At 40.4% G+C, this 72,089-nt stretch overlaps 1 protein-coding gene across 2 annotated transcripts; it reads right to left on the minus strand.

Annotated features, from left to right (window-relative positions):
* Nucleotides 1–28,694: 28,694 nt before the first annotated feature.
* On the minus strand, nucleotides 28,695–48,996 carry MYL1 (myosin light chain 1). Of its 2 annotated transcripts, none has more exons than XM_073633551.1 (7): nucleotides 48,742–48,996; nucleotides 34,360–34,387; nucleotides 31,190–31,333; nucleotides 30,237–30,410; nucleotides 30,061–30,138; nucleotides 29,915–29,953; nucleotides 28,695–29,188 (listed from the first exon to the last, which is right to left on the minus strand). In XM_073633551.1, the coding sequence occupies exons 1-6, from the start codon at nucleotides 48,859–48,861 to the stop codon at nucleotides 29,925–29,927; spliced, it is 573 nt and encodes a 190-aa protein (XP_073489652.1). In that variant the 5' UTR covers nucleotides 48,862–48,996; the 3' UTR covers nucleotides 28,695–29,188; nucleotides 29,915–29,924. The 2 variants fall into 2 exon arrangements, with proteins under 2 accessions (XP_073489652.1, XP_073489653.1); XM_073633552.1 differs by lacking the exons at nucleotides 34,360–34,387; nucleotides 48,742–48,996 and adding exons at nucleotides 34,687–34,711; nucleotides 35,438–35,567.
* Between the last annotated feature and the right edge of the window lie 23,093 nt (nucleotides 48,997–72,089).

Raw genomic sequence — 72,089 nt, forward strand, 5'->3', positions numbered from 1 at the left:
CAGCCCCAAGGTATGATCGGCTCCAGCAACCATCGCCAGCGTCTGTTTTACATGGTGCAGGAATACCTAGGGGCAAGATCTGACTTGGACACCTTTCCCACCGAAAATCCTCTGGGTTACTGGGTCTTGAGGATGGATCACTGGCCAGAGCTTGCACAGCATGCAATTGAGCTACTGGCCTGTCCTGCATCCAGCGTTCTTTCGGAACGCACATTCAGTGCTACTGGAGGCTTTGTAACCGATCACAGGGTGCGCCTGTCCACCGACTCGGTCGATCGACTGACCTTCATAAAAATGAATCAGTCTTGGATCACCACCAGATACCAAGCACCTGATGCTGATGTAACCGAATACATTTTTTTTGAAATGTCAGATCCCTTCAAGACTGCCTATGCTGATGCTGAGTGACTATCCTGTTATGCTGAGTGACTAGCCTCTTCCTCCTCAATGATCATGCTGATAGCTTGTAAGAATATTTTTGTTTCTGGGCGCCGCCACCAGTGGCTAAGGCCCAATTTTTCAGCCCCTGTTTAACAGGGGCGTGTAATTACAATTTTTGATGCAATTCTTTGCAGCAAGGCTCGTTCCTGCACTCCAACTAAAGTATCTGTGATGGGTGGCAGTGTTGTGGCACCAGTGCCTAATGACCAATTTTTCAGGCCCTGTTTAACAGGGGCGTGTAATTACAATTTTGGATGCAATTCTTTGCAGCAGGGCTCGTTCCTGCACTCCAACTAGAGTATCTGTGAGGGGTTGCAGTGTTGTGGCACCAGTGCCTAAGGCCCAGTTTTTCAGCCCCTGTATAACAGGGGCGTGTAATTACAATTTTTTATGTAATTCTTTGCAGCAGGGCTTGTTCCTGCGCTCCAACTAGAGTATCTGTGAGGGGTTGCAGTGTTGTGGCACCAGCACCAGTGCCTAAGGCCCAATTTTTCAGCCCCTGTTTAACAGGGGCGTCTAATTACAATTTTTGATGCAATTCTTTGCAGCAGGGCTCGTTCCTGCGCTCCAACTAGAGTATCTGTGAGGGGTTGCAGTGTTGTGGCACCAGTGCCTAAGGCCCAATTTTTCAGCCCCTGTTTAACAGGGGCATGTAATTACAATTTTTGATACAATTCTTTGCAGCAGGGCTCGTTCCTGCGCTCCAACTAGAGTATCTGTGAGGGGTTGCAGTGTTGTGGCACCAGTGCCTAAGGCCCAATTTTTCAGCCCCTGTTTAACAGGGGCGTGTAATTACAATTTTTGATGCAATTCTTTGCAGCAGGGCTCGTTCCTGCGCTCCAACTAGAGTATCTGTTAGGGGTTGCAGTGTTGTGGCACCAGCACCAGTGCCTAAGGCCCAATTTTTATGTCCCTGTTCAACACGGACATGTAATTACAATTCTTGATCTAATATTTCACAGAACGGCCCATTCCAGCGCCCACCAAAAGTAACTGTGAGGGCTTATAGTGTTCTGGCACCAGCACCACCACCACCGCCACCAAAGGCCAAATTTTTCTGCCCCTGTTTAACAGGTGCATGTAATTACAATTCTTGATCTAATATTTCACAGTAGGGCCCGTTCCAGTGCCCACCAAGAGTAACTGTGAGGACTTACAGTGTTGTGGCACCAGCACCACCACCATCACCAAAGGCCCAATTTTTATGCCCCTGTTCAACAGGGGCATGTAATTACAATTCTTGATCTAATATTTCACAGCAGGGCCCTGTGAGGGCTTACAGTGTTGTGGCAACACCAACACTTAAGGCCACAATTTCTGCAGAGTATATAGGGCAGGCCCCTACTTTCAAACATCCAACTTACAAACGACTCCTACTTGCAAACGGAAGGAGACAACAGGAAGTGAGATGAAATCTACCCCTAGGAAGGGAAATTCTCTCCTGTAAGAATTAATATGGGAAAAACGTTTCTCCTTTCCACTGATGCTTTATCACCAATCCTTGTTTCACTAAAAACCCCACATTTTCTAAAAACATTTGTCATTGTGACAGAAAGTGAGGTGAAATCTTGTGAAGAGGAGCACAGACAGCAAAACAAATGTCACAGGGGTGATAACCCTTCCCCATGTTTTCCAAAATGCTTAAAAATAGATTTTTTGGCTGGAGCTACACTTTAAAAATGTACCAGTTCAAAATTACAAACAAATTCTACTTAACAACAAACCTACAGTCCCTGTCCTGTTTGCACAGCCTGTATACTGCTGTTCAGAGTATATAGGGCCTGGGGGCCCCACGCCTTTCCTTTTTTTAATTTGGGTGCGGGGTTCCCCTTAATATCCAAAGGGCCTGGTAATGGACTGGGGGGGGGTACCCATGCCATTTGTCTCACTGATTTTCATCCATATTGTCGGGACCCGACAATACATTAAAGCCGCAAGCAGTTTTAAATTACTTTTATTCCTTTAAAAATGCCATTTTGTGCAGGGACTGTTCTAAGCACGGGAAACACGCGCCACTTTACAAGCATACTATGGACACCCCCAGGTACGATATTTGAAGGAATATTTCACTTTTTTTTTTTTTCACTTTAAGCTTCATTAAAATCACTGCTCCCGAAAAAACGGCCGTTTTTGAAACTTTTTTTTGCATTAATACATGTCCCCTGGGGCAGGACCCGGATCCCCAAACCCTTTTTAGGACAATACCATACAAATTAGCCTTTAAAATTAGCACTTTTGATTTTGAACGTTCGAGTCCCATAGACTTCAATGGGGTTCTAATGTTCGTGTCAAGTTTCGGTCCGTTCGCAGGTTCTAGTGCGAACCGAACCGGGGGGTGTTTGGCTCATCCCTATAGGTGAGGTTGAAAAAAGACACAAGTCCATCAAGTTCAACCTGTGTGTTCGAATCTCAAAAAGGTACCTGAGTTTGCCACTTTACTTACACATAGGGAAATGTATTGAAATGAATGGACTGCCTTGTGTGTAAAGTGTGACAGACAATGTGCAAAAACATTCCACACAATTTCAGTGTACATTTATGGCACCACTCTGACTCCTGTGTGCATACGGGAGTGACAGCATCAAGGCCCAGCCATACAAGTGGCCAAATAAAATGAACCCAGGAGGAAAACTGGGAGAAGATGGAGGCACCTGTGAGCAGTGGGAGCACTGGCAGTGCAGCGCTGGAGGGCATCTGAGAGGAAGGTCTGCCATAATCTGCTAATTTGCAAAAAAAAGTGGAGTTTAATTCTGCTTTAAACTGTCTCAAGACAGAGGCTTTTTTTTTCAAATTCCCTTGAAGCCACACTTCTGTACCCAAGGAACTCTGTGAAGAATGGTACCTAACTCAAACTATCCAAGTCCCCAATTATTGGACATGTTTAAAAAAGCACAAACTAAGGCTTGTAAAGTTGTAAGCTGGATGCTGTGCAGTGATGCTGGCTTTTAGGTGTTAAAAGAGGACATTAATAGGTAACATAATTGCTTCTCAGCCTTTTGGCTAAGAACTGTAGTATCCACTCTTTTTTGTGTTTAGTAGGGGTGCGCCACCGTCATTCTGTCATTTTTGGCTGGGATGGCTGGCTGTATAGTATTCCCGCTAGTATGATGGGGACCCTTAGGGCCCTTCTCGTAGTAAGAAATAGAATTAGGCACCCACTGGGAGAGATGGAGGTTGGGAGTATTTCCCTGATATGGGGGGGGGTTCTGATGGCCCAGTGCCTCCTGATTTGAACTATGCTACCTCCTCTGGCTGGGGCTGGGAAGGCAGAGGGCCAGTGGTGTCAAGTGCCCCCTGGGTGTGACATCCCAGGGCTGCCGGAGTAACACTATGGGTTTAGGATCCCACTATGTGAAACATCACCTTGGCCACGGCTAAAAAAATGTTTGTTTTTTTTTGCACTTCACCTCATGGGCTAGGCCTTTTGGTTGGGGCAATTTATGTTACCAAGCCACAAGGCCTAGCCATTGTCATGCACATAGGCAAAATTATTTCTTTTTCTCACTGTTTGTCACTGCATTTATTTTTGTGTCACTGGTTTAATCAAGGATTGTAGGGTGTGGATCTCTGGGCCTACCCTGAAATATGGTTGGAAGATGTGTGGCCTTTAGGTTCCTTCTTCCTCTGTCTTTAGAGGGGGGGTTCTTCCTTCAGGAGAGCCCATCACCTATTACTCGTTGGCTGGCCTCAGCTGATCATGAGGAGAGGGGTCCACCAGGCCTTTCAGCTAGGTGGACCTGAGTGTGCCTTGCTCTGTAAGGAATCTTGCTCCCTGGGGGGTCCTTCTTCTTCAAGAGGGGACCATATAACACGCCCTAATGTATTTTTTTGTGTGTGTTTTCACATGCACTTTCCTGATAAGTATGTACAGGTATGTGCCATACCTAAACTTCAGCTACAACTTATAAGTTCTAATCTTCTCTTCTCCTTGTGTAGCATTTAGCAGCCCTTTTTTCACTTGAAAACAACAGCTAATATTCTTGATCAGAGTGACAACAGCTGCGCCCAGGACAGAGGAACTCCAGGGAAGCAACATTCATGTCTTCCACTTGCTATGAAGGAGCAGCTGTTTAGTCCTATTTAAACCCGACGGAAATTCACATCAGTCTCTGAATTCCACTCACAGATTTTATTGCGTCGGTGTATGCAGATAAAAGGAGCCAGCACTTAATTATCATTAAATAATATACGTGAACACAAATGAAGCAAACACCAGACATTGACTGACTTAAGAATGTTTACATGCAAAGTTCAAAGCAGCTCATTTCTATGTTCTGTTATTGTGTCTAAACAAGATGTAATTATGTGAACTGACATGCTCCAATTCTCTGTTAAAGTGATACTAAAGAATCGTTTTTTATTTTTTTAAAATAACAAACATGTCATACTTACCTCCACTGTGCAGCTCGTTTTGCACAGAGTGACCCCGAACATAAATTTCTGGGGTCCCTCGGTGGTTCCTCCCCGCATTAGATAACCCCCTTGGGGAAGCGCTCTCCCGAGGGGGTTACCTTGAGGGCGTGCTTCCGAGTCCAGCATTTGTGTCCAGGAACTCATTGAGAGAGGGACGGCGGGGACGTGCCGACGGAAATTCGGGGCTCAGGTAAGTGAAACGGGGGGGGGGGCTGGGGGGGCGGTGACTGCAAGGTGTTTTTTCACCTTAATGCATAGGATGCATTAAGGTGAAAAAACACAAGCCTTTACAACCCCTTTAATAACTGAGAACTTAAAAATAATTCACCTTCACCATTGGAAAAATGCTGTTGTAATGTAATGTGAAAATCAGGAATTAGATCCCACTATTTGGATACAAAAGCTGAAGCACAATATATATATCCCATATTACCAAAAGTATTGGGACACCTGTCATTTAATGGCATCCCAGTCTTAGTCCGTAGGGTTCAATATTGTGTTGGCCCACCCTTTGCAGCTATAACAGCTTCTACTCTTCTGGGAAGGCTATCCACAAAGTTTAGGAGTGTGCCTATGGGAATGTTTGACCATTCTTCCAGAAGAGCATTTGTGAGGTCAGGCACTGATGTTGGACAAGAAGGCCTGGTTCACAGCCTCTACTCTATTTCATCCCAAAGGCCAGTTAAGTTCCTCCACCTCAAACTTGCTCATCCATGTCTTTATTGACCTTGCTTTGTGTACTGGTCCAAATCATTTGGTGAAGGGGGGATTATGGTGTGGGGTTGTTTTTCAGGGATTGGACTTGGCCCCTTAGTTTCAGTGAGGGGAATTCTTAAGGCGTCAGCATGCCAAGACATTTTGGACAAGTTCATGCTCCTAACTTTGTGGGATCAGTTTGGAGATGGCCCCTTACTGTTCCAACATGATTGCACACAAGTGCACAATGTAAGGTCAATAAAGACATGGATGAGTGAGTTTGGGGTGGAGGAACTTGACTGGCCTGCACAGAGTCCTGACCTCAACCCGAAAGAATACCTTTAGGATGAATTAGAGCGGTGACTGCAAGCAAGGCCTTCTCATCCACATCAGTGCCTGACCTCACAAATGCGCTTCTGGAAGAATGGTCAAACATTCTCATAGACACACTCCTAAACCTTGTGCACAGCCTTCCAAGAAGAGTTGAAGCTGTTCTAGCTGCAAAGAGTGGGCCAACTCAATATTCAACCCTACAGACTAGGACTAGAATGCCATTAAAGTTTATGTGCATTACCAAAAGTATTGAGACCTCACATACGCACGCTAATGCGTTTCAGGGGTACACCCCCTTCTTCAGAGTTGTGCTGAGAAGGAAGAAGGGTGTGCGTCCCCTGAAACGTTTTAGCGTGCGTATGTGAGGTCGCAGAAACACTTAGATGTTCCACCTCATGTCATCCTTCCATGACATGCTCCATACTTGTGCACCTTTGTGAGTATGCAATTCATTGGTTGCTTTTTATATCAATAAACCCCTTTTTACTTGGGTAATGCACTAAGGGTTTGCTCCTTCCCCTTCTTTGTCTTTTGTACTTCTTGTAAAGTTGTTGTATCCTTTTGTGAAATATGCAATAGCAAGATCCATTAACCATTGTGTCACAACTAATTATAGCTTAAAGTAAACGTTGCATTCCCCAAGAGGCTGAATTACTGAAGGAGTTGAAAATCTTCACCCAATAAATTGTATGAATATTCACATAAATTACACAATAATGTAAAAAGCAAATTCCTGTTTACATTTGTCTCCTACACATGATTGAGTATTCAAAGTGAACAGGAATTTGCTTTTGACATGATTAGATAACCTTACCTTTCACAGTTTGGTGTGTGGGAGGAAACCAGAGTATAAAGGTGGGTAAATTGTAGCGCTAATAAGAAAACAACATGGAACACACTGTGAAGTGATGTATAAATGTCTATCAAAATATATGACTGTACATCCCAAAAGAAAAGGGTGTACTCCAAAAATGTTTAAATAAAGTCTGTGCAATAGTGATGAGATGAGGTGAGTCAGAGGTGAAATTCCATCAGCAATCTAAATGTCCAGTATGGGATTATCAAAACATAAGATAGGTGTGGGTACGCTTATCGGAACTGGAACTTTACATTTATACATCACTTCACAGTGTGTTCCATGTTGTTTTCTTATTAACGCTACAATTTACCCACCTTTATATGTATGTTTGTCACATTGTTTGTAGCAGCTCTTTTTTGAATTTTCAGGTTTAGCGCATTTTCTATTTTCCCTTATTTCAGGAAACCAGAGTACCCAGAGCAAACCCAATCAGGCACAGGAAGAATATGCAAACTCAGTGCAGGTAATGCCATAGTTGGGATTTGAACCAATGATCCCAGTGCTGCCAGGTGAAACTGCTAACCACTTAGGCACATTATTAATAATAATAATTTTGAATACCTGGAAAATCATAATTCCTGAGATTGAGTGTGGAGTAGGGAAGGCAGGTCAGTGGGCAGAGCCACTTGTGGTTTTAAAATGATGTTTTAAAATGGGAGGGGCATGAAGAATAGGTCCAGAGTCTACAATAAAATACAAATAAATATAAAAATACATTACTGTTTTATAGCTATGTATACTGTTTATAGACTAGACCCATTTTCTCCTACCCCAAATTTACAATAGATTTACTATATTCTTGTTCATGTGGCGACAGATTCTTCCTCTCTTCTGCCCTCCTCTTATGCCAACCCCTGCCCCAGTGATTCTCCTACTGCTCGTGCACCTACCTCTGGGTGATGCTCGTAGTGGTAAAACGGGTGCAGTTTAGAAAGCTCCTCCTCTTCCGCCTTTGGGAGCAGGTATCAAAGTTTGTACAGCAAAATATGTCTTTTTAAATCATGGCTTATTTAATTTTTTAGGTGGGGCCACTTTAATCCTTGCATTATCAAATGCATAATAAAAGTGAATCTATTGTCTAAGGCATGGAATCGGATTTTCACAGCAAGAAATCTCTAAATTCACAGCTACTAGAAAAAACTGTTGCCATCGGATCGGATGACAGTCGGATGTAAATGGACAGGCGGTCCATTTACATTCGACTGCCCATAGAGGAAAGTGGGCTGTGTCCGTGTCGGCTCTGCATAAGCTGACAAGTGGTAAGTGGTGATCAGTGGACAGATTCCCCGCTGAGCAGGTGGTTCCACTGGCAGAGTCTGCCTGTTTGAAAGGGGCCTTTACTTCAATAGTTGCAGCACACAATTGCAGTATGGAAGGAACAATACAATGAGTATGTACTTATTCATTCGTGTAACCGATCAGGGATTCTGTAACTGCAGCCAATCAGGGAAGGTCTGACACTGTCCAATGGCAGCATCAGAAACTTCCAACTGACTGCAGTTACAGAAACTCTGATTGGTTACATATTACATGAATGAATGTGTACTTATTTGGAACTCAAAGTTATTTCACACACCGGGGCTGCTGCAATTCTGGATATTTCACCAATTCTGGTAATGATCTGGAAAGCTGACCAAAATTCTGGCATTGCCAGGTCAGTTCCAGAAAATTCCCATGTATGTGGAAAACTGAGTTGCATATTCACTCAAATTATTGAGTGTAGATTTTCAACTTAGGGAGCCCATAGACGGTGCAACCACAGGTCGCAGGAAAGAAATTTGCATGATTTCCCCATCAACAGAGACAGTGTTGATAGTAAGGATGAGCTCAGGCTTGTTCGCAAACAGCACGTGCAGAGCCCGCCAGGAAGTCGACACTGCGGATCGCTAATCACAGGCAGTGAGACATTTCCCAATCTCTGCAGGTGCACATCGGGACAATGTCTCACTGCTTGTGATTATCTCTCCGCAGTGCCGACTTTCTGGCGGGCTCTGCACGTGCTGTTTGCGAACACGCCTGAGCTCATCCTTAGTTCATAGGGGAATCCCTCCTGCTGAGCAATTGTCTTCTCCTGGCGGTGGGAGTGAGCAGGGGAAGTTGTCCCCCCGGGAGAAAACAGTGATTATTGCTTGAGAATCCAGCAGGCTGGTTGCACCCAAGTTGATAGATCGATCAACTTGGTACATTCAGCCTGCCCATTAATGGTTTGAATCTTGGCTGGTTCAGCAGGAACCAGCCAAAATTGGAACCATGTATGGCCAGCCTTAAGCCTTGTACACACGGTCAGATTATTGGACGAATTTTTGTTTGATGTTAGTCTCAAATCGAAAGTGAAGAGGGTACTCACCATCAGAAAATTTTCTGACAACAGAATTCAACATCAGAAGTGACGTAATGTTTTGAATTGTTTGGTATGTGTTCTTTCATTTCTGAGCATGCCTAGTCTTGCTCTTCAGACTTTTTTTTGTCAGAAAACCGTACTAATGAAAAGAAAATCGAACGTTGTGGTCACATCAGACAAAAATTTTCAAGCCTGCGCATCCAGTTTTTGGCTGCTAAAAATTCATAATCGGCTGTCAAAAGCAGCATACTAACAATCAGAAAATTGGCAGATCTTCATCGGATGAAATTTATCTTCAGATTTTCTGACCGCGTGTACGGTCCTTTAGTAAATCAATGCAAGCACAATAGTAACTTCATAATCTGCTCCATTAACAGTTTAATCCTCTTACTTATGCTTCCAATGGCGGGGGCAGTATATGGATGTAAACGCACTTAGTAAAAATATTTACTGCACCTTTTGTGTATTAGGCCTCATGCACATGTGCAGAAAAAAAGCCACTTTTTACCAGAAAAAAAATATTTTTTATTATTTGGATGCCTCTGAACACAGCTCCATTTCTGCCAATGTATATATGCAAATTGTGGCATTTAAATTAATATTTTAGAGCAGCATTCAGGGGCATAGAGAAAAAATGCCCCAAACCTGCATTCAGGGAGTTCAGGGTGGAGCTTACAGATAATATTTTTTGCAGATACTGTACCTGCATAAATGCGTACATATGTGAGTAAATGTATCCCAGTGGCTAGAATAAATGAATATTCAGGCCAGTAGATTGAGTTTACGCTCACATGCTTCTAAACACGATTTTCCTGTAAACACGCAAAAACAAATACAATTATGCGCCAAACTATTATTTTCTCACTTGTAAATTGACACTTGCACACATATACTATACAAATATTAGTAACCATAAAAAATACAGTTTCTGGTAAATATACTTGACCCATGCAATAAAACCTTTTTATGTGCTGAAAATATTATTGTCTATCATTATGGTTTACAAATAACTCACAGAGGTGAAATTAGGGAACATATTATTGTTCCGCTAATTGATTCCATTGTTCTCAAGGGAACCACTGAGTAAATTCATTTGGATTGGCAGAGGTTAAAAAGAAACTCATTCTTCACTGGTGTGAATGGAATAGTGTCAGCTGTCATCCTTCATTACTGGGGAATGGGGAACAGCTGAGACAAGACAGGTGGGCTTCTTCCCCATCCAGGGCCCTGACAGTGTCTTCTACTGCTTTTATTACCATCAACAAACAGCACCATTGTAAACAGTATACTGCAATTGTACAACTGGAGGCCAGCAAACATTTATAACTAAAGGTGGTCCTACACCTACACTGGTAGATTTTGGAACAAATGTTTATACAAATATTCATATGAAAATTCTCATTATGACAACTTGTAGTTCAAAAGTATTTCAAAATTTCATTTGCTTTTAACTTAGATTCAGTAATGAATGCCATTCCCCAAATGAAAACCACATTCACTGTTGGAACTTTTTTTGTTCAAGAAAATGTATGAATCCTGATCCTTTAGGCCCCTTTCACACTGGGGCGGTTTGCAGGCGTTATTGCGCTAAAAATAGCGCCTGCAAACCGCCCCTAAACAGCCATCGCTGTTTGTTCAGTGTGAAAGCCCGAGGGCTTTCACACAGAAGCGGTGCGCTGGCAGGAGAAGAAAAAATCTCCTGTCAGCTGCTTCTTTGGAGCGGTGAAGGAGCGGTGTATTCACCGCTCCTAAACCGCTCCTGCCCATTGAAATCAATGGGACAGCGCGGCTATACCGCGGCAATACCGTGGCTATAGCCGCGCTATACGAGTGGATTTAACCCTTTTTCGGCCGCCAGCGGGGGGTTAAAACCGCACCGCTAGCGGCCGAATACCACGGTAAAACAGCGCTAAAAATAGCGCTGTTTTACCGCTGACGCCCCCTACCGCCCCAGTGTGAAAGGGGCCTTAGACCCCTTTCAATCCAAGGCATTTTTGCAGCATTTTAGGGCTAAAAATAATGCTATTAAAACGCTCATAAAACGCTCCCCATGCATCTCAATGGACCCTTTCACACTGAGGCATTGCACTGGCGGGGCGTTGAGAAAAGTCCTGCAAGCAGCATCTTTGTAGCAGCTTTTGGGCGTTGAAAAAAGCGCTTCAAAAACTCCCCTCTCCATTGAAATGAATTGAAAACGCTGTAAAAACGCCTGAATAACGCCTATAATCCGCCCTGAGCTGTAGAAAAGTCACATGATCTCACAAAAAGGTAAACATGCAAGCAGAAAAGAGATATCTACAACAACAGGACTGAAATTGTGGGAAGGTCAGAATGATTAAACAGACCATCAAAGTGCCACAAAAACAAAATTAAAGTGCCAAAAAAAGAATTAATCCCAGAAAAATGAAGATTTGAAGTAAAAAGACACTGCTTGTTACTTTACAAGACACTGCTTGTTTTACATGATATCACAAAGGGTAAACATGCAAGCAGAAAGATAGCATCAATAACACATGCTTCAATAACGCTTGAAAAACGCTGTTAAAACGCCTGCAGTGTTGCGTTAATTTTACCGCTAGCACCCCTAAAACGTGGTAAAAACGCGGTAAAAACGCTAAGGCGTTTTAGGGCATTTTTGAAGCGCCTTGGTGTGAAAGGGGTCATAAATTTTCTTGTCACTGCTGTCAAAATGATTGTATAGTTTACCCCACTAACCATGAGAAAACCAAATGATCATGTTTAACCACTTTTGCTAGAAAATTACTCCCAAACATTATACATTTTTTTTCTAACACCCTAGAGAATAAAATGGCAGTTGTTGCAATACTTTCTGTCACACCGTATTCGCGCAGCGGTCTTACAAGCACACTTTTTTTGAAAAAAATACACTTTTTTGAATTAAAAAATAAGACAACAGTAAAGTTAGCCCAATTTTTTTTTATATTGTGAAAGATAATGTTATGCCGAGTAAATTGATACCCAACATGTCACGCTTCAAAGTTGCGCCCGCTTGTGGAATGGCGACAAATATTTACCCTTAAAAATCTCCATAGACGACGTTTAAAAAATTCTACAGGTTGCATGTTTTGAGTTACAGAGAAGATCTAAGTCTAGAATTATTGCTCTCGCTCTACCAATCGTGGCAATATCTCACATGTGTGGTTTGAACACTGTTTTCATATGCGAGCGCTACTCACGTTTGCGTTTGCTTCTGCACGCGAGCTCGTTGGGATGGGGTGTGTTTAAAAAATGTTTTTTTCTTATTTATTTTACCTTTTATTTTTTATTTTTACACTGTTTTTTTTTTTTTTAAATTGTGTCACTTTTATTCCTATTACAAGGAATGTAATAGAAAAAAAGGATGACAGGACTTCTTAAATATGAGATCTGGGGTCAAAAAGACCTCAGATCTCATATTTACACTAAAATGCAATAAAAAAAATACAAAATGTGGTCATTAAAAAAAAAAATTAAAAAAAAAAATGGCCCTTTAAGAGCTATGGGCGGAAGTGACGTTTTTCACTTCTACCCTGCATTGTTATAGAGACAGGTGGGGGCCATCTTCCTATCCCTCGTCTCCATGCCCAGCAAGGATGAAGATCTGATCGCCTCCACCGCTGCCGACAGCTCCGGTAAGCGGCGGAGGGCACCAGAATGCGATAAAAGTGATCTTGCGGCGAATCCGCCGCAGAGACCACTTTTATCTGACACCAGACCGCTCACTGAAGAAAGGATACCGGGGTTATGGCAGCTAGCCTGCTGCTATAACAACGATACTCCTCTTCAAAGTACCGATGTATAACGACGGTGGGCGGTCCAGAAGTGGTTAAAATAAATTTTGGAGCAAAATTTTTCTGGCGTATAGCCAGCTTAAAGCTGATCATCAGATTTCTTGTCACTTGAAATAGTTTGTTTGGACCAAGCTGGTCCAAACTAACTATTTCCTTCACTAAGTGCTTCATTAGCTCTAAGCACTATATAAACTGCATGTAGCTTCAGCTACATGCAGTACACAATGCTGGATTCTGGCTGTGAGACAGAGACTTCCTGTCTCACACTCACAACAATGTGATCTGAGGAGCGCTCAGCCATTCATATGCAGCTTTGTATTCTGTGAATGAATACAAAGCTTCCTCTGATTGGCTGAGTTAAAAAGACGGGTTGATGACATCATGCTCTCTGACTCAGTCATTTAGAGGAAGCGTTGTATTCATTCACAGAATACAAAGCTGTCTATTCTTGGGTCCTGGCTCCTCCTCTCCTATGTGTGTCCCCATAGCAAGCCACTTGCTATGGGGGCAAACCTTGGGCTGTGTGCGTGAATTGACCCCCTAGTTTCTGCTCACGTGATTTAATTGACAGCAGCAGGGGCCAATGGCTCCCACTGCTGCCTCTGTGAGCAGAGAAAGTGGAGAGAGCTGCTGCAGACAGGCACAGCGCTGGATTAAGATAGGAACTGTCTAGGCTTTAGAACCACTTTAGGCAAGCTGATAGTAAAACACTTTACAAAATATGTATTTTTCAATGTTTTTTTCATTCAATACATTTTATCAAAATTGTCCCCAATCTTCATTTATATATTTGTCCTCACCCCTTTGTTCTTGCAATGTATGGGGGGGGGGGGAGAAGAGTGGGTTATGTGCAATTGCTCTGAGTGTACGAGGAAGATCATTCCCTATGTGTATGTGGCTCAGAGGCACATAGAGATTCAAATGGTGTTTTTTGGGTAATCATGGCTTTTTTTCACCAAACAATAGGTGCTGGAACTTAACCACGGCCCCACAAAACCCCTCCCCCTACACACACCCTCCAATTCAGTCAAATTTCCCAAAAACACCAGGATTGCATTACATACAGAGTGCAGAGCTGTCACTTGTAAACACAGAAACCAGACTTCTGTGTTTACAAGTGATTGTGGTGAGCAGGCACTAAAGGGTCTGAGCCAGAGGTGGTGGAACTGAGTTCCACCAAGTTCCCCCTGAAAAAAAGCCCTGGGTAAGGTGAGAAGTCAATTATTTCAAGGTGATATTTAACTTGTAGATATCGAAAATTTCCTCTGAGTGGAAAATGGTAATGTTTTTGTAACAATGGAAATAGTTTGATGCCAAAGGAGTTGGATCATTTGGAGATTAAATAATTTGTTGGTGGACCTATGTTTGCTAAGGGGCATTATTGTTAGATAATTTTTTATTTGCAGATCAAAGCACTAGAAATATATTTTTGCTTATCTTGCTTGCCTGGGGGGATAAGTTGGTTCCAGCTGCTGGGGGTGATTTGTGTAGGAGCCACTGGTGAATATGGATATCTCCCACCCTGCACAGCCAGGCACACACATTTTCCACACACGCTGGAGTCAGAAATCAGTCCTTGCAGGCAGCTTTGTTTTTGTTTTTTATTAGGGGAATTGAACTTGGATAGGGGATAGGGTTATTATGGGATGCCCACTTGATCAACACAGGATTCTTCAGAGGCACAACTATATATACACAGTATATATACACTCCTCCTCTTTTACCTCCAGCACAATCTTGCTTGTAGAACTACATCTCCCAGGACCAGCTAGCACTGACAAGATGATCCTACCTAGATCCTGTTAGATCTGTAGCAGATGCCCTTTGCAGATAGGGCCCCTTTGGTAGCGTAGCAGAAAAGAAGTCCCAGTGCTTAGCTGTCCTATTCCTGTGGCTACTGGTCCCAGTACCACCTCTTCAGGCACTGCCAGCCCCAGGGTTGCTGTTAAAAATCATGGGGCCCCATACAGCCTACCTGACCTCCCCCCCCCCCCCCCGATGAAAGTGACTGAGGTCATAGATCTATCAGTCCCTTTCTCTACAGCCTCAGCTGCACAGATGAATGAATAGGAAGCGCTCTGAGGCTTCCTGCTCATTCACAAACTGAAGTATAGTGTACAGAGTTTACTATGCTTCAGTTATGAATGGACACAGGAGTGATTGGTACCGATTGCTCACTGTGTTCATTCAGGAAAAGAAGGGGCCAGTAAAGGACATCCCCCTGTGTGCCCATAGCAGCTGCCAGCGAGAGAAGAATGCTGGCAGCGCTGCAGGGGGAAAGGGGTACACAGGGGGGCCCAGACAGCAGATAGAAGGGGCGCATGTGCTAGAACCAATCCCCTTTGCAATGCAGCCGGAGAGAGGGAGAGGAGAAGCTGGCAGCGCTGCAGTGGGAGACAGAAGAGGATCGGTGTCTGCAATAAGACAGTAAAGTGGCCCTCCTGCTCAGTATGTGTTTGGGCCCCCTTTTGAATTGATGGGGCCTGGGCCCAGTAAAGGAGGGCTGGCTGTACTGCCTTATCAGCAGCCCTGGCCAGCCCACTCTTTCACTGGCCCTCCTGGCTACTTCTCCACAGTCCTCCCAGACTGAATCTGCATCCATCCCAGACTGCTTGCACCCAGTCCCTTCAGGCATGCCTCAATCCTCTGACTGTAACACTCAACAACCCTCCTGGCTGTCCTACTCCCTGGAGATTTGCCTGGCAGTGTTCTCCTGCTGTCCTCTCCTTGTTCCCGTGCCTCCTGGTCAGGATCTCCCTGTGTGTCTTGAAGAGGGGTCCCCTCCACACCCAAGCCCAGGCCTGATTTTACCCCCCACCCCCCCAGACTAGGGGGTTACTCTCAAAGGCCTCCAACAGCCTAAAACTCCATCTCCATCTTCCACCCGAACTCCACCTGCCCCAGCCGGTCTGACCCTGAGTATTTGAGGGGGCCTGCCCCCTACCATCCCATCAGTTGAGGATTGGTTAGGGCCCACAAAATACTCCAGGCAGCTTCTCCTCCCTTTCACTCCCATCCTTCCGGAACCTTCTGCTAGTTTCCAGAAGTAGGGGGAAGTATCAGAGATGCTTCCTGTGGGTCATACCAGCCTCCCTGAGTCACTCAACCCTGACCCTGAAAAACACACAGGCTTGGCTGCCAGCCAAGCCTGAATTTACCTACACTAACAAACAAAAAAACGTATTATTTTAAGTATTTTGGGGGCCCTGACCAATCCTCAGCTGATGGGATGGCAGGGGGTGATACATGTATGTAACACTTTAGGGGATTTGTCCTGAGCGCTGAATATATTAATTTACAACTGAATAATTGAAACATTTAAAAGATGCACGTATTAAACAGAAGTGGAGAACTGATGTCCCTGGACTGATTGACAAAGATTTGTTTGAGTTATGAGAATTCCCCTTTCACCCGTCTATTATCCGTCAGAGATAAAGTAATTCAATTTAAAATCATTTATAGGGCTTATTTCACACCACATAGGCACCATATGATGGACCCCAGCATCTCCCACTCTTGTTGGAGGTGCACTCATTCACCTGGAGATTTCATTCATATATTTTGGTTGTGTGCTGTAATTGTATCCTACAGGCAGAGTGTGCCTTATGTTATTTATTATGTGGTACACAGATTCCTATTGCTCTAACACCTCGGTTCTGCTTGCCGGGTTTGGTAGAGGAACTAGTCAACACAGTAGCCCTGAGAACTCTTCTAAGTTTGCTATTGTTTTATGCCCATTATGCGCATTATGCTGGAAAAAGTCCTCTCCTCCCTCAGTCTGTTGTTGGATGAAGCTGGTTAGTTCTAATTCGCCTCTGTATCACTTTACCTACCTAAATAGAGGATGTCCTCATACGTTTTATAATGTTTGGTCATGTTGGTTAGATAACCCCTCCACAGCCACTCCATTGGATCAATAAAAAAAGATTTTCGCAATCTTCCAAATCTTACCCAAATATGGCCTGATCTTTATCTTTACACCTCTGGCCTATTGGTCCTCTTGCAGTTCGATTGCAGTGTGAAAAGTTTGGTGTGTCAGCTGTGTGCCCGATATTAACTCCTGATTGATTGTTAGACAAATCCCATCCACATCCACCACAGTATAAAACAAGAGCACCTTTATGGCGGACCCATACCAGGGGGATGCATACTGGGGTTCTTCCAAACAAGTGGCATTCTTTAACCACTTGCCGCCCACTGTCAAATGACAGAGGAGCGGTGCAGCTCTCATTCTGGGACTACATCATATGACGGCGCCCCTAGAACGGCCTCTCTCGCACGCCCACGGGGGCACGCAGCATGGTGATCGTGGCAGCGATGTGTTCCTAGGACACAGCGTGACCCCAATCTCTGTAAAGAGGTGATGACGTGGCTCTTTAACATGTGATCAGCTATGTCCAATCACAGCCGGTCACATGTAAATGCGGAAGTGCCGTTAATCGGCTCTCCTCGCCTCACACTGCCAATCAGTGGCATCTTCTCGCAGGGGAGACCAGGACAGGTAATCAAAGCACTAATCATCAGTGCCCTGATTACAGTAAAGCCCCAGCAGTGCCCATCAGTGACACCAATCAGTGCCCATTAGTGACACCAATCAGTGCCCATTAGTGATGCCAGTCAGTGCTGCCCTTCAGTGCCTGCTCATCAGTGCCTCCCATCAGTGCCACCCATCAGTGCTGCCTATCCATGCCGCCTATCAGTGCCCATCAGTGTCGCCTATGAGTGCCCATCAGTGCCACTTATCAGTGCCCATCAGTGCGCCATATTAGTGCTTCTTCATCAGTGCCACCTAACCAGTGCCCATAAGTGCCGCCTCATCAGTGCCCATAAGTGCCACCTCATCAGTGCTCATTAGTGCAGCCTATCAGTACCGCCCCATCAGCGCACATCAGTGAAGGAGAAAAATTACTTACTTACAAAATTTACTGACAGAAACTAAGAAAAACGTTTTATTTTTTAAAAATTTTCGGTCTTTCTTCTTTTTTTTTTTTTTTGTAAAAAATAAAAAACCTGCAGTGATTATATACTACCAAAAGAAAGCTCTATTTGTGTGAAGAAAATTATTTAAAATTCATTTTGGTACAGAGTTGCATGAACGCGCAATTGTCATTTAAAGTGCAACAGCGCTGAAAGCTGAAAAATGGCCTGGGCAGGAAGCAGGGGTGGGTCCAGAGTCTAGTCCCTGGAGGGACACTGCCAGAAAATACATTTTTTGTGGGCAATTTATCGGGACAATGGCTGGTGTTAGCGCTTTCATCATCACTGCACCATGGTTGATATGGTGTCAGGATGATTGAAGCTCAATATTTCTATTATTACATTGTAATATAAAATGAAATGGTTCAGCTCACCATAATCCAGAATCAGTGGGAGCCCCGAGTGTGTCACTTTCCACGTCGACCTGCCTTCAGATGTGGATTTTCACTTGCCACGTCCCTGCCACAAGTTGCAGATTTTCGCTTGCCTGCCACCAGATGTGGATTGTCACTTACCAAGTCACCTGCCACAAGTTGTGGATTGTCACTTGCCACGTCACCTGCCACCAGATGTGGATTGTCACTTGCCACACGCTGCTGATTGTCAATTGCCACGTCACCTGCCACACGTTACAGATGGTCACTTGCCACGTCACCTGCCGCACGTTGCGGATTATCACTTACCACGTCACCTGCCGCACGTTGCTGATTTTCACTTGCCACATCAATCACCTGCCAAACATTGCTGATTGTCACTTGCCACATCACCTGTCACATGTTGCGGATTGTCACTTGCCACAAGTTGTGGATTGTCACTTGCCACGTCACCTGCCACACATTGCGGATTGTCACTTGCCACATCAAATGCCACATGCTGCTAATTGTCACTTGCCACGTCACCTGCCACACGTTGTGGATTGTCACTTGCCACGTCACCTGCTACACATTGCTGATTGTCACTTGCCATGTCACCTGCCACACGTTGCGGATTGTCACTTGCCATGTCACCTGCTACACATTGCTGATTGTCACTTGCCATGTCACCTGCCACACATTGCTGATTGTCACTTGCCACGTCACCTGCTGCCCGCGGCTGCACAGTGACTGGCCAGTACCTCTACTCACCTGCCGACCGGCCCGCCGCTTACTCACCTGATGACTGCCCCGCCTGCCCACTCACTCACCTGATTAATTACATACTGTATTTGGAGCACTGAAAGATTTTAGTTTATGGATTGAAGTTGAAGAAAACAAAGAAGATTGTTTCCTGGACATTTCAGTAAATGAGCCTCATCAAAGTGACCCCTAGCCCACCCGTGTTCTCTTCGTAACTGAAAACTCACATTATCTCAACTGACTGTGCAATATTATGTGGAGCATTGCACACTGCATAATATTGCCCATAAATAATGAACCAAAATCAATGTGATGGTAAGGTGCATGTGTATATATACAGAATCTCACAATAGTGAGTACACTCCTCACATTTTTGTAAATATTTTATTATATTTACAAAAATGTGAGGAGTGTACTCACTATTGTGAGATTCTGTATATATATATACATGTACCTTACCATCACATTGATTTTGGTTCATTTTCGGTTGAGATAATGTGAGTTTTCAGTTACGAACACGGGCAACATGTGACAACACTGAAGAAATGACACTTTGCTACAATGTGAAGTAGTGAGGGTACAGCTTGTATAACAGAGTAAATTTGCTGTCCTCTCAAAATAACTCAACATACAGCCATCAATGTCTAAACCACTGGCAACAAAAGTGAGTACAGCCCTAAGTGAAAATGTCCAAATTGGGTCTAAAATGTCAATATTTTGTGTGGCCACCATTATTTTCCAGAACTGCCTTAACCCTCTTGTGCATGGAGTTCACCAGAGCTTCACAGGTTGCCACTGGAATCCTCTTCCAATCTTCCATGACGACATCACAGAGCTGGTGGATGTTAGAGACCTTGCTCTCCTCCACCTTCCCTTTGAGAATGCCCCACAGATGCTCAATAGGGTTTGGAGACATGCTTGTCCAGTCCATCACCTTTACCCTCAGCTTCTTTAGCAAGGCAGTGGCTGTCTTGGAGGTGTGTTTGGGGTCATTATCATGTTGGAATACTGCCCTGCTGTCCCGTCTCCGAAGGGAGGGGATCATGCTCTGCTTCAGTATGTCACAGTACATGTTGGCGTTCATGGTTCCCTCAATGAACTGTAGCTCTCTAGTGCCAACAGCACTCATGCAGCCCCAGACCATGACACTCCCACCACCATGCTTGACTGCAGGTGAGACACACTTGTCTTTGTACTCCTCACCTAGTTGCCACTACACACGCTTGACACCATCTGAACCAAATAAGTTTATCTTAGTCTCATTAGACCATAGAATATGGTTCCATAAATCCACGTCCTTAGTCTGCTTGTCTTCAGCAAACTGTTTGCGGGCTTTCTTGTGCATCATCTTTAGAAGAGGCTTCATTCTGGGATGACAGCCATGCAGACCAATTTGATGCAGTGTGCGGCGTATGGTCTGAGCACTGACAGGCTGACCCCCCATCACTTCAACCTAGGCAGCAATGCTGGCAGAACTCATATGTATGTTTCCCAAAGACAAGCTCTGGTTATGACACAGCACGTGTACTCAACATCCTTGGTCGACCATGACGAGGCCTGTTCTGAGTGGAACCTGTCCTGTTAAACTGCTGTATGGTCTTGGCCACCATGCTGCAGTTACGTTTCAGGGTCTTGCCAATCTTCTTATAGTCTAGGCCTTCTTTATGTAGAGCAACAATTCTTTTTTTCAGATCCTCAGAGAGTTCTTTGCCATGCGGTGCCATGTTGAACTTCCAGTGACCAGTATGAGAGCTATAACACCAAATTTAACACACCTGCTCCCTGAGACCTTGTAACACTAACAAGTCACATGACACCGGGGAGGTAAAATAGCTAATTGGACCCAATTTGGACATATTCACTTAGGGGTGTACTCACTTTTGTTGCCAGCGTTTTAGACGTTAATGACTGTGTGTTGAGTTATTTTGAGGGGACAGCAAATTTACACTGTTATACAAGTTGTACACTCACTACTTTACATTGTAGCAAAGTGTCATTTCTTCAGTATTGTCACATGAAAAGATATAATAAAATATTTATAAAAATGTCAGGGGTGTACTCACTTTTGTGAGATACTGTGTATATATATATATATATATATATATATATATATATATATATATATATATATATATATATATACATATATATATATATATATATATATATATATATATACATATATATATATATACATATATATATATATACATATATATATATATATATATATATATATATATATATATATATATATATATATATATATATATATACACATATATATATATATATATATATATATATATATATACATATATATATATACATATATATATATACATATATATATATATATATATATATATATATATATATATATATATATATATATATATAATATATATATTTATATTCTTTACACTAAGTATTGGGACGCCTGCCTTTACCTTCACATGAACTTTAATGGCATCCCAGTCTTTATGCCCCGTATACACGGTTGGATTCTCTGACAGAAAATGTTGAATGGGAACTTGTTGTCAGAAATTCCGACCGTGTGTAGGCTCCATCGGACATTTTCCATCGGAATTTCCGTCACACAAAATTTGAGATTTGGATCTCAAATTTTCCGACAACAAAATCCGTTGTCGTAAATTCCGATCGTGTGCACACAATTCCGACGCACACAGTTCCACGCATGCTCAGACTCAAGCAGAAGAGCCGCACTGGCTATTGAACTTCCTTTTTCTCGGCTCATCATATGTGTTGTACGTCACCGCGTTCTTGACGTTCGGAATTCCCGACAAGATTTGTGTGACCGTGTGTTTGCAAGACAAGTTTGAGCCAACATCCTTTGGAAAAAATCCATGTATTTTGTTGTCGAAATGTCCGATCATGTGTATGGGGCATTAGTCTGTAGGGTTCAATATTGAGATGGCCCACCCGTTGCAGCTACAACAGCTTTAAATCCTATGGGAAGGGTGTCCACAAGGTTTAGGAGTGTGTCTATACGAATGTTTGACCATTCTTCCAGATGCGCATTTGTGAGGTCAGGCACTGATGTTGGACGAGAAGGCCTGGCTCACAGTCTCCGCTCTAATTCATCCCAAAGGTGTTCTGTCAGGTTGAGGTCAGGACTCTGTGCAAGCCAGTCAAGTTCCTTCACCCTAAACTTGCTTATTCATCTCTTTATGGACCTTGCTTTGTGCACTGGTGTGCAGTCATGTAGGAAAAGGAAGAGGCCATCCCCAAACTGTTCCCACAAAGTTGGGAACAAGAAACTGTCCAAAATGTCTTGGTATGCAGACGCCTTATGAGTTCCTTTCACTGGAACTAAGGGGTCAAGCCAAACCCCTGAAAAACAACCCCACACCATAATCCCCCCTTCACCAAATAATTTGGACTAGTGCACAAAGGTTCATAAAGACATGGATGAGCGAGTTTGGGGTGGAGGAACTTGACTGGCCTGCACAGAATCCTGACCTCAACCCGCAGAACACCCTTGGGGTGAATTAGAGCGGAGACTGCGAGCCAGGCCTTCCCATCCACATCATCAGTGCCTGAATTCACAAATGCACTTCTGGAAGAATGGTCATACAGTCCCATAGACACACTCCTAAACCTTGTGGACAGTCTTCCCAGAAGAGTCGAAGCTGTTAAAGCTGCAAAGGGTGGGCCAACCTAATATTGAACCCTACGGACTAAGACTGGCATGCCATTAAAGTTCATGTGTGTAAAGGCAGGTGTCCCAATACTTTTGGTAATATAGTGTATATCTTGACAAACTGAGGAATAACGGGGCAGGCAGAAATTGCACTTCCTATAGCAATAACACAAATTATTATTTGCAGATAGTGTGATGACCAGTTTTCCAACTCTCATTCTTATGATATATAGTTTCTTGTCTGAAATAATTTTTTATATATTTTTTGGCAGTTGGCATTCCTTTTTATGGGTATATGTTCACATACAACATTTTTATCCTACAGGTCCTCTGCTTTCAGAAAATAAATATTATATTGGGGGTATAAAAAGTAAAAATATTAGGCTGAAAACATGGCGAAGGTGAAGTCAGTTGTATATATCAGACCCTGACTGTGACTTGACATACAGCCTTGGCACTTACTAGAAGGCCGCTTTAACGGTTGTCTCAGAGGTCTGTTCCTTCCCAGAAGATAAAGGCAGTTCTCCATGTGACAAGGGGTAGGGCATGCTCCTAATCATAATTAACATATTTTCTAATAATTTAGCATGTCCTAGTGACAGAAGAATGGCTTTTAGACAGCTGAGCTGACAATAAATAGACTGAGTGGAATGTACCGACAGTAACATATCACCCATCTTATGTATCAGTATTTCAATAAGTTGATTGTAATTGGGTACAGAATGTGCTAGGCACGTTTTGAATCCCTTCAGACTGTTGTAGTTCTTTGAAAGACTAATTATTTTCCTGTTAAATTATCAACCAATGACTCCCTTACCAAGTTTAAGGTAGAATTAGTGTTCTACACCTTTAATAAATACACTTGTGACTTTTTGAAGTCTGATTTGGGCTGACTCCACACCTATGTACTGGTGGTAAAAGTGTGTTACAATGTATGATAATGCAATTTTTGTATGATTTGAACTCCAATGCACATATACAATATATAAATTGAACCTGGCTACAGCGCACCAAAACACAGAGATGTTGTTGGGTGCGCTGAGTTGTCTAAAAGTAGGAAAGGGGCATTTAATGCATTAGGGCTCATTAGAGATTTTTTTAAAGATAATGAGCTGCCTTTACTTAATGCCCTTTAATGCAAAAAAAAATAAAAATTTAACACTCATGTAGGTTCCTAGATTGTAAGCTCTAACGAGCAGGGCCCTCTGATTCCTCCTGTATTAAATTGTATTGTACTTGTACTGTCTGCCCTAATGTTGTAAAGCACTGCGTAAACTGTTGGCGCTATATAAATCCTGTATAATAATAATAATAAAGCAGGGCTCTCCAAACTTTCTAAACAAAGAGCCAGTTTACTGGCCTTCAGACATTAGGGAGGTCGAACTGTGGTCATCGGGAGTAGTCAAATGTATAAGTAAAGTCATATAGTTATCCTCCCTGGCGGTATGATTATTTCGGATTTTAGGTGCTGAAAGCGGTACAATTATTTTGCATGGAAATTTGGCGTTTTATATTGTAGGCCTGTAATTCTTAACAATAACACACTTGAATCTGTCCACCAAGAGTCTAGTAGATATCCCGGGTATGATGAAGTTTGAAACACAAAATCATAAATTATAATATAATAAATAAATATAAATAATTACAAAAAATAATAATATAATAATAATAAAATAAATTTCCCCACGAGTCACTAACGCTCAATTCTGCAAGTGTTCTAATTTACTATCGCTGTTTTCTAGCTGGTCTAAAGCCACTTTTGATGTAAAGGGACACTTTTTGGTTGCTATGGACAATCTCAAGTTTCCAGGCAGAAAGAACAGTATATATAATATAAAAGTGCATGCAGGGCATTGGACAAAGCACTGGGGACAAAAGGGATGTGAAATAATTTCATACAGTACTGTAATCTGTAAGATTACAGTACTATATGTGTTATGATTTTTACAGTTTTTTTAATTTGCCGCCAGGCTCCGTCCCCGTGCGTCGCAACGCTTGCAGGGAACGGAGCCTGGCACAGAGAGGCTTCGGAGGAGGACAGAGCCCGCAGATAGCGCGGGGGGACATCGCAGGATCCTGGGGACAAGGTAAGTATACCGCTCCAGGATCCTGCAATGCAATCCCGTGTGTGGCTTGGGGTTACCGCTAATGGTGCTGAAATTTAACCCCGAGCCACACTCGGGAATACCGTCATGGAGGTTACAGGGTAACTCCACTTTCGTGGGGAAAAAAATAGCTAATAAAGAAAAAATAATATAGCGCATACAATTGTGACACAAGTCATATTGCAATTAAATGTTATTAAAAATTACCTTTCTTTTTCAATCTGCAGCTCTGTAATTTTCTGAAAATGTAATTCAATATGGCTACCTGGAGGTGTTCTGTACACAGTGTGTGTACAGAACACCCCCCATAATCATTTCCTGTTTGTGTGATTGGCTCACCAATTTTCCCAGAAGTCTGCCTAAGATGCAAGTCAGATTTTAGGCATCCCCTGCAACAAAAATTTAATTTTTGGTGAGATAATTCCAATAGGAAATCACGTCCAAAGGGATGCAGGCCCAGCAGATTTCCTCATTAGTGCCCTGCAGGTGCTCAGCTGATTGATAATTATGAAACCACTCCTATTAGAATCACTTTCCCACATGGATACAGACAAACACACAGAGATTTCTTCAGAATAACAAATGGTAGGAATCCGCAAAAAAATTTGTTAAAATCCCTGCAAAGTAAATTGATCACCCAGAGGGGAATTTTTTTTTCAACAAACGTGGAGTTTAGCTTTAAGTATGTAAATCAGGTGATTCCGGTGATCAGTGGGGGTAAAAGAAAATTACATAGCACCTGTGGCCAGTAGGAGGAGAAATAGTATCCCATAATTGATATTGGTGGGAGGAATGGTGCCCCATCATTGGTGTCATTAGGAGGAATAGTACCCTATGATTCGTATTAGTAGGAGTAATCATGCCCCATTGTTGGTGTCAGTGGGAGGAATTATCTCCCATTGCTGGTGTCAGTGGAAGAAATAGTGCCCCATTGTTGGTGTCAGTGGGATGAATAATGCTTCATATCAGAGAGCGGAATAGTCCCACAAGGGCGGATAAAGGCAAGCAAAGGACCACATCTGGGTCGCAGTTTGGAGACCACTGGTTTCCCATAATTCATGGCCTTTTATATGGATATATCATAAAAATCAAAGAACAGTATGTGCTAGTATACTGTATACTCTGATATACAAGCAGCTTGCAAAAAGAACAATATATGCAGTTTTTAGTCAAATCTAAATGCAAATTGCAGTGCTAGGTTTGAGGCTACCCAGTTGCAAACTAGATTTCCACCCACGCTGTCCACAATCCAACATTCATCTGTGTCATTGAAACTACAGTATTGCTTAGACAATTAAAATGAAGGAAGGACACCGTCACCACCCAAAAACTCCAGATGAATAAATCAACAGTTAGTAAGAGCTCACAGCATAAAAGAGGTCATTATGCATGTGTTAGATCCATGTGGCCAAGATGTAAAGATCCTGAGTCCTCTATCCTCCACTGTTCCAGGATAACAGTTGTTGTGGATATTAGGTTCATTAGGCAGTGTTCCTGTGTTCATCTTTTTAACTCCAGTTACTTCCAGCAGAACCTCGAATTTACTATCATGGGATAATCTGCACCAATCCCCAACACTGAAGAGTAGGAGATGGGAAAGAATAGATGGTAACACCAAGGGTTTCATGGAATTTTACATTTTGTGTAATATCCGGGAGCAACTTGTGAGATTGCACTGACTGTCATCTGCTTCTTAGATTTGTTTTCACCTTTCTGGCCCTGTGTTACCATCTATTCCTTCCCAGCTCTTGCTTTTCAGTGTTGGGGATTGGTCCAGATTTGAACTTTTTCAGTAAGTAAATGATACAAGTTATTACTATGAGTTTTGCCTCAAAGTAATTTTTTACTTCCTTCCTGCTTATAAATGTTATGATTTAATTCAGATATGTTTATATACTGCTTTGAGTGAATGTATGTATATCAAGAATATGATTAGTATTTCTATTTCAGCACTGCTGAGATAAACTCAGTTGGCCTTTGCTTTGCCTGGTCAAGGAAAGAAACACAATTGCTTTAGTGTATCGCCTGGTACACACGATCACAATATCGGACAAATAATCTTCCATTTTTTTTTTTTTTGCATGCTAGTCTCCATTTCGATAATGAAGAGGTTACTCAATTTAGGAAAATTCTTGTACGACAGAATACCACTTCAGAAGTGATGTAATGTATTGTATTGTACTTGTATTGTATTTTCACATGCAAACTGTACTGATTAAATGAAAATTGTACGATCTAGTATTATACGAGAAAAATTTTCGTGTTTGTTCCTTCGGATAATTTCAAATGAACTGTTGTGATCGGTTCTCGAAAGCTGTGTATTATCGTACGATCGCTTCAAAAGCTGTATTTTGCGTATGATTTTTTTGATCATGTGTACTAGACTTAAGACTTCACCTGATGTACTATGTATGGAGTTGCAAGGATTTAGGGCACTGTTTGAGGCATGTTTGAATTGTCACTTGCCCTGACTTTATCCAGTATCTCCCAGTGACTATGTTTAATGCTTCTTTTTCATTTTTTGGGGTCACCACCTGGTGAGCAAACCCTGGTTTCCTTTCCCTGTACTTACTTTAATTTGAACATATTCATCTACATGAGTTGCCAACATTAAATAAGACATTTAGTATTGGCACCACTCACTTTAGATATGTTATGAGCCAGCTTGCTGTTTAAACATAGACACAGGGCCCAACAGCTCTATGTATTCTATAGAGAGGAGAGGAGAAGACACACAGGCAACCCTTGGCTGGCTTATTTACAAGAATACATCATTCTCCTTTGGAAAGTCCATTGTTTTTATTCCTGTGATGCTCGACCTATACGTATCCTTTGAGAGAGAGGAGCAGTGAAGGACAGCCTTACACTTCTACTAGGCAAGAAGCAGCATAATGTAATGATCCAAATAGTTGCCCCATTAACTTTTTTTTTTAATTAAAAATTGTATGCCAAATGGTAATATTAATTACATAATGTGAAATGCATTCCCATATAGGGCTGAAAAGAATGTTAAAGACCAATGTTTCTCTTTAAAGTGTATGTCCATTCTAAACTTTTGGACCAAGTGTGGAAGGATTAGCCTTTCACTGCTATCCAGGACCCTGGGGGAGAGGTTTACTGAACACCTGGTTCAACAGTTTTATCAGACTTGTGGTGAGGGCAAACTTCTATCAACAACACGGGCAGAAATAAAAATGCTTTTTTGTAGAGTTGATGAGTTAGAACACCTGCCAGCTTTTCACTGCTGTGTTATAAGTGTAGTATGTTTGCTTTCATGATTTTTGCTGTCACAATTGCAACATGGCCTCATTAATACATTTTTGTGGTTTGTTTCACAGAGTGTCACCCTTTTGCTTTATGGGATTTTTATTGCTGTCTGTGTCTCTGTTGCAGATTTCCCCTCACTTAATGTTTGTTGAAAATGTCACTGGGACAGAAAATATGGGACCTATCTCTAATGAAGCCTTGGCTAGCAGTAGGAACCCAATATTTACAGTCTTTAACTTAAAAAGAAAGTTTTTGCTGGACATTCAGTTCAAGGTAATGATCCTTCTAAATATAGGTTTGCAGATAACATGTTACCTTAGGTCAGAGCAGGATCATCTGCAAGGCAATCTAGGCTTGCTGGATATTGAAGGGGTACAATCTTTATGCTCTTGCCATAAACCAGGGGGATAGTGCAATTGGTTAAAGCTGTGCACCTGCCTGTCATTTCAGAGGGAAGGATACACTTGTAGACAGTTGACATTTGATGGGCTATGCCAGTACAAACAATAAAGTGACTCTCCTGCGGGCCAAAGCTGCTGTTTTGTCTAGGGCCCCATTCTGCCTTCTTAACTTTCTACCTTAGGTGAATTTGAACCTCGACATCCTTGAATGAATATGTTGAAATATCCCCAATAGGTATCTTTACTGGCCAATAAAATGGCTCCCAAATGAGAAAACATACCTACAGTAGATGGGTTTCAGTAAAACTTTATTGTTTTGACAGAATGGAATACAGGAAGACAATAAATTAACCACTCCACTGTCAGAGATTCCAGCTGCACCTTAGGCGAGTGGGACCTCTGGTAGTGAACGATGCAGTGTTCTTTGGTGCATTGGCCCATAACTTTGGACAGATAAATTAGGAGAGACTCTGTAGCCACCATTTTATCAAAGGGTATTTTATTCTTATGTCTTTCATGTTACAATAATCCATGGCACGTTACACAGATGTGCTTGATGGAATTCTCCGTCAGCTTTGCCAGGGTGATAGCTCCTCTGTGATCTTTTGGTTTCCTTGAAATAATACCAGGGTTCATGGAAAGAAATGTCCCAATGGTGGAAAATAAAAAATCAATGGTGGGTGTATTGTACAGTATATATCCATAAGGTTGGTAATGGTGACCAGTTGCTGGTCTATGTACAGTTTCTATGCCTCCAGATCTTCTGAGACATACGTAGAACAGTGCTAAAAATGGAAAATAAAGCAGAATATTAGTTGGATTCTTATTAAAACACTCAGCTGTAAAAATTTTTTTTGTTTTTAACAGAACATGCTGTAACATTTAATTATACAGGAGCTTACTCTATGTAACTATAAGCAAAATAATGCAATAGCTTGTAAAACACGAGCTCTGAATGCCACTGAATTCTGAAATAAACATTTCGAGTAGACCATCTTAAACAGTGAACGTATTAGTAGTAAAGAATGACTGATAAACTTTTTAAATCATGCTATAATGAACCAGTATGATTTTTTTTGTAGGAAATACAAGTAAGAATAACATTGAAATAAGTAGTGAATTAATTATTGATACATTGATTAAAAGGGATATTTAATATAAAAAGCTGTTTGCAAAAGATAATTCCATATGTAAACATTTTAAATGGACTGTGTATATGAAGACAAACCTGCATTCCGTATAATATTTAGTTCTTTTAATAATGTGAATAATGCAAGTCGATTATCTACATTAGCAGTTATTTCAGATATTAATTGGAAAGGTGGAAGGAAAATTTATAATTCGCTTAAAGCTTTTGCACAAACATTCCACCAATTGCTTTATAAACGATATAAAGACTACAGTAATCTTGTGCATTAACATGCTTTATGTGACAGTAAAACAAGGAGCTCACATACAGTTTTTGTAGCTGTTGTAGATTACAAATATGTTTTAGCAAAATGCCTACTTACTGGAAAGGTTTTAGATGGACATGATGTGCTTTACAAAGGCTGTAAATGAAAAAAAGAAAAACAATTGTTATATTAAGCACCAATAGTGCAGAATGCAATGAAAACTACATTTTGTTTATATGAAGGATGACCATTCCTCAATTTACCTTCATAGTTGATGCAGCCGTTGGAGTCTTCCTGTCCTGCCAGAAGGGCTTCTACTTCTTCCTCCTTCATCTTCTCACCTGTTGATGCATTAGAGATTGGGTGTTATTGTCTACTCTATATTGTCCAGCAATCACCTCTGAGCACCTATAGCCAAGACAATGTGCATGCCTCTTACCCAATGTGGCCAGCACGTGACGAAGCTCAGCACCCATAACTGTGCCATTGCCTTCCTTGTCAAAGACACGCAGACCCTCAACAAAGTCCTCAAAGGTGCCCTGGTCCTTGTTGTTGGCAACAGCCTGCAGCATAGGCAGGAACTGGTCAAACTCAATCTTCTTGGCATTCATCTCTGTAAAAATACAAAAGAAATGGGCATGAGTTCAGTTTGGAGACCTACAAAACACAGAGTGATTGATACACCACAGGGCTGCATGAGGTTAAAAAGTTATTTCTTTACATAGCTAATGACACATTAAGATGAAACACACACAATGTTTTATATTTCTTTGAATCACTCTGTACTTAGAAGTCTCTTCTTCCTTTTAATACGTGCATGTAAAAGCATGTTTTTGGATAGAGTGGAGAAGTGTTAGGCCCTCTGGCAAATGTTATTGCTGTGTCTGTCTCAGTTGAGGTAATTCATCAGTCTATTTGTCCTGGTGGCCACTGTCATTGAGACACAAAGGTGCTGATGCACTCCAAGGAATCTCCTCAACAAGGTACAAACTGAAAATAATTACCAGATAGGTGTGTTAACTCTTCCTTACTCTATCCAAAATATACAAAATAAACTTTGTCTATGCTCAAACTTTAACTACTTTGCATTTTACTACTGCTTTATATCTATGTTTTTAGTAGTATAAAGTTATACTACCAACTTTAACAAATTACTGGAACAAATATAGTTTGGGGTATTGCCCACAGCAACACCACCACCTCCTATGTTTTATGTTTTTTTTTTGGTGTAAGTTATGTAATTATTTAAAAAAAATGTTATTGGTTGCTGTGACAGGGCCTTTTTTCATTACATCATCTTCTTCTCCTATACTGTATTACTACTTTTATAAAACCAGAGCTAGAAGAATTTGTATAAGCCATTTATTTGTAATCCTTGGAGACAGCACTTACCCTCATTAGATGGGTTGCCAAGGACTTTCTTGACCTCAGCATTTGTGGGGTTCTGTCCAAGAGCTCTCATGACATCAGCAACCTGGCTGTAGGAGATTTTGCTTTCACCTGTCCTGTCAAAGAGCAGGAAAGCCTCTTTGAAGTCTGGGAAAAGAAAAATATTTTTTTTATCAGTATGACCTTAAAAAATGGACCCCCAACTTTGCAATATGAGGGAATAATGTAAATGACTTAAATAGATCCTGTGTAATAGAATACAATCTACACAAATGGACCTTAGACAAACCGCAACAAGTGTGTGCGGCCGGTAACCAACCACTTGCAATAAGTTACTGCATATAATTGGTTTGTAACCCATCAGTGTTTCCTTAAATTCAAAATTTAAAATGGTATACAACAGGGATATGCAATTAGAGGACCTCCAGCTGTTGCAGAACTACAAATCCCATAAGGCATAGCAAGACTCTGACAGCCACAAGCATGACACCCAGAAGCAGAGGCATGATGGGACTTGTAGTTTTGCAACAGATGGAGGTCAGCTAATTGCATATCCTGGTATACAATCTCTCAGGATTGGAACTATTCTGGGAAATATAGTAGTGTGCAGGATTATGGAATTATGAAAAGGATCCAATGGGGCAAAGATAGTATAAAGTCTTTTTTTTAAGAGTGGTGAAGAGGGCTTGTTATCAGAATCTGTATTTCCAAGGCACATAAGTCCCTAGCTATATGTCTGATCTTTGATACAACAGCTGTATATATTACATAATAAAATGAGGTAAAGAATGACCAATACCTAGAAAGGGGATTAGGAATGGGTTGCAGTACAGAAAGCCACGTCTAGCAGTGAATTAGAAATTTGTGCCAGTTCAGCTCCTCTCCTGCCTGGGACACTTGAAACTCAGTTATTTTGAGTAACACAGAGGGGTTTCCAAATCAAGTCAGAGATGGTTTTACAGGCAGACTGTAAAAAGCTGCTAATGTTAGCGAGAGGTCAGCACACTTGTAACAGGATACCCCATGCCCTGCACTAATCCCATGGATGCACAGCCCTGTAACCCCTTCATTGCCAACATGCCCAGTAATTAGCATACCCACCATAAGCACCTGTCACTAGAGAACATTTTGACACTGTCAGCATTTCCTTTCACAAGTACAACAAGCTCTACCAAAAGCTGCACCTGGCCAGCTTACTTTCAAAGAGCCCTATATATTACTACAATGTGGTGCCATTTATCTCATGTGTGGCATCCAGCCTACCGATAGAAGGACTGGTACTAATTAACAGAAGGTAAATTTAGGATCTCTAATAAAATGTTGCGAAGCAAAACACAACAGGTTAATATTACATATATTGGACTCAAAGGTTAGAGGGCAAGACTTTGTGTGCTAAACGGTATTGATTGCTTGCAACATCATTATCAGATATAGGGGTTAATTTACTAAAACTGGAGAGTGCAAAGTCTGGTGTAGCTCTGCATAAAAACCAATCAGCTTTCAGTTTTTTCGTCAAAGCTTAATTCAACAAGCTGAGAGTTAGAAGCTGATTGGCTACTATGCACAATTGCACCAGATTTTGTACTCTCTAGTTTTATTGAATCAACCCCATAGTTTTTTGAATGGCTTAAACATTTTAATACAATGAAAATGGTCATAAAATATTGTAATTTTATCAAGCCAGAGTTGCTACAGAAACTCTTGGTGACAGAAATTGAATGCAGCAAGAGGAAATAAGCAGTTGTAGCCAATTATCATGTTAAAACTCCTACAACCCTCTGCTTTAATACAAGGAGAAATGCCACTCAACTGCTGCATCATAAACATTTTTTCTTATGGGGGTATGAAATATCACACTTTAAATGTCAAACTATTTTAATCCACTGCAGTATCTTATATTTCTCACTTATAATATACTAACTGAGTGCTAGGGGAAAATAATATTTATACAAATATGTTACATAATAGAAAATGCAGTGCTATTAACTGATGCAAAATATGATTCACACTAGTTGGCTTATTAGTAACCTCAGAATAACCTCTGTGACTCAACCCGCCATGATGTGACTGGCTATCTATGGAGTACTCCTTGAGTTACAATCAATTGACCAAACTTGGAAAACCATTGCTGTAATGCACTTTTGTATTACTGGCTTACTCTACATGCTATAAAATATAAATAGGACTTTGAGGGTGGAAGACTTTCTTCAACAAATTTAGAGTTCAGCAGTGTTAAAGCCTTTACGTTTTTACAGGGCTTATTTGGGATGGAGTTGTTGGTGCACATAAATATCTATTAAAAACTTTTTAATGATTTTGATAGGACTATATCTAATGTTTTTTTTAAAACCTTTTTAGCAAATGACTTCATTGTGCACAAAGAAAGTTAATACACCCTAAGCTTATGACTCTGAGGCCACTTTCCAATGCCTATCTATTCACATTAAAATGAAATGAAAACACTTAAACCTGCTAACTTTTTGAATGTGCCCAGACACTGGGATACTAAAACTGGAGAGTGCAAAATCTGGTGCGGTTGTGCATGATAGCCAATCAGCTTTTAACTTCAGCTTATGGAATAAAGGCTTTCAGGAAAAAAACTGGAAGCTGATTGGTTTCTATGAAGAGATGCACCAGATTTTGTACTCTCCAGTTTTAGTAAATCATCCGCACTGTGTAGGGTTGCCATGTTATGAAGTGGCAAAGTATTTAAGAAACTTGGTTAATACACTTCTGAACTGGGAAATGTGATTCTTGCTCAGAAAAGATGATAACCCAACACACGTGCCTAGTAGGCCAATGGGTTAAAACACTACTGTAAAAAAGGCATTAGAGAGATGGAATATCCATTCAAATAAATGTACACCCATGTAATTATATTTTGTGTAAATCTGGTGCAGTGTTAATAAAAACGTTGTTGAGTTTTAAAGTAGTACTTTCTCTAATTAAAACATGTGGCATTACATTTATGTATTATCATTCTGCAAAAGCAGTATGCAGCAGATTTTACACATAAACATTCTAATAAACCTTTTATTATAATGACTGTTTAATAAGCATCTACATTCTAGCATCCTTTGTAGAATCAACTAACTATATTATATTTATTTTACAACACATGTAAAATAAAATTTTTAAGTTCCGGTTATTTCTCAGCCTTTCTCTCAACTTACCTTCCTGCTGATCCTTACTGAACTCGATCTGTCAAAAAAAAAAATCAGCCACAAAAACTATTAAAGGCCTGCTGGTTTTTGAGATTCACAGCTTTCTGAGGTCCAAATAACCAATCCATGCACATGGGACTTGCAGGAAGCTGGGAACACAACAAGGCCGGTAATGAAGAATATGCCGAAATGCTATTCTCTCATTTTGAATCCTATGCAACTGTAAGTGGCCAATGTAAATCTTCCTCTCAAAGATGGAAAAAATACTACTAGACCTAGCCACTACCCACGTGGACTTCATTGGCGTTACTTCATTTCCAGCTTAATTTCACTTACCAGCAACCTCATCTGCAGAGAAAGACTGCAAGGTAAAAAAGAGAAAAACAAAAACTAGTATGGAAGCATATGCATTGACAGACATAACAACTGTAGCAATGTAAATGACTAAATAACTATATCTATATGTTATTCCTAGGTATATCAAATAATGTTCATTCCTTTTTGGCCTATCTATATTATATTATGTTAAACTTTGGCATATGAACTCCATAAATAATAGTACAAGTTAATTATTCAAGTAAAAACATTTATACGTATACAGTGGTTTACTTCTATGGGCCTCTTCACAGGATAGGATATAAAGTATAACTCAAAGACAGGCTATGCATCTGTGAAAAATGGGGAAGTGGGATTGCAGCCAGAATTTGCAGCAGCATTTTCTTTTTAAATTATACTATTACATTTTTTTGAAATGTTTAAATAATGAATTAGGGACTTTGGGATTGATATATTATTATATTTCTATCTCTCATAAATTGAAAGCGATTACTTTTTTCTGTTATATAAAAATAACAGATTTTCAATTTGTTGTAGCTTGATTAGCAAAGGGATTTAAAATTATTGCCATAGCCACTGGGAAAGAAGTGCTTCTTTTTTGCAAAAACATTTTTTCCCCGAAATACTACTGCATAAAAGTAAAACAAGGAGCATAGTCTTCCAAGAAATGTCATCCAAGTGTTTATAGAATCCTAGTTGAAGTTACAAAGTACTAAAGTGTGCTAATAGCAAAACGTGCTATGACACCCACCATTTTGAGCTTGGAACGGGGCGACGAGCAGGGAGCTGAGACGATGTCCTGAGGAGGGCTCGAGCTTGTGGTCCTTCTACTGTGGCCAAGCTCTTCTTATTTATCTGGGGGCAGTGACACGACGGCCCAGCTCAGATGTCACAGGGGCTAGTAATCCCACCCTCTGGTGAGCTTTTGGCTTTCTTAGGGCAAAGGAAAAGGAGGGATCTCTTTCCAGTGTCACCAATTTGGAGGGCTATTTTTAGTAGGAAGTGGGTTAGACATGCTTTAATGAGTTTAAAACTTGTCAGCAGTTTTTCTGCAAGAAGGGGGAGATTTGCACAGGCTGGATATGTCAGTTTTGGGCTGTCTTTTATTTTTTCAGAGGAATACGTGTAGCCTATTTCTTCCTTATATCTTACAACTGTGTAAATAAAGCATGGACTCTAAATATACCCTACACACTTGCTGCAAATTCCTGCCAGAGATAACCCAGCATTTAGGGTCTGTATTGCCTATTAACACCTAGATTACAGAGATTTAAATACAATTTACATTCTAGTAAGCTTTGGAAAGCACACAGGAATGAATATATGGTTTTGCAATCCTCTTCCCATGCTTAGTGATATGAATAGACTGTTGAAAGCTGAATTTTGTATTTAGAATGTATACTCCAATTAGGCAAGAACTTATACAAATGGTTCTGTGTATTTTATAAAATGGTAATACCTTGGTGCTATAGATATATTTTTGAATATATAAAAAGATTAGCTGTTTTGAACTTTTGGATGAAACCTAAACTCCGAGTACAATGATTTCAGTGGCCTGTTCCTATGAATTTACATCATTTAAAAATATTATAGGACATCGCTAGGTTGGGTGCTGCTAAGTAATACTAAGTAATACAAAATAGCTCTAGTCACCTACCAAATATGTCAAACAAAAATCCATTGTCATATAAGGACTGTAGAAGTTTTTGGAAAAGTCGGTAAGTAAGGGCGCCCTTTATACATTTACAATATTATACAGTGTGTCAGGCTCCTTATAATGAAACTTCATTTATAAATGTGATGCTAAGTACTGTATGGTTTTAGCCCTGAAGGTGGAGTTACACTTTGATATCAACAAAGGATGCCTCATAGTTCTTTCAGCTTACAAATGTTCAGTTGTGTTTGTGTTTGGTGACATCTAGCGGCCGTCTTGCATAGAAAATCATATTACAAAGCCAAAGGTCTTAAAGGCTTTACTGTGTAACCATTGGAATTTGTCAGGGATAACCAAAGCCTGCTTATAATTCCAGAGTTTTTTTCAGTTACAGCAGTAATCTATTGTCCTTTATAAACATATATCTCATATATATATCTATATCTAGATATATATATATATATATATATATATATATTTAGATATAGATATATATATATATAGGGCATTTACTAAAAGCTGTGCAGGAAGAAAACATGCCAGTTTATTACCAATACAAAATAGGGGGAGATTTACTAAAACTGGGGCACCCAACCTAAAATCTGGAGCAGCTGTGGATAGTAATCAGCTTCTAACTTCAGCTAGTTCAATTAAGCTTTGACAATAAGCATAGGTTCACATTGATGCGATTTGGCATGCGATTGGATATGTCCAATCGCATGCCAAATCGGCGGCAATTGCACAGTCCAGATCGCATTTGTGGCGCCCCACCAATTCCCGAAAGTAGCTTCGGTACAACTTTTGGGGACTTTGGGGTGCGATTTGTATAGACATCTATGCAGCAACCCGCACAGATATCTCTGAAATCACCCCTGAAGTTGGACTGACATGCGAGTATGAAATCCCGCTGTCAGTGTGAACCTGGGCTTAAACCTGGAAGCTGATTGGTTACTATGGCAGCAGCACCAGATTCTGTGTGCACCAGTTTTAGTAAATCTACCCCATTGTTTAGAAAAGTGAAAAAAGTGATGAAAAATGAATACATTGAAAAATCAGCAGAGTTCATAAAATGTTTAGTATTTAGAGGTGCATGTTTTTTAAAATGTTCCTATTTTGTGTCTTTTTAATGACACAAAATTGGAGACAGTTACAATATTGAGATGAAAAGTAAAAACCTGCATTTTGCCTTTATGCAGCGTAGTTTAAAAACATGATATTACTTATTATTTCTTAATGAACAGCTGCCAGAGGGTGGGTTTCTTACTGTGGTGAAGTAAATTTTAGTTGCTAATTATTCACTTCCTAAAACAGTTTTATTGATTGTAAAGTAAAAGACATTTAACAATGTATTTATTTTATTTATTTCAGGTACTTATATAGCACCATCAATTTATGCAGCACTTTACATATACATTGTACATTCACATCAGTCCCTACCCTCAAGGAGCTTACAATCTAAGGTCCCTAACTCACATTCATACATACTAGGGACAATTTAGACAGGATCCAATCAATCACCAGCATGTCTTTGGAGTGTGGGAGGAAACCGGAGTGCCTGGAGGAAACCCACGCAGACACAGGGAGAACATGCAAACTCAAGGCAGGCAGTGTTGTGGTTGGGATTTGAACCAGCGACCCTTCTTACTGCTAGGCGAGAGTGGTACCCACTACACCACTGTGCCCCCCAAATATACACACACTTTGAAAAAAATAAACAGAGCTCAGAATGTTTTCAATTTTAGTCTATACTGATGTTATATATATACCCATTTCCTGATGATTACTATTAATGAAAATGTCCCCACCAGCCCGTCTTCGTAGTGCGCACACACATTATGGCCCCATTCATTTATATACAACAGACTTATACCGCAGGACAGCAGGCATACAGCTTATCCTTATGAATGAATGGGGCCATGGCTATTTATTGGAAGAAAGGCTGTGCAGCGCTGGGCAGGGCCACACAATGGAGATTACTAAAAGGTGGGGAATCTATTAAAGGGAAAGTTCACTTGTATTCATGATTCTTGCAATCTTGTCCTTTAAAATAGGCAATGTAAAGGACATAAAACTAATCTTCTTGAATGAGATTTAAGTATTGTGATGCGTATAAATATTTTTCAATTAAAATGCAGCTAATAATGATATAATGGCAAATAAAATAATTTTAAAAAATGATCAATTGTTAAAGGCCTATAAGTGGTTACTTGAATAACAAAATCACACGGCTAGAATTATCGCAAGACATTACTGTCCATGTAACACCAGGATAAGAACTGGGGTAGCAATTGTTACTGGGACAGAAAGGTACAAATACCAACAAAAAACATTGTGAATAGTTATAACTTTTCCCTATTCTTTTAAAATCTGTTTTATTTGTATGCCTATTTATATCATGTCCTGACAGAAAGTGAGGGGATATCTCCCCAGTATCAATACAGACAGTAATAACAACCATAAAAAAATGATTCAAAATACAATAAAAGGTTTTTGGATCGATTTGGCTTTTAAGCAAGTCTAAAGGGGGTTTAATTATAAAGCCTGACCTTGGTGTTTAAAAGTAGGCACTGAGACAAGCCATCTAAACTACGTGAATGCCACAGTTTCTTAAACCTAATGTACAAATGGCAGCATTCACCCCAAAAGTTGCATCTCTGCCACCAACACATTGGCCAGAGAGGTGAAGCATGCCTATTTAAACAGCAGAGGGGCATACACTGCACTGTGGAAATATTACATATAGAACAAGGCAGTTTTAGGATATTCCAAGGTGCTCAGAAAGTAGGGGTAGTTTTGAAAAGTATCAGGGGCATTCACATATCTGTCCTTTAACAATTATGTGTTTATGGTTTGTTCTGTGTGATCTACATGGGTTTGTTCTTTTGACATCTGCAATTTGATTAAAAGTAACGAGCTAATTTATTGCTCGAGAGTGTTTTCCAATGTGACAGTACTTTCTTTGTACTTTAGATCATCTGTACTCCTTATCATCCCAGTGAAGACAGGGACTCTAAGTAGTACTTAGAGCAGTACATTATCAGTACCCATTCCCTTTACACAACAACTTAAGCAGCACTCTGAGCACAAGAGCAGACCCCTTCTTCTGACAGCTCTGCACTCCGTCTGTCCACCAACAGCTGGGACATCACTGTGTATCCAATATCGGCTTCTGATTAGCTGCTTTCAGTGCCAGTCAGAAGCTGGAGGTGAGCAAATGGTGATGTCTTGGCTGTCAGTAGACAAACTGAATATAGAGCTGTAGGACAGAAAGGGGGCTGCTCATGTGCTCACAATAGAGTGTTCTGCCTTTTTTAAAGAAAGGGTAAAGGAAATCGATAAAAATTGTGCTCTTGAGCATGAGTTTGCCCCAACAAATGCCAACCTTGTCAGAAAGATCAACAAAGGTAAGTGCAGGCTCATTTTTTTGCCTGCTTCTTAGATTAGTTTTTTATATTTATTACCCACTAAGTTTGGCTTAGCTTTGGAGCAGAGCTGCCAGTCCACCCACTGTAAAGATGTAGAAAAATTACACAAAGCAGTAATTTACTTAGGGTGATTTAAAGGAGAATATCTGGCCCTTAGCCAAGTGAGTCTGTGTTCAGAACACTCAATCATGTGCACAGCATTGAAAGAAATATAAGCCTATCTAATCTAATTCTAACCATGGACCCCTGTATGGGTAATGACTGCTGGGCTGAATTTCCTGTTGTATTCACTGACTTTCCTACATCTAGTAAGGTCTCCAGTCACTTCAGTAAAAAGATTGCACCTATGCTACCTGCCAAATAGAATCCTGCTCCATTTTTTGTAAAATAAGTTTAGGGGTCACCCTTATATGGGTGCCTATCGTACCTGGAATGTAAAGGTGCCCATAGACATTAGATCACAGTGAAAACAGACAGCCTAAACAGCTGGATATGAAGACAATCCAATGTCTATGTGGGCCCAGAAGGCTGAACAAGGCTTGTTGGTGGAAGAAGCAACTAGACAAGCTGAACGGTTTTACCCAATAATTCATCACTAACGATGTCTGCAACATGCCTCACCAACCCCTTAACTGGTTTAAGCACAAATCGCTGTGTCAAAGCGGAGTTCCACCCAAAAATGGAACTTCTGCTTTAAGGGAAGGTTTCTTAAGGGAAGGAATGACATTGGGCATGTCATTTTTTTTGAGGGGGGGGTTGGAAACCCTCTTTTTAGAGGGTTCCAGCTCCCACTTTCTCCTGGCGCACCCGCGGCGCCAGAAGGAAGATCACCTCTCCCTCCTCCCTCTTGGCAATCATCTGGGACACGTCACAGGTCCCAGATGATTGCCCGGCCAGTCGCAGCATGCAGCGCAGCTCACGCATGCGCAGTGCGTGCACGGCTGTGAAGCCACAGCCGGGCGCCCACAGTGACAATGCCAGCGCCGCAGAGAGGAGGGGGAGACAAGCGGGGCTTTGTTCCCCCGCATCATGGACCCTGGGACAGGTAAGTGTCTGATTATAAAAGTCAGCAGCTGCAGTATTTGTAGCTGCTGACTTTTATTTACTTTTTTTTAATTGGAACTACGCTTTAAGGAACACCCTGTATCTCCCCAATGTCTAAATGTGCCTCCAAAGTTTATGACAGTCTTCCTTTACCATTGCTTATTCAATCTGCTAGCAATTACCTAAAACCTAAAATGAGGGGGTTAATTATAAGAAAATGGAAGTACAAGTTTTTTTTACACTCTCCTTCCATTGCAGCCTTTCTTGCTATGTTAAAGGAGAAGTATGTGAATCAAACAAAACAAACATACACACACAGCTCAAGACAAAGAACTGAGCAATCACATGACCGCTGATCGCTCAGCTCTTGGTTTTTTTAAAGTCGAGAGCAGTGACTGTCAATCACCACTCTCTGGTCTTCCCCCTCTCTGGGCTTCATAGGGGGTAAGTGCAGCTGGCTTAAGCCCTCAGCAGGGCACTGCGAGATGGAGCCAGCTATCAATCAGGCAGCTGGGTGACATATGGTCGGGATCCTGCCAGAACCTGAAGTAGCTCTGTGATGTCAGCTGACAGGAGGCAATAGCTTGCTATAAGCAAACTCTGGGTGACAGCAGAGCAAAAGTAAGTGCACTCCTGTAACCCAGACGAGAAGTACAGGCAAAAAAGCTTTAGCCATGCTTCTCTTTTAAATAAAGGCAAGCATTTTGTCTGAGAAGGTATGATCACAGAGGAAGCAAAGATACGTTTTTTTCCATTTCTGGTGTCCGTTTATGAAGCAGTGATCAGCGGTGATCCCGAGGATCACCGCTGATCACAGTCCATAAACAGTTTATGAAACAGTGATAATCGGGGGAGAACATGTTTGAACTTTTTCTCCCTCCGATTATCTCTACACACGGAGAATCCTCATTGAATGACACAGAAAGGGCCAGTTTATGAAGCGGTGATCTCACCGCTTCACTGGCGATCGGAGTCAGAATTCACACTCCCAGGTTCACCAGCTCAGAGGTGGTGAATCGGGGAGTGAAGAGGAAATCTGGGGGGATCTGAGGGGGAAGGAGGAAGATTTTTAACTTCCTTATGCCTCGTTCAGACCCCCCAACACTGTAAGCATGTCCCCCTGTCATATTTATGTGTATACATATATATACATATATACATATAATGTGTATATGTATATATATATATATAATGTATGTGTATATACATGTATATATAATGTGTGTGTGTATACATATGTATATAATGTAGGGGGACTCATTATTTTATTAACAGTAATTCATGCCGTCTGTCCGTGTATTGAGCGGTGATAATTTATCACTGCTTAATAAACTGACATCTCTGTATTTCTGGTGCTGTAATCTCGTAAAGTCTCACGAGATTCCAGTATCAGGAGCCTTTCTCCACTGTTGAAAGCATTTGTAGATCTCTTCACTCCTCCAAAGGTGAAGCGATCTACAAAGCTTCATAAACTGGCACACAGAGGAGAAAGATCTTCACTGTGAATGCTGGAGAATGAAGCAGTGAATAGATTTCACTGCTTCATAAACGGACACCTAGGTGTCCATCTGCTTCTGTAACTGTCTGGTGTATTTTGCAAAGCAAAAACATATTTGACCTCTATTATTAACAGAGCTAAAGGAAGTAGACTGTGGAGACTGGGGGAAGGCGGTACTAAAAGAAGGGAAAAGGGATAGGTTGGCACAACAAATAATGTGTTTAAAAAAGGAAAGTCATATTCTAGGGCAGCCAATCTCAACTAGTTCTGTGGAACCTCAGGATTCTCCCAGAGGTTGCTAGGGGTCCCTTGGGGTGTGGGTGATTACCTTTCATTTGATGGTGTCTACGTGGTTCCAGGACCAACACCACTTGGCAAAGCTAGGAGCATGTCCCCAATTATGTTTATAGATGTGGCATTATGACCACCACTCTAGGGGTTACATTCTTTCTATTGACCACCGATGTAAACAGCATTTTTGCCATTGACCTCAAATGAATTGGTTTTGATAAGAGATAAATTATTTAAGGGGCTCATCTGGGGTAAAAAGTTGAGAAATCTTTTTTAGGGCATGGGCTGGTCAAAGTTTCTCCTATTTGTATTCCAGGTCACAAATTACAGTGCTTTCTAGACTTTATATACCTACTAACTTTCTGAGATGAGAAAGGGGGATACCTTTTAGTACAAATAATGCAGGTGACACACCCCTGTCACACCCCCAGTTACACAGACCACAAACAAATAATGGATAAACCTATAAACCTACAAGTGCTTTTTTCATTCCTACTTTTCTATTATACTGGATAGAAGATTATAATACCTTTTGTAGTTAAATAGTATGTTTTTTTATAGAGCTCTAAACATCAGATTAAACAAGAGGGACAGCTGAGGAGGAAAGGGGGACAGAGGGATTTGGTTTCAAAAGGTAAACAATTCCTCCAAATGAACACAGATTGGAGCTCTAACTAACTCAGCTCATGATTTCAAACACAACCCATACAAATTGGAGACTAAGCCTACAAAACTGTAGCTTGCATAACACTTCAGAATGTATTAATGTGCTTTCCCTTTAAAAGCAGTAAAGAAGCAACATAACTTGTTCTGCTCTAGTTTATTACCCCTTTTCTGAAATGCCCCAGCCCTGTTGAAACTGCAGATGTCATGAGAAGCTTGCACAATCTGCTTATGGACACTTACCATTTATGTTGTAGAGAAAGCACAGTATAAGCCCATTGTAATTATTTTAATAATACTTTCAACATCTTTGGGTCAAGATCAGAATATTTAAACCCTTCCCAAGTGCTCTCTAAAAATCTTGCCCCATAGTCACAAAATTATATTTTTCTGCATATATATTTTTTACTGTTTTTTTTTACAGAGACTCTGTGGTTGATTTTATAAAGGCAGCAAGCCAGTTTTTGTGCAAGGGAATTTTCCCTTTGGTTTATGAGTAAAGTGAAGCCTTGCTGACTTTGAGCATCCAATCATGTGCAAGCAAAAATGCAGTTTTTATTCCTTGAACATGATTGGCTATTCTTTGCAAAGTGAATTTGCAGCACATTCACTAAGCAAAGTGACATACCTATATGCCTTTAGTAAATCAACCCCTCTGATAGATTCTAACAGAAGCATCCATTGCTGCCCCAGTTGTTGTACTCTAGGTTCTGGAAAATCTAAAATTCACCTTCTCAAATTTGTATGGAGAACATCAGTTAGGAAAATGAGTATCTATTAAAAGAATATGGCAACTGATGAAGTGTAAAAACTAAAACAGTGAGAAAATGTTTCAAGCAACTTGACTTTTTCCTTTATAACTGCTTCTGTTGTTACGGCAGTGAAAAGCATGCCATTCCTGTCTACTAAAATAATCTGTACGGGTATTTATAAAATATAAGACATATTGCTAGTCTGTCAATGCATTGCTCAATACAAGTCTTAATTATTTATCTACTGTTACCAGCCTTGCAGGGTTCCATCAGCACATGATGATCTGGTAAATTAGACGTTTTTAAGTTTTCACATGCAAACACATCAATCACTATTTTAAACTTAAATATTTTAACACTTCAAACTTGTCATGCTGTAAAAAGCACACACATTTATTAAATAGTGAACCAGGCACAAAAAGTACAAGAGACAAAAACAGTATTAACATGAAAATCAAATAAGTACTTTCCTGGATCAAATCAAAATATACACCAAACCAGAACCCTAAATATTAAAATGTCATCCACTATGAATGAATTCCCATTATCCTGGGTACCAGTGCTTCCCAGAGACCCAGAGAGTTCAAAGACTAGAGCTATAGACATAGTTTTTACAAATGAGAGCGTGCAGTCAATTAATAAGTATTACAATAATGTGTGTTTTTATTAATTATATAATTGTAGAAAAACACATGCATAAGTTGCAATAGAAATACATGTCATTTACACCCTAATTAGCAAAGAGTGATGGTTTTTAGGGCAGCAGCACATAGCAACCAATCAAAATAAACCATGCCATAGTCTGACTTTAGCGGAGTGGATTCTGCTTGGTTGCAGTTAAAGTGTATGCATAGCCCAATACATTTTTTTTTGTTTTTGGATAGAATAGGGTGGGGTTAAAACCCATGTTAGTTTATTTTGCTCTATTGGCCTGTTAAGGAGATTCTCTTTCATATCCTGTCCCTAAAATGCAGAACACCTCTACGAAATGAGAAGAATGCCTGTTTTAGACAGCTGTGAGCAAAACAGGTGTCCTATTGGAAGATATACGTCCTCCCTTGTACTGGTTCCATCACTTTCTGTGACAATCAGTGACAATGGTTACCAGGACAAACAAAGGGTAAATCTACTCAGCTGGGGCACAGATATTAAAACCAGCTTGACAGTGGCTCTAACCATTCCATGTTCTATCCAAAAGTAAATGTATACTGTTTTTTTTTTTTTTTTTATACATTTGCTTTAGAAATGTTCACTTTTTACTGAATAGGGCTGGTATGTGTTCAGAACTTAGGTCTACTGAGTTCTTTTAAATCATGGTCATTTTTCTTTTCTATACCCTGTTGTATATAAATGCCCATTTACTACATAGTATTACTTTTATTTCCAGTAGATGGCAGTATATTCAAATTGAGTTCTGCAGTGTATCTCTCTCTCTTTCTCTCTCTGCTGGACTCATCAAAAAAAATTGATAACCATTTTTCGTGTGACAACCTTAAGGTTTGTTACCAGTTGTCACTAGTATCTGGCCAGCCCATAGAAATTCTGTCATTAAAGTTTATCAGAATATTAGAGTCTTGAAAGAGCACTAAAAGCAGCAACAATAGAACAGCAGCACTAAGCAAAAAGTGCCACTAGGTGGCGACCTCTGCATACTCTGTGTACATCAAGCTCTTCAGTTTAATTGAATCTCAAAGCTATTAGTTGAAGTAGAGCCCTAACTGTAGTAACAGCTGCTAAATGACAATACATATAAACATTGATGTTTTATTAGACTCTGAAGTATTTTAATGTATCACTGAACTCATACCCTTTGTAATTTGGAGGAATGATGTTATTTCACGTTCCCTGAAAGGGTACCCTTGATGCCTAATTAAGATCTTCATCACTACTGCAATGCACAGTATACTCTGCTATGGATTGTAACCACTGCATTAGGTGTTTAGAGGGAAATGTATAACTAGGAATGGGATAATATTAACAGAATTCTATTATATTATGGACAAACTAACGTCTTTAATAAAGTCTGGTATTTTTTTTTATGTTTATACATGCACTGGGCAAACTACATGTGTGCATAGAGTTGCGCTTTTTTTTAGATGCGCTGGGCAGGTGCATTGTCACGCGTCAAACTGCGTTTCCTTTGTGCATTGAAATGCGTTTTGACAGGCGCTGACACTTATTTCAATGCAATTTTGAGTATAAGATTTGGAGTAGATAAGGTTAACAGCCATTGACCAAGACTTGTTGATTCCTAATCATAAGAATATCAACAAGCTCTTGATGCAATAAACAGTCCTTATTCCAGGAAAAAATTAATAAATCATAAAAAGGGAAAATTTTCGCATTTTATAATTTATTTTTTCCTGGAATAAGGACTGTTTATTGCATCAAGAGGTTGTTGATATTCTTATGATTAGTATGTCACGTTAAATGTTATGCGCGACTCTGCTCTTGGTTATACTGATTTTTTGTGACATGGCACATAAGAGTTGCTGTTTTTTTCTGAATTTTTCAGAATTATCATTTACAGCGGTTCATAATAAGCGCGGTTTCTCTCCCTTTATATATTTTAGCTTGTTGATCCCTGTTGCCAATATATAAAAAATGCATGTTATATGCGTTTTGAAGCGCTCTCATTGACTTCTATTGGGCCTCCCAATGCACTAAAACGCATTAAAAAAATGGACATTTCAAATTTATTAAAACACACTTCACTAGAGTGCTAAGATAAGAGCAGGAACTATGGGGGAGATTTACTGAAACTGGAGAGTGCAAAATCTGGTGCAGCTCTGCATAGAAACCAATCAGCTTTCGTTTTTTTTTTTTTTTTGTCAAAACTTAATTGAACAAGCTGAAGTTAGAAGCTGATTGGCTACCGTGCACAGCTGCATCAGATTTTGCACTCTGCAGTTTTAGTAAATCAACTCCTGTGTTTATTACAGGGAAAATGTTTTAGTGCATTGCAACATGTGCATTAAAGTTCAACAGTGTAAATGGGCCCTCAGTGGTGCACGGTAAATGTATATTGTTTGGATTTTGAAATAAAGCTAGTTTACCTACACTAAAGTTCCATTGGTATGAACACAAAAACATGCAGTGTCTATACTGTCAGTACAAGCCAATGAGATCCCAGTTGTATTTTTCTAGGGTTGCCAGATAATCTGATTGGTTGCTATGGGCAACACCACTTTCTTTGCTCAAGGTTTAACAAACCAGGGCACTTTAAGAAACACTTTAAGGACACTTTATGGAAATGCATTGGTTATATGTTTCAAGTTACTGCAACAAAGATTACACTTATTTGTAAACACACATAGATCACATTCAATTTACTAAATGACAGCAAAAACAGAATGTCCTCATAAGCATTGCTCCTTCACATTGCTATGCAAGTAGAAACAAAGATCAGCTTCATACAGTAACATCTCATCTGCAACAAAGTATTTGTAGAGTGGGACATTGGTCCTAAGTCACATAAATGCACATAAGGCTATGCACAGGGTAACAAGTTACATTGTAGAAACCTATAATTAAAAAAAGGGAGTTCCTGTCCTATCCACACTCAGCACCAATTCTGAAGCCTCCATTCAGACAGAAGCCAAGCCTTATTCATCCATATAAGGGCATCCTCCTTCTGATCCGCATTTATAGACCAATTGGAAGGCAGCTAGGTGGAGGAGGAGCCTGTGTGATTCCCTGGGTAGCTGGCTAACCTGCTACCTGTCAATCCACTGTCATAGCATTGCAAGGAGCAAGCTGAGAACACAAGCACACTGCAAACCACATCCATTAACAGCACAACACTGGCAATAGAGAAGTTGTTGGTGTTGTCACTGGAAAGCTCATTGCCCCTAGAAAGTATAAAATGTAGCTATGACATTATCCTGTCCCGAATTGATTTTCTTCAGTATGGCTTAGCTATTGTAAAGTGGTAAGTAAATGCTTATGCAGCTCAGTTATAACTGTCTCTCTTATAAGTAGCACATTATATTTGCACTATTAGCTCAATTGAAGTATAAAAACACATCTCCCCCCCCCTCCTCCCCAATATGTGTGATGACACCTGATGGTGATATAAAGCTGCCCATACACTATACAGTCATATCAGAGACAATCTCTTTTCGATCTACCATCAGCTATGAAATGTAATGAATGGGTACACATTGAATAGATTGTATAGGTATGTGTTTATATTGCATAAGTTTGGTAAATCTAAAAAAGATTGTACAGAGATCTGATTGTATATTGTATGGCTAGCTTTAGATCACCTTCTGGTGTCATGACACCCATTGGAGGTGTCTTTTTTTTTTAGCTATTCATAAAAGAGACAAAATAAACATATTCCTAAACAATCTATTCAATTTGTATCCAACCAGACACTACATAGTTGATGGTAGATCTAAAGGAGATTTTACAATTAGCTTGTATAGAGTATGACAAGCTGAAAACATAAATTGCTTGTGTTCTGGTAAATGTTGTGAGCTGTTTGCATATGGAATAGAGTAATTGTCATTAAATAAAAATCTGTGACACCAATAAATCCATAAGATGCAGCCATACAGCCAGATTGCAGCATAAATGACTTCTGGTGTTAGGAGGGGATGATCTCCAAAAAAATGCCAATTTCTGTCCTCTCTAAGGAGGGAAAAGGGGGCACAGCAGGGTCCCCCCTAATCTCTCTGAGTTTCCAGCGACTACACACATAACATCCCATTGCAGCCCTGTTACCTTGACACTGGACAGATCAAATGCTGGTTCTTTGGGTTTGACAGGTTCTGGGGCTGGTGCTGGTGCCGGTGCTGGGGCAGCAGCTGCTGCTGGTTTCTTCACATCCTTCTTAGGTGCCATTGTACTTTAGTGTTATTGGAGCAAACAAGGATCCAGGGAGAAACAAGAAAACCCTAAGTGTTGGAGGTAAGATCAGGACGATCCTCAGCCCAGTGCCTAGATGGGGAACCCAATGTGTTTTTCACTATTAGGGCATATTTATATTTCGCTTAGTACCTAACACAATCTGCACGCATGCTGCTGGATTGGACAGTTCCCCAGGCAAGGAGGATGTCATCAGGACTAAGACTATAAATGGAATATAAGGGGTCAGGGCTACATCAAGCCACGGGACTTCTATTTTTTTCAGCCTGCCTGGATTTTTGGGATATGTGTAAAGGACAAACACACATGAATAAGCTGCCTGGAAAGCCCTTGTTGACATCTACACATATAGCTGCAAGTGGGGTCTTTGGATTGGAATTTTGTGTTGTTGCTCAACAGTAAATCACACAATGTCATAAAAGTCTCACACATTCCAAGTTCTGGCAGCCTGTAGGATTTCAGGCTGGAATTTATTTTCAAAGCAATGGGGTACAGAAAATTGTTCACCCCATCCCCCCCCCCCCCCCCCCCCATTCTCTTCCTTTCATTTGAGAAGTGTTGATCAAGCAGTGTGCAGCCCAAGGGTTTAAAAATAAAAGCAGACGTATATGGCAAGTCGTCCTTGTCACCTCCTCCTGTTTCAGAGAGAATGTACTGTACGCACAGGCCCCCCATCCTGGCTGCTTTTGTATATTAATTACATTTTGAAGCCTGGCTAACGTTCCTTATGGCTGATCCTAGAGGATGAGCTTCACATTCACAATGCAAGGCATGGAGGAGACACTGAGCCATGGAAACTATTCTATATGTAGATCTGTCTATTCCACTATTCCAGGCGAGAGCCTTCCTCAATGAGCAGATAGGTGGGCTTGTGTGTCAGACCTTTCATTGTCTGTCTGTGTCATACATGTTCACATACACACAGCATGTATGTCATGTGTTCTACAGCTTATCTATTAGTATTCATAAATACACTGCACTTTTATGTCATCATAAGCTGTGTGTCATTTACTTTACTGGACATATAGACATAAATCTATCCACAATCTCATCTGACTCCCATCTATCTTTATTTTGTCTATCCATCTATCTGAATCCCCAGCCCCATTTAGGTATATGTCTATTCTTTTCCTTTCTTTCTTTCTTTCTTTCTTTCTTTCTTTCTTTCTTTCTTTCTTTCTTTCTTTCTTTCTTTCTTTCTTTCTTTCTTTCTTTCTTTTTCTTTCTTCCAGCCTCATCCATAGTATCAAATGTAGAGAGATGTACACTGATAAATAGATATGGATGAGGCTGAATAGATAGATAAATATAGAGATCAATAATCTATCTACCTATCTACCTCTCTCACCTACAGTATCTATCTATCTATCTATCTATCTATCTATCTATCTATCTATCTATCTATCTATCTATCTAATCCAATCTCCATCATTCCAGCCTCGTCCATGCCTATCAAATGTAGAGATTTACATTGATCAATAGATAGGTATGGATCAGTGTACCTCTTTACATCTATCTATCTATCTATCTATCTATCTATCTATCTATCTATCTATCTATCTATCTATCTATCTATCTATCTATCTATCTATCTATCTGTTCAATCTATCAATCCACCCTCATCCATGTCTATCATCAGACAGACACTGATCAATAGATAGATATGGATGAGGCTGGATTGACAGAGATTAGGATAGATAGATAGATAGATAGATAGATAGATAGATAGATAGATAGATAGATAGATAGATAGATAGATAGATAGATAGATAGATAGATAGATTATCAATGCACATCTCTATATCTATCTATCTATCTATCTATCTATCTATCTATCTATCTATCTATCTATCTATCTATCTATCTATCTATCTATCTATCTATTTATTCGTATCTCTATCATTCCAGCCTCATCCATATCTATCTATTGATCAGTGTCTGTCTGTCTGTCTGCCTATCTATCTATCTATCTACATCTCACTCTCTCTCATCTGGAGCAGTGTTCCCTGGAACAATTCGCTCTGTTAGTACATCGCTGCTATGTGCCATGTGAGGACAGAGCCTGGCAGTCCCGGGCACACTGCTGATCACATTCCCCTGCAGATGAAAGGAGAGGTTCACCAAGCGCCCCCAGGTCCCTCTTCCAGGAGGAAGGATTTTCTGGTGACTTTAGGACAAAATCTCACACTTAAATAGGGCTCTAGAGTCCAGCTGTTTCCCACTAATATGTGCACAGCAATCACAGTCATAATTCATGTCCTTGTAAATCCGTGCAGGGAAAGGCTTTATATTTAGAAGACACCTTTGGCATCTTTAACTTTCGAGAGAACTCTACATACTTTCTGCCCCTGTTAACCCTGTCTGTGGGGCGCAAGTGGGTTAAATGGCTATTTTTTTGCAGTTACACCACCACTATAGAACGATGTGTAATGAAGATACAAACGAATAAGACAATTTTTTAGGCTAGAAATATGAAATATTCAGGGGTGATCACCATTTTAACACGAACTAAATGGCTTGTTCAAAAAAGTTAAATGTCCATTGTATGTCACCTGTAACAGAACTGATGTGTGTGTCTACAACGAAGCCCTTCTTTATTGGATCAGTATTGATACATCTGGTCATTAGCACTAGTTTTACCAACCTTCTTCTCATTCATTGCAAGTAAAAAGATTGTGTTCCTTCCCCTGGTTAGGACTCCAAGTACTGTCTACCATCTGCATATAGAGCAGCTTCCCCTCTCAGCCATCCCCTCCTTTGCTCTTCTGTGTAAGTTACAATGAGAACCTGGGCCGGCTGTAATATATATATATATATATATATATATATATATATATATATATATATATTTATTTATTGCTGCATTTTAATTATGCAAGCATATTTGTATACATTATTCCATTTAACATATCAACCTATTATTGATAGTTTTTTTTTTAATACAGCTATGATTCTACAGTGTTATGCACTTCCGAATAATGGAAATTATAATAATCATCATCACAGCCATCATCATCATCATCATCTAATATTGTGAGGCTGATTTAAAAGAGATTTAAGATTAAGTCAACAGGATTTTCCTTTTCACAACATTCCATAACTTAAAGTGATACTAAACACACTGTTTCATTTATATTATCCCTTCTCTTTCTGTATATGGATGATGGTTCAATTATTTTCATTTTTTTAAAAATCTACGTACTGTACATTTTTTCTGATTGATATATGTCTGTTACAAGACCCAGCTCTTTCCCAGCCTGTCTGCAGAGAAACATAAGCAGGAGGAGCTTCTAGTCCTCTGCTGCTGGTTACAATTTCAAAATAAAAAATTAAAAAAAACCAGCCTTTGCAATTTTCTTTTCTTTTATAACCTTTCTCCTTTAATAATGTTAGGTCCTAAAAAAAAGGTCAATGTGGTGCTTGTATTCCTGAATCTCACTAGCAGCAAGAATGCTATAGAGGACACAGCAGGGAGGTAAAAACCTTTCTTCTTGTGTGTGTCACTCCCTTGCTGGCTGGATGAGGTAGGTGTCATTCATTTACAGTGGAACCTCGGATTGCAAGTAACGCAGTTAACGAGCATTTCGCAATACGAGCACTGTATCTTTAAAAATCGTAACTTGGTTTGCGAGTGTTGTCTTGCAAAACGAGCACGATTCAGGCCAAAGCGGTGTGCAGTACCGCTTTTGGCCTTGGGGGGCGCTGGAGCCGAGCAGAGCCGAACGTCGACGATCACAGTCGATCGGCGCCGTTCGGGAATGCACGGAAAGGCCCGAGGACAGCACGGCTGACCTTGGCAAATCTCGGGTAGGAAGTCTTTCCTTTTGCTGAGGTCAGCCGAAGTGTCCTTGGGCCTTTTCGGACGTTTCCGAGGCTCTCTGGTGCCCCCCCACCTCTGGCCGCATGCAGTATTGCATCCCATTGAAGTCAATGCGGAACAAATTATTTTCGTTTCCATTGACTTCAATGGGAAAACTCGCTTTGATGTACGAGTACTTTGGATTACGAGCATACTCCTGGAACGGAGTTTGCTCGTAATCTGAGTTTCCACTGTATTTGCTGACAAGGATGCAACATATACAGAGCAAATTTTTGCCAGCAACAGGAACTCTAATGGGTCCCTAATCCAAACTTCTATACTTTGCACTTTCTAGAAATGTATAATAGCTATAGTTTCAATAAAATAAAATACAATTTTTAACTTAGTTAATGGACACCACCCTATGCTCATGGGATAGCACAAAGGGATTATTGAAACCAAATAAGAGACCTAATAGCATTGAACAGTTTTCTTTTAAAATATTTATATGTTTTGGCAAATTTTAAACATAGGCCATGGTGTTATTCAAGGGGTAACCTAAAAACGTAATAATACATTTAAATGAAATATGAAGCCATCCTGGCTATAATGCATCGACACAAAATTACACGATGTCCATCCAGACAATGCTGGATGACTACTCACCCACTAAATAACACCATGACTGATTTAAGAAAGACAGGGAGGGTGGGTGGGATTCCTGGTCCGGTTTGGTCCAAAGGTTAGCGGATAACATCTGGAATCCTCCTATCTGCTGTAGAAGTGCGGGCTTTGGCTACCCACCAATTTCCTCCAATCAACTGCTTGTTGCTGTGCAGGGACACTGCTGTCATAGCCAATGGCAACCTGCGGAGAGACTAATAGGGAGAAAGCTATGCAGTCTCCTTTGAGCTATCCCCTGTGGGTCCAGCATATTGCATGGACCTGTAATACTATTAGACCTTTCTGCTGCCTAATCCAGTTGACCACCCAATTGCCCCAAAAAAACAAAAACGCAATTGGCCTCCAAGGCTTCGGGCTTTCCTGGTTATCTTTCTTTCTGTACTCCTTCAGTGTCACTTACAACTCCATCTCCACCTCTTATTTTTGTTCTGCAGGGGTCCCCTAAGGCTCTGTCCTACACTTCCTCCCTCGGTCAGTTAATAGCCTCCTGAGACTGCTGAGTATTAACACAAGTGATTTTAGTATGGCCATCTCCCCCACTGTGTTATTGTGTTCTGACAGGGGGACTGCCCTCCCCCACCAGAATACACTGGTCAGCACTCGCAGCCATTGGCTGCGAGCACTGCTTGGCTCCTGGTCGGATTCTGGTTTTCCAGCATGCTTGTTTGACAGAAGCCAGTTGTGAGACCAGCTTATGTTGGACAGGCAGATGTACAGACTTACTGAATATTGGCTGGTTCCTGCTGAACAGGCCAATATTCGGATTGTGTGAATCCAGCTTTATTGTTAGCGTATTTGATATGTGGCCCAAGAAGATTACTCTTCTTCCAATGTGTCCCAGGAAGGTCAAAAGGATGGACACCCCTGCTCTACAGTCTCCTTTGGTATCACATGCCTCCTCCCTCAATTTTACCACCTAAGTCCATAGCACAACCATCAGTCCTCCCCTTGTGCCAGGGTACTAGGTGTAATCCTGGACTTTGACCTCTTCTTCCAGCCTCACATCCAATCTCCATCCACTCAGAACAGGCCTCGCCATGGTCGACCAAAGAAGTTGAGTGCACGTGCTCAGTGTCGAATCCAGAGGTTGTCTTTGGGAAATAGAGGTATGAGTGCTGCCAGAATTGCTGCAGAGGTTGAAAGGGTGGGGGTCAGCCTGTCAGTGCTCAGACTATACGCCACACACTGCATCAAATTGGTCTGCATGGCTGTTGTCCAAGAAGGAAGCCTCTTCTAAAGATGATGCACAAGAAAGCCAGCAAACAGTTTGCTGAAGACAAGAAGACTAAGGACATGGATTACTGGAACCATGTCCTGTGGTCTGATGAGACCAAAATAAACTTATTTGGTTCAGATGGTGTCCAGTGTGTGTGGCGGTAACCAGGTGAGAAGTACATAGACGAGTGTGTCTTGCCTACAGTCAAGTATGGTGGTGAAAGTGTCATGGTCTGGGGCTACATGAGTGCTGCCAACACTGGGGAGCTACAGTTCATTGAGGAAACCATGAATGCCAACATGTACTATGACATACTGAAGCCTGATCCTCTCCCTTAGGAGATTGGACTGCAGCTCAGTATTCCAACATGATAATGATGCCAAAACACACCTCCAAGACGACCACTGCCTTGCTGAAGGAGCTGAGGGTAAAGGTGATGGACTGGCCAAGCATGTCTCCAGACCTAAACCCTGTTGAGCATCTGTGGGACATCCTCAAACCGAAGGTGGAGGAGCGCAAGGTCTCTAATATCCACCAGCTCCCTAATGTCAGCATGGAGGAATGGAAGAGGACACCAGTGTTTAACTCCATGCCCAAGAGGGTTAAGGCAGTGCTGGAAAATAATGGTGGCCACACAAAATATTGACACTTTGGGCCCAATTTGGATATTTTCACTTAGGGGTGTACTCACTTTTGTTGCTAGTAGTTTAGACATTAATGGCTGTGTATGAATTATTTTGAGGGGAAAGGAAAATGTACACTGTTATACAAGCTGTACACTCACTACTTTACATTGTACATTGCCCTCTATGGAGTATCTATGCAACAGTTATTATAAAATCCAAGGTCACATTTCGGAGATTTATGGTATTTTAATTTATACTTCAACTAAATTAGGGTATATGGGAAAATGGGACCAGGATCTCAACGACAAATGGCATTCCTTAGCTCAAACAGCCTTGAAAGCTCTCATCAACACCTCCATTATTGAGGCAAACTATAAAGTGCTATTATGGTGGTACATGGTACCGGTTAGGCTGGTCGCCTATGTCCCTGGGTCTTCACCGCTATGCTTCAGAGGTTGTGGTCAGGAGGGGACAATGTTTCACATATGGTGGCAGTGCCTCAAAGTGAGGCGTTTTTGAATCATAGTAGATAACTTAATTTTTTCCCTCACACAAGCTAATCTGATCAAATCCTTGAAACATGCTTTACTAGGCAGCGGGGTAGAGGAAGCCCCCGAGACCTCAGAGAAGACTCATCACTTATATATTTGTGTCTGCTAATATCATCATTGCCAAGTCCTGGAAGTCGGCAGTCATACCTTTTGATCAACTCACATAAAAACTGTCCCGGATTATGATAAATGAGCGTTTATTGGCAATCTTAAATGACAAAATAAAAGTGTTTTAGAAGGTATGGGACCCGTGGATCAAATATCTGACTACTGATCCCAGGACCTTACCTGCTTAGAATGTTCCTTAGACCATGAAGGTTGGAGCCCTAAGTCCCCCCTCCTGCTCCCTCTCTCCTTTGTCCCCCTTTCCTCCTCCTCTTTCTTGGCCTTCTGGTCCATCTTCTCCAATTGTAACTCTATTTCTTCCTTTTGAGAACTCAGGGAACAGGCTTCTCATGAAGGAGGCCAACTGCCATTGAGCATATGACAAATGCACTCCAGGATTGGTCCAGAGAACACATTTCCTACTACAATAACATAAGATATAGGTAACATTCTTTTGCATAGCAATTTGGGGGTTACTCCCTTTAGATTGGGAGCGGACTGCAATATATTACAATAAGAATGACAAGTGGGAAGTGGGGCAAAACTGTCCCCCACAACCACCTATGGGAATGTTTCAGGCATAAAAGAATGCATTTTATAGGTTAATATAAAAGATTTTTGATTGGTCTATTTTAAAATATTTATTTAAATATAAGCGGTACTCAGCTCGTGCTGGAGGGTATATAAGTATGTTGATCGCATCACAAACTGTCAGACGACGTGGAGAAACGGAAGAAGATCGTTTGATTCGGATTGAAGTCTGTTTGTTTCTGGACAAGATGAAATCTATGCTGCGACAACTGATGGAACGGGCCGGTTTGGAAGGCAGAGAAGAATGGATGCGTCGGTGTTTATCGTTGCCTGTTGGTTCTCAGGCTTCTGTCCCTGAAACTGAGGCGTTCCTGTGATGGAGGATGTTCGGCCTGAAGCTTTGTTCCGCCCCCCTGGACTGCTTCCTCCTTCGGGTCAAGCTTCCGTGACTGATCGGGTTATGCACCCGCCTCCTCTGCCTGTTAATCAAGAGGCTTTGAGACGCAGTCGGAAACTATTGCCGAGGATGAATTCGGGCGCATGCGCAGTAGTGCGGTCTGACCTTAGGTGTTCTACTAAGCGGCCTCGTAGAGACTTAATTTAAAAAATAAAAAACCTGATTCTGCAGTGAGTGTTGCTCCAAGGGGGAAGTTATTATTACACCTGTGGAGCCTCCTGTATTATCTGGACATTTGATTGAAGAGACTGTAACTGGTGTTACTGATGTTGATGCTGTTACCATGGAAACACAAGCTCTGCCTATTCGTGCAGTGGCGTTGACCATTCGATGCAGGCGGTCCCTTCAACTAGTACAGCTGCGCAGGTGAGTCTGCTGACATTGCTATATTGTGTGACTTAGCAAAACAATTTTCTACGATTGTTGAAAAATTGAAATCGCCTATTATTGATGTTAGTAATGTTGCGTCAACGTGGAGAGTTGAGTCTGCTAATTCCACGCTGACTCGGTCTACAGATTCTAATAATCTTACATCTAATTGTGTTGTTCCTTCTGTGTCTGTGTCGTCTGTAAATGTTCCTTCTGCACAAGTTCCCGAAGGTTGTTTGAAAGGAGCATTGTCATGCGAGATTTCGCCTTTGGGTTTTCATCTTAGTTCTGCTTATAAAGAAAAAATCTGGAAAAGTGAATATATCAATATTTTTTTCTTTGCTTCCTTTGTCCACGGAACATCGTTATCATAAAAGAGATGATAAATTTGATGTTGAAAGAAATACCTCAGTTCCCAGATCGTGTAATAATTGGTTGAAATCTTTTTGTATTTTTGCTAGTGTTCTGGGTGAAAAATATCCTGATCGTTGTAGTGGGCTTTTCCAACATGTTGAGATTATTTTGGAGTCCTATAAAAATTTTCATGGACAAGCTTGGTATTATATGATGAATCGTTTCGACAGAAATTGGCAGTACATCAGTCTCTTAAATGGGGAATGAAAGATGTGGGTTTTTGGTTAAACCTACTATTGCCGCAAAGATCTCAGTTTTCTAAGCCAGTTGTTGCAAACCCTGTTGGATTTCGTAAAGGTTTATGTTTTAATTTTAATGATGGTCAGTGTAAGTGGCCAGCTACTTGTAAATACAAGCATGAATGTGCGCATTGTTCGAGTGCACATTCAGCAGCTAGATGTTTTAAAAAAATAGCTATTGGTGATAATACTCCTTCGAAGGAGTCCTTTCTTAAAAGCAATGACTCCCGTGATCTTAGAAAACATGCTGCCGTGGCTTATTCGTTACCCAAATCAAGTGTCAGCAGCATTTCTAATTGAGGGTTTTTTGGAAGGTTTTCCATTGCCTTCGTTTTCTGGTTTTGGTTGCTCAGTTTATGATAATTTATCTTCTGTTGATATTTACGAAGATGTGGTTTCTGATAAACTCTGTAAAGAAATTTCTGCAGGACGAATGGGGGGCCCTTTTTCGGAGCCACCGTTTGTTAATTTTTGTATTTCGCCCCTGGGAATTGTTCCTAAGAAAGAAGTAAATTCTTTTCGACTAATTCACAATTTATCATACCTAGATGGTATTTCTTTGAATGATTAAATAGATCCTGAATTTTGTTTGGTGTCCTATTCTTCATTTGATGATACATTGGAAATTATTAGGAGAGTGGGCGGGCGATTATTGCCGATTCATCCATCGGCCTTTAATTCATTGGGTATTTATTTTCAGGGGAAATATTATTTTGACAAGTGCCTACCAATGGGCTGTTCATTGTCCTGCAGATATTTTGAAATGTTTTTAACCTTTTTGGAGTGGGTGGTCAGTTCGCAGTCTGGTTCAGTTAACATGCTTCATTATTTGGATGATTTTTTTTGTTTGTTGGTAAGGATGACTCAATGGAATGTTTATATTTATTTACTGAGTTTAAAATCATTTGCAAATGGTTTGGTGTTCCGTTGGCTCCTGAAAAAGTTGTGCCACCTACGCATTGTTTAGAATTTTTGGGTGTCACTATAGACACTATACAGATGGAATTTCGTCTCCCTATGGCAAAAGTGAAGAAAATTTGTTTTTTATTATATTTTGTTCTCTCCGGGACTAAAGTTTGAAAATTGATACAATCTTTATTGGGCCTTTTGGCTTTTACGTCTCGGGTTATTCCTATGGGTAGGGTTTTTTTCTAAGAGATTGTATCGGGCTATTGCTGGAGTTCATTCTCCGTGGCATTTTGTTCGCTTGACGGTGTCTATTAAAGAAGATTTGTTTATTTGGAAACTTTTTTTAGCTTTGTTTAATGGTCGTTCTGTGTGGCAGGCCCCCTTTTGTTTGGCTGATGCTTTAAATTTATTTACTGATGCTTCAGGTGCGATAGGTTATGGTGCATACTGGCAGGGACGTTGGTCTGCAGATACTTGGCCGGAGGTTTGGCATGTTAAGGGTTTTACGAAGATAGTAGTTTTATTGGAGTTTTTCCCTGTGGTAGTGGCTTTGGAACTATGGGGTGAGGCTTTTCGGAATCGTCGCATTTTGCTTCATTCGGACAATAAAGGCGTTGTGTACGCTATTAATTGTTTGTCTTCAAAGTCTTTACCTGTGATTGCTTTGTTACGTCACTTAGTTTTTAGATGTTTAACGCTGAATGTATGGTTGAAAGTTAAGTATTTTCCTGGTAATTTCAACACTGTGGCTGAAGCTTTATCACGTTTACAGTTGGATCGGTTTCATGCCCTGGTGCCGGAAGCAGACATGGATGGTGCCCCATGCCCGGATTTCTTATGGAACTTGATCTAGGGTTCATAAGTTCGGCTGTTCATAATTCTATCGCTGCACGTGGGCGAGTTATTGAGTCACGTGGTCTCTGTGGTTTCGTTTTTTGAGACAGTCTAATAGTTTATCTGCGGAATTTTTGGAGAGTTTAGTTTTGGCGTTTTTAAATTTTTTATTGTCTCAAAATTCCTCTTGTTCTCATATTCATAAAACATTATGTGATGTTTCCTTTGTTCTGAAATTAAGGGGTTTTCCTTCTTGTCAAATTTTTTTTCGGTTCAACAAGCGTTAAAAGGTTATCGAAAAAAGTAATTTTGTGCCCGATCATAGACTGCCTATTAATTCTGCTCTTTTGAGCCATGTGTATTTCATCGCACTCGTTTAGAGTCGGTGCTGCTACGGAGCCGAGTTGGGTTTGTCTAGTGATGAAATAAAAAATTTAGGTGGGTGGAAGTCGGATTGTTATCTATGCTATGTACGCCTTAATGTTTCATTTTGAAATTTCCAGGTGTCAAGTTCAATGTTTGGGTTATTGGACATCGTATGTGTTTTGGTTTCACCATCGTGCTTTCAGAAGGATTTACGGCTCTAATTTGGGTCTTCCTTTATCGGACTTTCGAATTTGGTGGTATGGCAAAAAGGGGATGAAATGGTTTAAGGGAGACTTTGTCATTATTATATATTTCTTGGCCTTCTCCTGACATCATTGTTTTGCATCTGGCGGGCAATGATGTTGGTCATTGCAAAACCTTTGACCTTATTTCACAGATTAAAATTGATTTTTTGTGCATTCATTCTGTTTTTCCGGAAGCAATCTTGGTTTATTCAGAAATTGTTCCAAGATTGTTTTGGCTGGCTTCCACAGAGCTTAAATTTTTCAAAAAAGTGAGAAAAAGGATTAATAGGACTATAGCCAAATTTATGAATTCCTTAAATGGCCTGTCTTTTAGACATGATCTAGAAGGGGGCATTTCAGGATTTTATCGCTCGGATGGTACTCATTTGTTCGATATCGCTTTAGACATTTTTAATTTAGACTTGCAGACTTGTATTGAATTGGCCGCTCTGAAGGTGGGGAGGTGATCCTTATGCTGCGTACACACGGTCGGACTTTTCGTCTACAAAAGTCCAACGGACGCTGACGGACTAAAGCTGGCTGGTAATCCGATCGTGTGTGGGCTTCTCCGGACTTTCAACGTACTTTTTTAGCCTCAAATCCGACGGACTTTAGATTTGAAACATGCATCAAATCTTTACGTCGTAACTACGACGGACCCCGAAGTCCGCTCGTCTGTATGCTAGTCCGACGGACAAAAAAACGACGCATGCTCATAAGCAAAAACTAAACGGAAGCACTCGGTCTAGTAAAACTAGTGTTCGTATTGTAGGTAGCACATTCATCACGCTGCAAAATCTGTGATCGTTGAATGCAGCGCATTTTATTTCTTCTTTACGAATGCTCTAAAGAACGAAGGTGTTTTGCTGTTCATAATCAGAGTTCTCCCAAACTGATTTCTGGATTCTTTTTCTCTTTGATCTCATGAATGATATAGTATGCATTTTAAAAACAATGTTTCCATACTAATAATACTTTTTCCCCTTTTTTTTTTTTTTTTTTAGGTTTGTAAAGTTACCACAAAGAACCCATTATTCTTTTTTTTTTTTATAGTGATTATTTTTTAGTTTTTAGATAAAGTTAACCCAAAGCACCGTTTTTGGTTATGTAAATTTTTTTATTTTCAAGACTTACCACTTGAACATTATTAACATTAGTAATGTATTTTTGGTGTGTTTTTTCCAAACTCAATGAGATTGTTGTCCCTTGTTAATTTAACATTGTGTGTAAAATCAATGATTTAAAAGAAAACACATAAAGTCTTTTGCTAAACTCAAAAAAGATCCATTTATTCATGGTCAAAATAAAATAAAGAGGAAGTCAACGCTGGAAAAAGTCGGTGTACAAGAAAATTGGGATCTTGCGGAGTCCATATAAGAGGGAGCACAATCTGGTCCAAGAATCCCAGAGATCAACAGCACCAGCAGATGATCTAGATGTCCCCAGACTGTGGTCCTACAACAGCCTGCGTCTTCTGTAAGACCAGACTGAACCCAGGTCATCACTTTCTTCTCTTCCCTGCAGCCTTTCCTCCACGCTGCCCTGCAGCCTTCCCTGTAGCCTTCTTTTGAGGCTGTGGCTCTGGTGTTTCAGTTGTGGCAGGAGGAGGAGGAGGAGGAGGAGGAGGAGGGGGGGCTGCCTCATGTAGTTGGGTGTTTTGTGTTAGCGTGCCCTGCAGCCCCTTATGGATTGTTTCCCCAAATAGGCGCTCACAAATGAGGCGCTGCTCCCAATCCATCTGAAGAAGCCTGCTGGCTAAGTAGCAGCCATAGGATTCTTCCGCTTCGGGGGGGCTCCTTAAAAAACGGGTGGCCTCTTGCATGAGGCGCAGGGATGCGTCCTGTGTGACCATCCCCTTCCTGGCCCTTTTTTTGGGAAGGTGGAGGGGAGGCACTTGGGATTCGGTCAGGCTCCTACGGGGCCCAGCCACCTCACTTGGCCCAGCCACCTCACTGGGAGCAGCCACCTCACTGGGAGCAGCCACCTCCTGCCTGACACTGGGCCCAGCCTCCTCCAGGATGATGGTGAATCCGGCCTCCTCCAGGCTGTCCATGGGCCCGGTCTCCTCCTGCCTGCCACTTTCCCCACATTCCTCCTGGATGGACTCATCCTGTGTATAAAAAAAGGACAATAGTTTGAGTATATTTTTTTGGGTTCATCAATGACACACAGTTTGCTTCTCATGAATAGCAAATTCAATGTGAATACATCTCTTTAATAAAAGAGTCTAATCAGACACCCTAATTATTTCAAGCAGGTGCCAAACATATTTAGCCACTACTGTCAATTGATATGTATACACAATTTTGAGTGACAAATTATTTTAGACAATTATAACATCCAGTTAACATCATTAATATTAGTACAGTAAATATTTGTTAAAATAATTTACCTGACTCCAGATGGTCATATCTGGTTCATCCAGGATGGAAGACCCAGCTTGCTCCTCATCAGCCTCTGCTGGGGTGGAGGGAAGGGTGGAGGGAAGGGTGGAGGGAAGGGTTGAAAGTGATGGCCTGGCTTCATTCTGGTCATCCAGAAAACGGAGTTGATTGTAGTACCACAGCCTGGGTACATAAACATCATCTGCTGATGCTCCTGATCTCCTTGATTCCTGGATCTTCTTATGCTCCCTCTTATACATGTTCCTCAAGACCCCAATTTTCTTGAGCAATGTCTCCATTGTTGCTTCCGGGATGGTCGCCTGGACAAAGGACAGAAGTCTCTCCAGCGTTGACTTCCTCACATGCTTTGCATAATACTGAGGGTGTTTCACCTCCCACAAATTCCTCATCTCTCGATATTTAGAAATAAAAGCTGTAAGGAACTCTGGATCCTTAAATAGGGGATTCATTATATCTGGAAAAGATGAAGTCACAAGACAAAAAACACTTTTATTATAGGTTTCTGCTAACCCCTCATCATCTTCTCCCTATGTAGGCCTCATCAATCTATCAAGCCATATAGGCCGCTTGCTACAAAGTCATGACCATAAAACCCAAAAAATATATATCTAAAATTACCTTCGTTTTGTAACGTCCTGGTCCACTATCACCTACCACAGAACGTACGTACGACACGTGCGCAAGGCCCCTCTTTATACACTACGCATGTGTGAAACTCCGCCTGCGTCGCCCGCCCCTGACGTTCGAAATTAACTCATGTTCTCCGCCCCCTAATTCGACGCACAGAACGTACGTACGACACGTGCGCAAGGCCCCTCTTTATACACTACGCATGTGTGAAACTCCGCCTGCGTCGCCCGCCCCTGACGTTCGAAATTAACTCATGTTCTCCGCCCCCTAATTCGACGCACAGAACGTACGTACGACACATGCGCAAGGCCCCTCTTTATACACTACGCATGTGTGAAACTCCGCCTGCGTCGCCCGCCCCTGACGTTCGATTTTAACTCATGTTCTCCGCCCATTTTTTGTTACGGCGCGTAGTGGAGTTAAATAATGGCGGAGACACCTGAAATGTTGACGACCTCAGGTAGTGGAGACAGCCCGGAGGCTGGAACGTCAACCAAATCTATGAGGCCTAGATTTAAGGCCTCTAATATGAGTTTTAAAGAGATGGTGGAGATGGTGGCCATTCTTCACAAAGACGACTATGATGGGAAGTATGGGCCGTACGCACGGCCAAATTTGCGCAAGGCCAAAATAATGGCGAAGGTCGTGGACACTTTGCAGGCATCTTTTGGGGTCCAGCGCTCCAGAGATCAACTGAGAAAAAGATGGTCTGACCTGAAACTCAGGGAGCCGGATCAATACCGACGTATCCGGAAAGTTCTTAAAAAAAGTAAGTACTTGTCGTGTTTTTCTCTTGTGTTTATTACCTTGTATACTGCTCCATGTGCTTTTCCTTCCTATACGATTTTTTGTTCATCGTTTTAAACGATCTTTTAATAAACCTCGTTACATATCTATAGATAGATCTATATATATATATATAGATCTATATATCTATATCTATATCTATATATATAGATCTATATATATAGATATAGATATATATATATATATATATCTATATCTATATATATAGATATATATAGATATATATATATCTATATATATATATAGATAGATATAGATAGAGATATATATATATATATATATATAGATATATATCTATATAGATATATAGATATATATCTATATATATATCTATATATCTATCTATATATAGATATATAGATAGATATATAGATATATATATAGATATAGATATAGATATATATATATAGAGAGAGAGAGAGAAATATATATAGAGAGAGAAATATAGAGATAGGTAGATAGATAGATATAGAAATGTAAAACATTCTTTTTGAATATTTTAAGTTATCTTTATTTTTTTTCTTTACATTTAGTTAGATATTTAGAGATTTTGTTCCAGATATAGAGAGAGAGAGATCAAAAGATTATTAACTATATTTTGAGATATTGATATCTATCTATCCGATATGTCTTTATAATTTTAAATATTGAGGTAAAATAGGAACTCTACACAAACCACTTCACTACAAATGTTGGAAAATTACTATGTACTAAAATATCTGTGTGCTAAGTAGATTAATAATTTTTTGTTTCACATAGGGGAAAAATCACTCAGCCAACAAGAAGACAGTCCACCCCAAGCCAAACATGATTGGGAAATCAGCCCAAGTCCCACTGAGGATGTGGAGGAAGGAGAGGTGGGCGACATGGGCACCGCACCAGGTGAGTGTCTGACACACCAGCTTACGTTAATCTATGCATGGCTGCCTTTTGTTTAATGTAATTTGTCTACTCTATTTTAGGGGATCTGGTTGTGCTTGATTCAAGCAACAGCACCACCCCCGAGGATGTGGAGGAATTAGGCTACATGGGCACCCCACCAGGTCAGTGTCTGAGACAACAGCTTTATTATGGTAAGGTAAACTATGTATGTGTGCATATTTCTAAAGACATTTTTTGGTTTCATTCCACTTTAGGTACAACAAGAAGTGACTATTTCACCTCTGAAAGTGCCCAACGGCTAATTGGTCAAATAATGGCCTGGAATAAAGACATCGATGAAATGCGTAATCGGCTGGATCGTATGCAGCAGGAAATGAAGGACATGACTGATGTTTTGGGTCGAATCTAAATGCCCTTTTTTAAACCCCAAAACATCAATCATGTCCTTCATTTCCTGTTTTGCTGACCCCATTCTGGGCCTTCTCTTTCTTTTTTTGGCTGAACATAAATGGCTGTTTAACCTAATTTAAAAAAGGAGGGCTGTTTCTCGTAAATACCTAAAAAATCCACAAAAAAATAAAACTTGATTTTCTCAAAAACCCCAAAAAAAAAAAAAAAAAAATTGATTTTAAAAAACCAAAAAAAATAACAAAACTTGATTTTCAAAAAACCAAAAAAAAAAAAAAAAAAAAATTGATTTTAAAAAACCAAAAAAAATAACAAAACTTGATTTTCAAAAAACCAAAAAAAAAAAAAAAAAATTGATTTTAAAAAACCAAAAAAAATAACAAAACTTGATTTTCAAAAAATACCAAAAAAAAAAAAAAACTTGATTTTAAAAAAACAAAAAAAAAAAAAATTGATTTTAAAAAACCAAAAAAAATAACAAAACTTGATTTTCAAAAAACCAAAAAAAAAAAAAAAAATTGATTTTAAAAAAACCAAAAAAAATAACAAAACTTGATTTTCAAAAAAAAAACAAAAAAAAAAAAACTTGATTTTAAAAAAACAAAAAAAATAAAACTTGATTTTAAAAAAACAAAAAAAATAAAACTTGATTTTAAAAAACCAAAAAAAAATAACAAAACTTGATTTTCAAAAAAAAACAAAAAAATAAAACTTGATTTTAAAAAAACAAAAAAAAAAAACTTGATTTTAAAAAAACAAAAAAAATAACAAAACTTGATTTTCAAAAAAAAAACAAAAAAAGCCTGTTTGCGAAAATCAAAAAGCCAAAAATATTTTTTTGTGGATTAGGTAGAAATATTTAAATATAATTATATTTTTCTACATTATTAAGATATCATTATATTTTTGTCTATGAACATTTTATACTAAATGCAGAACTGAATGCATAACAACCATTAATAAAAACATCTCCTTATAGGAATGAAATAAATGTGTGGTTTGTTATTTCAAGGCTCAGTATCAGTTTGGTTATAATTGTAAAAAAGTTGTTTACAGTGGCAATGGAGCTTATTTAGACATTTAAAATTAAAATACAGTTGGCACTACAACTGCTCGACCATAACCTAGGAGACAGCCCAAAAGAAAGGCAAGCAATAAATACAATGCAAGATTTCCTCAATATTTTTTTTATTGTAAAAAATTATATATCCTGGCCCATTGCAATGGCCCCCCTACCCATAAAATAATTAACATATTGCTGTCTAACTTGACGGGCACTTTGGGGGGCCAAGCCAGTACGGACAGTATCCAGGCCCGTAAGGTTGGCATCTATTTGTCCGGCCTCAGGCCCAACTGTGCCTGGTTCGAATCCCAACCACGACACTACCTGCCTGGAGTTTGCATGTTCTCCCTGTGCCTGCGTGGGTTTCCTCCGGGTACTCCGGTTTCCTCCCACACTCCAAAGACACGCTGGTAGGTTAATTGGATCCTGTCCAAATTGTCCCTTGTATGTATGAATGTGAGTTAGGGACCTTAGATTGTAAGCTCCTTGAGGGTAGGGACTGATGTGAATGTACAATGTATATGTAAAGCGCTGCGTAAACTGACAGCGCTATATAAGTAATGGAAATAAATAAATAAATAAATAAATATAATTCGGAGAATGTTTGTTTAAAAAGTTGTGCAGAATGCAGCACGATAAAATGATAAAATTAAGTTTGTATTCCGCCAAATTAATGGCTGTTTGAAACAGGCGGAACCGGCTGGCCAGAATTCCAAACGCATTCTCAACTACTCTTCTAGCTCTGGCCAGCCGGTAATTAAAAACCCTCCTCTCCGGGGTGAGGGTTCTTTGGGGGAATGGCCTCATGAGGTGCTTGCTGAGAGCGAAGGCTTCATCGGCAATGAAGACAAAGGGGAGTCCTTCCACGTTATCCGCATCAGGTGGCAATCCCAGGCCACCACTCTGGAGACGCTGGCAGAACTCCGTCTGGGCAAATACTCCTCCATCCGACATCCGGCCATTCTTCCCCACGTCCACATATAAAAAATCATAGTGTGCCGACACCACCGCCATTAAAACAATACTGTGGAACCCCTTATAATTAAAATAGTATGACCCCGAATGGGGTGGTGGCACAATGTGGACATGTTTCCCATCTATAGCCCCTCCACAATTGGGAAAGTCCCAACGGCTGGCAAAATGGGATGCCACAGTCTGCCATTCCTGTGGCGTTGAAGGAAACTGGGGAATCAAACAAGAAAACCAAAATCAATTAATTTGGAAGCTAACATTGCAAGAAAATTAGACAATTAAAAACATTATTCCCCAGCATCAGTATAACATTAAATAATTTAATTCTTCTGGAATAACTAATATGGAAAGGCACACTTATCAGATTGCTCACCCCCTCTGATGGAACATTGATTACATTTTAGGGGGTTGTGAAATCCCTAAAAAAGATTACTTTTAGGACACGCAGGAATTTAGGGACTAAAAAGGCTACAAGACTGCAGTTGTCGCACTCTGCAGGTGCAGTTGCTAACCAGCTTACAGTAAATGAGGTAATGTAAAAAGGCATTCATGTTGCAAGGAGTACACAATCACAGGCAAGGGCAATTAATGAAAACACTTTGAGGCTTGCATATGATTTGATGATGGAAATCAGCAGAGCTTCTGCTCATTTACTAAAGCACTGGAACAAATGCACTTGTAGAGTGCACATGCATTTTGCAAACTGCAACATATATTTGCTTTAGACAAATCAACACCACAGAACATTCAAGCAAATTTTTACGAGGGTGGGGGGGGGGTTGTGAAATCTAGATAATTGCTAATTAGCAGCACACTATTTGGAGTGAGTTTAGGTGGGGGTGGGTGGGGGGGTTGTGAAATCTAGATAATTGCTAATTAGCAGCACACTATTTGGAGTGAGTTTAGGTGGGGGTGGGTGGGGGGGTTGGGAAATCTAGATAATTGCTAATTAGCAGCACACTATTTGGAGTGAGTTTAGGTGGGGGTGGGTGGGGGGGTTGGGAAATCTAGATAATTGCTAATTAGCAGCACACTATTTGGAGTGAGTTTAGGTGGGGGTGGGTGGGGGGGTTGGGAAATCAAGATAATTGCTAATTAGCAGCACACTATTTGGACTGAGTTTAGGTGGGGGTGGGTGGGGGGGTTGGGAAATCTAGCTAATTGCTAATTATAAGCACACTAAATACACTCAAACAAAATACATTCAAAATGAGTAGACTAGGTGGATATGTTCCCATCACTTCATGCTGGGAAGGTTATTGAAGGAAAATATACATGCATGACAAAAAATAACAGGAAAAAAATCCAGCATGTGTGAGGATAAAAAAGGGGACATTCACACTATATTGCAATGATGGTAAGTAGTGTTTGAAGCAAGAAATACATTACATTATCAAAGATTACATAAAAGAACATGTGATGCTAATAAAAGAAAAATATCTTACCTTAATATAGTCCTTCTGCAGGACCTGGATGATGGCAGAACAGGTCTCTGGGATAATGATCCCCAGAGCCTGGGGGGAGATGCCTGTCGAGAACTTAAGGTCCTGCAGGCTTCTCCCTGTGGCCAAATACCGCAAGGTAGCGACCAGCCTCTGCTCCGGAGTGATGGCTTGCCTCATGCAGGTATCCTGCCTGCTGATATAGGGGGTCAGCAAAGCCAACAAACGGTCAAAAACGGGGTCCGTCATCCGGAGAAAGTTCCTGAAATCCTCAGGATTATTCTCACGGATCTCACGGAGCAAAGGCATGTGACAGAACTGGTCACGCTGAAGCAACCAATTCTTGGTCCATGAACTCCTCCTCGCCCTGTTCATGGACTGGTCTTGGGCTGAAGAATAAACTACAGCACCAAGCACATACAATGCACGAGCTCGACGACGAGTACGTACAGGTAACATGGTTTCAAAACGGTCGGCTGGTCAGAACGCACTAAACAGAACACACTGAAGAACACCAAGGCCTGTGAAGAACGACCTGAAAATCAGGAACGAGCGGCCAATAAAACAAAGATTTCTCAATGCCAACTGACCAAACGCACTGAAAAGCAGATACAAACCTCACAAGCACAGACTGAACAACAGTTAAAACGAACTGAAAAATACGAGTCTCACAAGCGCGAATCGTCTCTCACCAAACTTCTACTAACACGAGATAAACACGAGATTAGCAGAAGGAGCCCAAAGGGTGTCGTACGGGCTATTGAACTTCCGTTTTATAGTCTCGTCGGACTTGGTGTACGTCACCGCGTACTAGGCTGTCGTACTTTTGTGTGGTCGTGTGTAGGCAAGTCCGTTCGTAAGAAAGTCTGCCGCAAGTCCGCCGAAGGTACGTCGGAAGTATGTCGGACAGGCTGTCGGACTTTTGTAGACGAAAAGTCCGACCGTGTGTACGCGGCATAAGTGATCCTGGCATATGGATGATATTTGATGATATTTATTTTAACCTGAGCTTTGATAGCTAGGTTATTAGTATTATTTATTATTATTATTTATTAATATGAATAGTAATGTTGAATAGTAATGTTGAATAAAATTGAGTTTCATATATGATATATATTCAAGGATATATGTTTTTTTATATTAAGCCTGTAATAAAACTGCGGCCTTATTTAATCCAAGTCTGTTGTTTAGAGTGTTTTATTTATATATTAATTTATACAAAGTCCTGACTACGGTACCATGACAAGTGGGAAGTGGGGCAAAACTGTCCCCCACAACCACCTATGGGAACGTGTCAGGCATAAAAGAATGAATTTTATAGGTTAATATAAAAGATTCTTGATTGGTCTATTTTAAAGTATTTATTTAAATATAAACGGTACTCAGCTCGTGCTGGAGGGTATATAAGTATGTTGATTGCACCACAAACTGTCAGACGACATGGAGAAACAGAAGAAGATTGTCCCACCCTCCCTCCCTGTCGCAGTTCAATTTATGAGGCATTGTGTCTCTCTCTTCGAGAGGAGATGATATTTGATGATATTTATTTTAACCTGAGCTTTGATAGCTAGGTTATTAGTATTATTTATTATTATTATTTACTAATATGAATAGTAATATAATATACTAATAGTTTTATATATGATATATATTCAAGGATATATGTTTTTTGATATTAAGCCTATAATAAAACTGTGGCCTTATTTAATCCAAGTCTGTTGTTTAGAGTGTTTTATTTATATATTAATTTATACAAAGTCCAGACTACGGTACCATGGAAATGTACCTCTGTTACTTGACCGAGACCAATGGTATTTAGAATGTAATTCCGTATGTCTAATCAGATTATTGGTGCACTCCTCTCGCTTTTGGAATTAAAACCACCTAGATACTCTCCTCTATGGGGTATGCTTGTTTTAGCCCTCGTGTTGTCATGCATACACTTTGTACAAAGGAGAAACCATTTAACTGTCAATACTTTTGCCTGTGGATTACTATTTGTAACCTGTTTATCCTTTGCCATATTGTCAAAATCTACAATAAAAACGATTGAAACAGGTATAAAATATACAAGCTTTTAATTTATACATAAATGTACTTAAAATTTCATATACATATACCATAGATCATAGTTTCATGAAAGCCATTAAAACAAATGGATACACACTGTATATTATATTGTGTAAGCTAAGTGATGCTTTTTACGCCTGGTACAATACAACCGAATCAAATCGAAATATGGGTCTATGCATTTCAAGGCAGACCAGCAACTTCTTCAGGACCCCGCCCTCTCAAAAAACAAATGGAATATGTTGGAAAAAGAAGCCACTGCACACTGAACTGATGTCTGCATTTATTAGGGTAGAGTGTCCATGAACATGCCTATGACGGTCCCCGCTTCAGGACTAATGCAACGGGGCAAAATCACTCTACAATCAGGCCCTATTGAGTAAAATGCATTAGAGGGGCGGTACTGAGGTGGAGACTGTCATATGCATGGTTGTTGATGCTCTGCACTAATAAAACGCAGACATCAGTGATCCCATTTTGTGTTCAGTGGCTCCTTTTCCCTACAATTGGTCTGTGAACATGGACAGCTCGTTCAGCTCCCTGCACCCAGATTCTGAGCAGTAGTAGGAAGGAGAAGTTGGGAACCGAAAATCTGTGTTCATCATACAAATAGCATATGTTGATTACCAAATTTCTTTGTATCAATTCACTTGATAACATGACAGATCTCATCAATAAAATCATACATATACAGTAATTAATAACTCATTGAATTCCTGTAATTTCCTCACTGAATAAAATAGTATGTTACAGGTTTGTACTCACATAACTTGTCCAGTTAGAAAGAATTATTTTTATCTATATACCCTCAATCATACCAGTGACCTAAGGTGCCCACTGAATGGTACACCAGAAGTAGTCAAACCATAGCAGCATTAAAAAGGATGCACAGATAAGGAGTGTGGGTCTGAGAAAAAATGTCCAACAGAGAATGGCAGCGGGGGAAAAATTATTTAGGGTGATCTTTACCTATACCTACTGTATACACAAGTCAACATGTGACCTAGCATCAAAAAATTGCCCCCTGGAGATGCCTTCCCACCCCTACAATCAGATAAACAATAGATTCCCTCACTTTGGAGGGTTTTTCTCCCACTTCCTGTTTTAGCTATGGGACAGGAAGTAAAGGAAAATCTCCCCTATGAAACACAAATGGCAAAAAAAAAAAAAAAATCTGGCA

This window comes from Aquarana catesbeiana, linkage group LG06 (assembly GCF_042186555.1).
Source record: "Aquarana catesbeiana isolate 2022-GZ linkage group LG06, ASM4218655v1, whole genome shotgun sequence".
Classification (NCBI taxonomy): Eukaryota; Metazoa; Chordata; class Amphibia; order Anura; family Ranidae; genus Aquarana; species Aquarana catesbeiana.

Excerpts from the sequence above, each read along its gene's own strand:
- MYL1 (XM_073633551.1), bottom strand. The coding sequence starts at position 48,861 with ATGGCACCTAAGAAGGATGTGAAGAAACCAGCAGCAGCTGCTGCCCCA. Across the intron at positions 34,388-48,741 it reads TTGATCTGTCCAGTGTCAAG|ATCGAGTTCAGTAAGGATCA; the intron begins GTAACAGGGCTG and ends TTTTTTTGACAG. Across the intron at positions 30,411-31,189 it reads TGGCAACCCATCTAATGAGG|AGATGAATGCCAAGAAGATT; the intron begins GTAAGTGCTGTC and ends GTATTTTTACAG.